The sequence below is a fragment of the Nicotiana tabacum genome, chromosome 6 (assembly GCF_000715075.1).
Source record: "Nicotiana tabacum cultivar K326 chromosome 6, ASM71507v2, whole genome shotgun sequence".
NCBI classification, from domain to species: Eukaryota; Viridiplantae; Streptophyta; class Magnoliopsida; order Solanales; family Solanaceae; genus Nicotiana; species Nicotiana tabacum.
The window spans coordinates 173,217,017-173,289,105 of NC_134085.1; the positions used below are offsets into that span (position 1 = coordinate 173,217,017).

The 72,089-nt window shown below is 37.6% G+C and overlaps 2 protein-coding genes across 3 annotated transcripts; one reads left to right on the plus strand and one right to left on the minus strand.

Annotated features, from left to right (window-relative positions):
* Nucleotides 1-32,931: 32,931 nt before the first annotated feature.
* LOC107778285 (putative boron transporter 2) lies at nucleotides 32,932-39,616 on the minus strand. Of its 2 annotated transcripts, none has more exons than XM_075255945.1 (12): nucleotides 38,184-39,616; nucleotides 37,890-37,972; nucleotides 37,605-37,797; nucleotides 37,397-37,535; nucleotides 36,731-36,896; nucleotides 35,762-35,928; nucleotides 35,481-35,654; nucleotides 35,262-35,357; nucleotides 34,789-34,926; nucleotides 34,390-34,709; nucleotides 33,815-34,085; nucleotides 32,932-33,552 (listed from the first exon to the last, which is right to left on the minus strand). In XM_075255945.1, the coding sequence occupies exons 1-12, from the start codon at nucleotides 38,285-38,287 to the stop codon at nucleotides 33,229-33,231; spliced, it is 2,175 nt and encodes a 724-aa protein (XP_075112046.1). In that variant the 5' UTR covers nucleotides 38,288-39,616; the 3' UTR covers nucleotides 32,932-33,228. The 2 variants fall into 2 exon arrangements, with proteins under 2 accessions (XP_075112046.1, XP_075112047.1); XM_075255946.1 differs by having other exon boundaries at nucleotides 39,212-39,369.
* A 15,029-nt stretch (nucleotides 39,617-54,645) lies between these two features.
* LOC142182189 (uncharacterized) lies at nucleotides 54,646-55,898 on the plus strand. The gene is made up of 3 exons (XM_075256232.1): nucleotides 54,646-54,925; nucleotides 55,081-55,292; nucleotides 55,485-55,898. Exons 1-3 carry the CDS (start codon nucleotides 54,646-54,648, stop codon nucleotides 55,896-55,898), a joined length of 906 nt encoding a protein of 301 aa, XP_075112333.1.
* Nucleotides 55,899-72,089: the final 16,191 nt, after the last annotated feature.

The following is a 72,089-nucleotide window of genomic DNA, read 5'->3' on the forward strand; positions in this document are numbered from 1 at the left end:
ATTCCCTATACCCCCACTCCCTTCTATGTGTTTGAGTTAAGGTTCATGGCCTGACAGCATCCAAATTGCTACTCATGTCTGGACCTGATCCTTAATGGATCCTAACTCCCAATAAATGTGTCTAATAGGCTAGTCAGGGGTGTGCCAGCACTCCTAATTGTTGGGCATGACCACCAGCCTGTCATGACCCTCCCTAATTCCCCCTCTATGCACTTGCACTCTCTCTTAGATTCTAAGTTCTTCCCATCTCTTATGAGCCTTGCTTTGGGACCTTGAGTTCCCTCTGAACTTGGGCATTTGAGGGTTGGCTCTTCCACACTGCACTATCTTAATTCTGCAATATATTTGGGTTGTAAGCACTGCCCGGAGTCCATTTGAGGTCTTGAGGAACTTTGACACATCCCAAATAAGAGAAAGCTTTGGAAACCTGATCCTGGAAGTTGGTTCATCTCATATTATTAGACCTTGAGTCTGAATTAGGCTCATTGGTTGTAGCTTAATTTCTGATGTATTTTTACTTTTCTTAATTCATTCTGGTTTGTAATATATTGTAATAACTTATGGGGTTCTAGTGAAAAGGAGAGGGTCATTTATGTATGCAAAGGGTAGACAGCATGCTCATAGGCGTTACTATTTACAAGCTCTGCACTTACGCATATCATGTAGAAATTCTGCCTATAAGTTTTCTGCACTCATGCATGTCATATAGAAATCCTGCCTATAAATTTCTGCACTTCTGCATATCATATAAAAATCATGTCTCTAAGTTTTTCTGCACCTCTACATATATAGAGATCATGTCTATAGGTTTTTTGCACTTTCGCATATCATATAGAAATTCTGCCTATAAGTTTCTACACTTCTGCATATAGAAATCATGACTATAGGTCTTCGGCACTTCTGCATTTTACATCTATCATTAGGCAAATAGTTATAGGTTAAGTAATAATAAATTTCATTCTAGATACCATGTTTATAGGACTCCCTGCACTTTCATAATCTTCTTAAAATCAACAACACTTAGAAATCATGCCTATAGGAGTAACCCTTTGAATCTGATTCGCTTATTTCATCTACGAGTTTAAAATCAGTTGCAATGTTGTCTAATATCTGCAGAACTTATGTGTTTTTATATAATCAATAAGCCTTCCTTAAAATTAGAGTAAGAATTGTTAGATATCATGCCTATAGGTTAAACCTAGGCAAAATTAGGTAATTAATTAACTGCATCAGTCTTTAATAATTACAACTAAGGGAGGCCTAATTCGGACTTCTCATCTGAGAAATATGTGATAAATCAGCCTTCCCTAACGCTTTAAATTCAGACCATAATCAGTATTTGTAAGTCATGTTAAACAATTTGTTTCTTTAAATGAGGAGGCCCGTTTGAGCCCTTTAAACTGTTATGTGTTCTCCCCATACCTGCCTTATATGTTTTGATTGTCGCCCTAGGATTTTATCCTTTTAAAATTCTGAAAAGCCAAATCTCCCTTCCCTTTAGGACTAGTAGTCCCAAATGCTTCCGGGACTGATAGGATTGGGGCGAGTACTAGCATGCAATAAGAAACGATACTATTCCGCGCTTAATACCTTGACGGGGTGGGAAAGGATAGATATGGATATGATGACCGGTGCGCTAATACCACATGTAACCCCTCTTTTGAGGAGTGATTACCGGGTATTGCATTGATGTGATCCATATTATTTGTAAACCTAGGACCCCCTTTCTTTTTAACTTGTTTATTGTCCGAACTATTTCCTTAAAATTTTTGCTTTCTTTATTCTCTTCAAACTTTCAATTTTCTTGCAATAATATGTGAAAATCCCCTTCCATTTGAGGCCCTTAATTACTTATTTGATTATGTGAAGTCACAATTGTAACATGGCTGGGAACCACACTAGTGGATCTTGAGGGGTGCCTAACACCTTCCCATAGAGATAATTTCTAGCCCTTACCCAAACTCTGGTTCTTCAAACTCAAACCCTTCTTAGTGTTATAATGCACTTAATCATTAGGTGGCGACGCTTTAAATTCCAAAACCTAATTCCCAAAAGGGAACGAGTTGTCCTCCCAAATGTCACAAGCCCAATTTCATTTTTTTAAGAAAAAGGGGGAGTGACAACGAGTTGATTAGTCGAATGGTTGAATTATAAGTTGTCTTCTAGGAAGGGCAAATAAATGGAGTTACATGCTTGTTAGATATCAGTCAAAACCATCTATAGTCATTACTGTTTTGTGGAATGTCAGAAATAGAAGTAGCATCGAATAGGATAATTTTGTTTTAGTTGCTTGAGGACAAGCAAAAGTTTAAGTTGGGGGTGTTGATGTGCCGTAGAATTTCGGCACATTTGATACCAATTACTTAGATTTTAACTCGTCTTTTAATGCATTTTTAGTTAATTCTGATCAAGTTTGGTTGTTTTTAGTGCATGAGCTTGAAGACCCAAAAATATGGAAAAGAAGTCAAAAGGTCACAAAAGAATGGAAATGCTATAAGTATGCAATCGCATAATTCACATGCGGACCGCATAACTCAGATGTTGATCGCAAACTGAAACACACTTATTGGCCAAATGAAAAGAATAATATGCGGTCCATTATGCAGTCGCATAACACTTTTGCGAGCCGCATAATGGTCGCATAATTTCAGTAGAAGAAGCTTCTTAACATGATTTGCGATGGCATATGCGGTTGCATAATACACCTGCGGACCGCATAATTAATATGTGGCGGAAGTTGAAACTAGTGACTTATTAAGTCTGCAATGAGAATGAAGAGTATGCGGACCGCATACGTGGTCTGTGACCATTATGCGATCGCATAAGCTATCTGAAAGGGGCATTTTTGTCTAATTTTGACCACGACTTTTGGTCCACTATAAAAAGAATAACTAGGGTTTTTGTGGGTCATTCAAGTCTGAAAAAGGTCATACATAGAGAGCATTGAATACTCCATTAATTTGGAAGCTTGTGAAGAAGGAATCTTGCACTTTTGTAAGCTTTATGACTTTATTAAATACTTTGTTCTTGAATTTTAGCATGAGTAGCTAGTTTTAAATACTAAGGTTGTGGACCCTAGATGGGTGTAATGTTAATGGTTGTTTAACATTGAATATATATATAATGGTTGGTTAATATTTTTTCAATTCTTGTTCTTTATTTATGGTTAGTGGTTGCAAACATTAATCTATTCCATTTTACTCTTTCTTGAGTTGGAAAAGTGGATTAGGGTTTGGTAGAATTGAATATTAAGAACTCAAGACTTTAAATCTTGTTTAATAGAATCACTTAGGAATAAGTATGTTCTACTTGGTATAAATTGGTTGTTCTTAAATTGCAACTCTTTTATATTTGGAAAAATCATAAAGGGAAAATACTACCCCAACCATTGGAAAATATTGGGTAGTCATTTAGAAACCATTTGCATATCGAAGGACCCTCCATTAGAAATATATCATATTAACACCGATAGCATTACATTTCATTGACGGGGACACAACCTTGGTTTCCTTAATCAAATTATTCACATTCTCATAACACAATTAGTTATCTTCTTAATTCACAACTATATCATTCTCTTGCTATGTTAAAGGAATAGAATTACGACCTAAGTCAAGTTTCACACTACTCAAGTAATCTTTTCACACCATATTCCATGTGGGATTCGACCCCAACCTAGTAGGGTTATTATATTTGACATCGACCGCCTTACACTATTTAATTAAAGTGTAATTTGAGTGTATCAGTTGTACATGTCCTCACATCTATGAGAGAATAGAAGATAGAAGTTTAGAATTCCGAATCAATAATTTTGCACGACAAGGAATCAAAGAAGTGAAATTTTCCTAATAGTTCCATAGCCTCCCGAAGATAAGTACGGACGTCTTCGTACCGATTCATGAGACTTTACTAAAACTGCTTGTGACTCATAACACCTATGAACTTAGTGCTCTGATACCAACTTGTCACGACCCAAATTTTCCTCCGTAAGATATCGTGATGGTACCTAGTCTCTATGACTAGGTAATCCTAACAATTGTAGATTAACTGAAATTATAACAGAAATAACGACTAAACTTCACAGATATAAATAATACTGAAAATTGCTGCTCAGCATATACAAGTAAACCAACAAGTCACATATAAACAACTCCCAAAACCCGGTAGTCACAAGTCACAAGCTCTAAGGAATGTATTAATTGTCTCTATACATCAACATCTAAGAGAGTAAATATGAAAATACAACATAATAGAGGGGGACTCCAAGGTTTGCGGATGCTGGCAGATATACCTTTAAGTCTCCGGGTAGCAGCACACACTTTACTGGTATCGGGCTAGTAGGAGGTACCTGGGTCTGCACAAAAGATATGTGCAGAAGAGTAGAATGAGTACACCACAATAGTACCCAGCAAGTGCCAAGTCTAACCTCGATAGAGTAGTGACGAGGTCAGGTCAGGGCCCTACTAGAATATAATAAATAAGGCAGAAGATATAACAATATAATGAAAAGAGTGAGAGGTTAACAATAAGAAATTTACAGAAAGGTAACAGCACAGCACATAGGGGTAAACAATAGGGCCACTTTTGAGGTACCGCCTCGTAATCTCAAAAGTAAATACTCAACAGGGAAGCTCCCGAGATACCGCGTCGTAGTCCCAAAAGTAAATATGCAATAGGGGAGCTCCTGAGGTACCTCCTCGGAGTCCCCCCTCTATCCTACTATGTTGTTATTCTGTATTTCCTTAGACTCTGATGTATAGAGACACTTAAAATTTCTCTTAGAAGCTTGTGACTTATTCCTACTAGGTTTTGGGAGTTGTTTATACGCGAGCTGTTGGTTCACTTGTATATGACGAGCGGCAGTTTTCAGTATTATATATATCTGCAAAGTTCAGTCGTTATTTCTATTATTATTTCGGTTATTCTAAAATTGTTAGGCTTACCTAGTTTTAGAGACTAGGTTCCGTTGCGAAATCTTACGGAGCAAAATTTGGGTCGTGACAAACATCCATATAAATATTGAGTCATGCTAAAAATATAATTCACCCGCTTCAAAGAAATCAGGGATCAAGAGGTTCCTATGTATCATGTCGCCGAATAATGATTCCTTACTATGTATGTGGTAGGTAAAAAATAAGAAAATCCTACTTCATCAAGGATAAGAAGGTAAGAAAGGGTTGGCATTCCTTACATAGGCATGCATTTACAAGGGTGACAGTTTAATGTCAAGGTGAACGGATAAATATCATCATCCTTAAAATTATTGCAGTGGTAGTATTCCCCTGAGATTTATATGCTATCACTTGGGTAATAAACATCATAAATTACATAGACTCTAAGAATTGAGACAAAAGAACATTCGACCTAAATAATATTCATCAAAGATCAATTGCAGCTAATGCTTAAATCAATTTGCAAGTTATAGGCATCAATCTAATGTCAATCCGAGTATGTGGATTGATCTCCACTTGGTACTCCCTCGTCGAAATTGGAATAGCTTTCATCTTCTAATTCACTTAATTGTTAATATCCATAAAAAAAATATCAAAGAGCATTCGATAGTGAATTTTATTCAATAAAAATTCAACAGGTTTATGACTTCACTATATTTTATACTAGTAGAAAACAAGTTTTGCTATAAGAATATTAGTAATTGCTGGATTAATGTTATAACTTAGTGATAATACCCTGTTTGAATCTCATTTTACACTCTTGCTCTCTCCATAACATGTATCGATGTAAGTTATTGGGTATACTGCTAGGCTCCATCAGACCACCTATGAGTAATTCAGTATAATTACTTAGAAGATGAATGAACTTCTTGTAACGTTGTTAAATTAGCCAAAAAGTAGACATAACAAAGGAAATTCTAGTTTTTTGCTTGGACACGAGCAAATGGTGTGACTGTTAATTATGCTCATACAGAGGATCTTTCAAAAATTTGAATCTTAATATCACTACTATATATAAGGTACTTTTGTGTCTTAAGGCTTCATAATAAATACAAGTCTAAGGCCGTCAAAAAATTATTTAGGATGAATAATACTAGTCTAACCACTTTTAGGAATAATTTGGCAGTAAAAATTAAGATTTTAATTGCCAACATATTCAAGTTCCTTTTATGATGATACCAGATAAAATTTATGATGAAAGAGGAATGGGATGTCAACCACTAACCACAACTATAAGCAGTCCCTCTCATGTAATTAAGATTAATCAAACAATAATAGAAACTCATTCTTCCTCCTCTTCTCTTTCTCTCTCTCTCTCTCTCTCTCTCTCTCTCTCTCTCTCTATGTCTCTCTCAGCTGCTCTTCTCATCTATATGTCATTGTACCTTGAAGATTTGAAGGATTTTATCATGGTATCAGAGCAGCGGTCTTAAGATTCATAGCTCTGATCGGAATTCCGCCATAAATTGGAAGAACAAGGCACTGACGAAGCTCCGATTTGAGCAGCCATGGCTGAAAATAAAGTTGTTTCACTTGATCAAAATCATCCACTATTTTTACAAGCTGGAGACACTCCAGAACTCGTGTTGATACCGCTCAAACTCACTATGCCAAAATATTATGCCCTTTGGAGTAGAGCGATGAAATTAGCATTGCGAGGAAAAAGCAAGCTTGGCATTGTAGACGGTACTTGTGTGAAAAGAAATTATAGAAGAGAATTAGCAGAGCAATGAGAAAAATGCAATGTTATTGTTCTATCATGGAATGGAAGCACAGTGTCGAGTGAATTGATGTCAAGTATTGTGTATTCATCAAATGCAAAGAAAGTTTGGAATGATTCCCAAGAGAGATCTGACAGATCTAATCTCACCAGAATATATCATATGTGGACTGCAATTGTGACTCTAAGGAAAGATACTAATTCAATTACTAGCTATTATTCAAAAATGAAGGATATATGGGATGAACTTGATATATTGGCCCCTTTGCCCTCTTGTGATTGTGAGGAATCCAGGCTTTCTGTAGATCACTTGAAAAACATAAGGTTGTTGCAATTCCTTATGGGATTAAACGATAGTTATAGCAATATACACAACAATGTATTGGTAAAAAGGTCGGTTGTAACTGTTAATGAGGCTTATACAATAATTAGTCAAGAGGAGAGTCAAAAGACCTTAGGTGTTATAGATTCACACAAAGATCCACTTACAATATTAGCAGGAAAAGGTCAAGACTTTAGACCTAGAAAGCATGGCTTAATTTGTGAGTATTGTAGGTATAAAGGACATCTAAAGGAGAATTGATTTATGATAATTGGATATCCACCTGATTTTAAAAGCAAGAAGAACTGCAAATGTAAATACAACTACTGCAAAGGAAGAGAGAGAAATGCCAGCTATTCAATCACCAGGTCAATTTTTCACAGAAGAGAAATACAAGCAGTTGGCTAGTCTGCTATCAAAGACTAGTGCAGGGTACTGTTCTGCAAATATGTCAGGTATAATCTCTCTATTGTCCACTGCAGCTGTGTGATTAGGTAATAGATTCAGGGGCAACACATCACCTACTGTAAAGATGTTTTAAGGGATATTAAAAGTGTTATAACCAAGGAATACATAGAGTGCAAGTACCTACATGAAACAAGTAAAAAATACCCATACAGGAAATGCAACCATACTAGAAAATAATACAGTCAAGAATGTATTGTATATGCCAGACTTTAAGTTCAACCTACTATCAGTATCTAAACTCATTGGAGACCTATGTTGTTCTGTCAGTTTTTTCCCTGATTTCTGTATGTTTCAGGATATTTACAGTGGTAGCGTGAAGGGGATTGGTAAAGAGAACAATAGGTTATACCTACTGAAAGAGAACATAACACTAGCAGCATCAAGATTTTTGTAAAGAAAGGAATTGACACTGAGCTTTGGCATCTAAGACTAGGATATGCATCAACAAAGTCCATGGAGAATATACTAGAACTAAAGAATAAAGTTGATTCTCAGGTTCAACAAAACTATGAAGTTTGTCCTTTGGCTAAGCAATGTAGGTTGAAGTTTCCTATTATTAGTACTAAATCTACTAGTTGTTTTCAATTAGTCCATCTAGATGTTTGGAGATCTCATAAAGCCCCTAATTATGATAGAAAAAATTAGTCTGTCATCATTGAAGATGACTAAAGTATATACACTTTGGTATGCCTGATTCAATCAAAATGTGAAGTAGCTATTGTAATAATAAACTTTGTTACAATAATAAAAATCAATCTGATGTTACTGCCAAGGTGTTGAGATCAGATAATGGTACATAATTCTTTAATTCTCAATGTAATAAATTACTGGCCTCTCTTGGCATCATACACTAAAGCAGTTTCTCATACACTCCACAACAAAATGGGACTTAGAGAAAATATAGACATATTTTACAAGTAGCAAGAGCCCTGAAATTTCAGAGTTCAATAACAATGAGATTTTGGGGAAACTGCATTAAAATTGTTGTATATTTGATTAATAAACTGCCTACTGAGATATTGGAAGGGAAATGCCCCTATGAGATATTGCATAATAAGCTTGCTAAGTTAGACAATCTGAGGGTGTTTGGGTGTTTGTGCTTTGCAAGCAATTTACTAGGAGGAGATAAATTCACAGCTAGAGCAAATAAATGTGTCTTTATAGGCTACTCTGAGACTCAGAAGGACAGCGGGTTATATGACTTGGACTCTAAAGGAGACATGGTAAGCAAAGCTATCATATTTAGGGAACATCTCTTCCTTTTAAAGAAGGGTTAGATACAAGTGAAGATCCATTTCCATATGAATCAGTTATGGTTGTTCCTGAAGAGTCAGTGATTAGAAATTGGAATTATAAATCACAGGATCAGATTTCTACTGATAATCCTAGGGATGCCACTGATGCAATCAACACTACATCAAGGGCTGTTGAACCATCTGTCATACCTTCAACAACTTCATCAACAGTTGCACTAGAACCACAAGTAGAGCTAGCTGCACAAATGTCATAGCTGCCTATTATGCAGGAACCAGGTTCAGACCATATGGATCACCAACAATAGCCAGAAGTTCAATTAGAGGAGGAACCATATGAAGGAACAACACATGAAGAGCATCTGTAGTACACACTAGAAAGTCTAGCAGAGCCTCTAAACCTTCCATTTGGCTCAAGGATTAAGTGACTACAGCCATGCCAAATAAAGAAACACCTTACTGTATTTCCAATTTCATCACCTATGATCATCTTTCTGATAACTACAAATACTTTTTGGGGTCCTTCTCAGAAACTACTGAACCAAAGTCCTTCAAGGAAGTATGTCTTGACAAAGCATGAATGGAATCAATGGAAGCGGAAATCAAAGCACTTAAGGACAATGCAACATGGGAAGTGATAGATATTCCTGCTGGCAAAAGAGCTATAGCTTCAAAATGGGTGTTGAAAATTAAATACAAGACAAATAAAGATATGGAGAGGTATAAAGCAAGGTAGTAGCCAAAGGCTACACACAACAAGAAGACCAATTACCATGAAACCTTCTCACCTGTTGCAAGAATGGTCCCTATCAGGACCATCATCACTATAGCAGCTTCTAAAGAGTGGAATCTTTTCCAAATGGATGTGAATAATGCTTTTCTGTAGGGTGATATGTATGAGGAAGTATACATGTGCTTGAATCAAGGTTTCCACAAGCAAAGGGAGCATAAGGTGTGTAGGTTGTTAAAATCAATGTATGGGTTAAAGCAGGCTTTAAGACAGTGGAACATTAAATTGATAGAGGCACCTTTAGCAGCTAGATGCACAGAGCCCTTATGATCACTCATTGCTCACCAAAAGGGCAGAATCAGATATTGTCATTATCTTAGTCTATGTAGATAACTTGCTCATCACTGGTAATAGTACTGCACTTGTGGAGGCAGCTAAACAGACATTACATAATTCATTCAAAGTGAAACATCTAGGAGAATTTAGGTATTTTCTAGCTATTGAAGTTCTGAGGTCAGACAAAGGAGTTGCTCACTCAAAGGAAGTATGCACTTCAACTAATCTGAGATATTGGACTTGTTGTAGCTAAATCTGTTGACACCCCTATGGAACTTAATTAGAAGTTTACTACCATCACTATGACAAACATGTTAGTCACATTAGAGATGCAGAATTGCAAGATGTGGGAAGCTATCAAAGACTCATTGGAAAGATTCTCTACTTAACAATTACTAGACCAGATCTATGTTTTACAGTTCAAGTGTTAGGTCAGTTTATGTAGCATCCCAAATAGTCTCATTGGTATGCTGCCCTGCGAGTGGTCAGATATGTTTAAAGTACCCCAGGTCTTGGCATTCTACTACACAATTCTCCAATATATCACCTTTTTGTTTATTGTGATCTGATTGGGTAAGGTGTCCAAATGCTAGGAGATCAGTGACTGGATACATTGTCAAACTTGAGGACTCATTGCTCTCATGGAAATCAAAGAAACAACCTATAGTTAGTAGGAGTTCAACTTAGGCACAATATTGAAGCCTTGCAGCAGTAGCTGCTGCAAAGATCACTTGGTGTTAGGATTGCTTAAGGAGCTGCAGATTCTAATTCATGTCCCAGCTATTTTGTACTGTGATAGCAAGGCAGCTTTATAAATAGCTGCTAATCCCATTTTTCACGAACGGACCAAGCATATCGAGATCGATTTCCATTTTATGCGTCAAAAAAACCAAACCATGTTTGATCAGTCCTCAACACATCTTCACTAATCTACAATTGGAAAATTTATGACCAAAGGCCTTAGTTCAGCACAACATCACTTCCTCTTATCCAAACTTGGAGTGTTTGATGTCTTTCGCCTTCTAGCTTGATGGGGATTATTGATATACAATAATATATACATGTATAGATATAGTAGTGTATATTGTAGAAGTCTAGAAGTGTGGGGTCATTATGTAGTCTCTGGAACTTAGGCGGTTAAGTGGTTAGTAGGTTATGAGCTATCAATCACTAACCACAACTATAACCAGCTCCTCTCTTGTAATTGAGATCAATCGAATAGTAATAGAAACTCCTTCTTCCTCTTCTTCTCTTTCTCAGCTACTCTTCTCATTTGCATGTTATTCTACCTTGAAGATCTAAAGGATTTTATCACATGTTGGCTTAAGAATTAGTTAAATTAACAAGATTTCACATTCATGTTTTAAGAGTTAAGACTTGTTCCTTTTTTCGGCAATTGTATCTTCACGGTTTTAATTTCTAATGCTTAATCCATCATTTAATTTAAGAACTAAGCATTGGTTGGATCTTTCATTTTTGGTACGATCATAAAGTATGTTATATAGTGGTATGTATGTCTCTTTCTGTATTTACATGAAAATAACTATGAGTCCTATTATCAACTAAATTATAGAAGAAAGTAACTAGTGGCAGATTATAACTCCTTGCTTTTATCGTTGTTAGACATAACTTATTTCACGATATAATAAATTGCAATCTCTTGGTATTAGATACATGATTGACGTGTACTTTTCATAGTTTCCAGAATGTATGTGCATCGTATTAAACTATTAAAATTTGATTATGCAAAAGTTTTTTTATATATATGACTAAAAAAATCAACATATATTGTCTACCATGAAAATAGTTTCTTTTACAATTAATAAGGAAGACGAAATTTCTTTAACAAAGCCTTTTGTTGAGCAACTCCAGAAGTGCAGTGTCTATGTCTCTTAAATATTAATAAAGCACGGTTATTGGAAGTTGTGTTGTATTATAAATGCCTTCAAGTCCTAGCACACTATGAGGGTAGGACAGCATGTTCATGTTCCGGTGCACCATGATAATAAGATGTTGGGTTAGAGTCCTAATGTCTTATGGTTTAATATGCTTTTATAATGGTAAGACATTGGATTCGAGTCCTAATGCATCATATTGATGATATTATGATGACTAAGTTAAAATAATGTGCTTTAGATAAAAAGCGCATCCCACTGGATATGCTCTATTCTCTAAAGTGAATATGGTAACAATGCATAATAAGTATAAATGAAGATAACTGGTTGACGAATGAATATTGATGTGGCAAATGACAAAATAATAATAGTCATCATTGTGGTAATTATAAAAAGGAAGAACAATAATGGTTCTCAAAATATATCCTTTAAAGTGAAGGTAATATTTACCATCAAATTAGTATGAAAAAAATAATAAAGAATGTCACGATAATTATGCTCCATTCTTTGAAAAAAATGTAACTTGTGATAAGCATTGAGAATGCAGACTCATTCCTGAAGGTGAATGTGGAAATATATAATAAAAGTAATGAATAAAGATGCGCAATACATGATTGGATGAATACCACACAACTCACTTCTAAGGAAGGTTTGAATGAAATAAAAAAAAATAAATATCATTGTGTGGTTGCATGAATATGTCATCGATCGTGTACTCATGATACAATAGAAATATTTTTTCAGACCTTATAAAATATTATTAAATGCAAAAGTAAAGAGAGAATGAGTCTTGCCTATAATAATTTTAACCATGGCAATTATAATATAGTATTATGTGGCGGAAATATGCACCACTTGGATGGTGTGATGAAAGATCTTATAGTACAAAATTATTTGAGAACCCCGGAAGAGCAAATCTAGTACTATTTTCGAGGAATGAAATTGATTATGAATAAAGAATTATATTATAGCAAGTCACAAGGAAACTTATTGAGTTTCTAAGATATTAGTGTCACGACCCTAATTTCCTTCAGTAAGACGTCGTGACGAAACCTAGCCTCTATGACTGGCTAAGCCTAACAAATATACGGAATACTGAAATAATAATTTAAATAGCGACATCAACAACTATATAGATAAAAACTACCATTCAACATATACAAATCCCAAAATCTGGTGAAATATAAGCCACAAGCTCTAGATACAGTGTGGAATGCTCCTATACATCACTATCTATAAGATAAAAGGAAATAAGAAGAAGAACATGATAGAAGAGGACTCTGAGGCATGTGTACGCCGGCAGGTGTACCTTGAAGTCTCCAAGCAACAACACAATGCTCTAATATCAAGGCTGGTAGGATGTACCTAGGTTTGTACAAAAAGATGTGCAGAAGCGTGGTATGAGTACACCATGACGGTACCCAGTAAGTATCAAGTCTAACCTCGGTAGAGTAGTGACGAGGTCAGTTCAGCGCCCTACAGAAAATAATAAGAAAACAAGGCAGAAGATGTAATAATATAATGAAATGATAGAGCAGTGAAATAATAATAATTTACGGAAGGTAATAACACGAAGTCAAGAAAGACAAGTACAACATGAGAGAAAAACAAAGATCTTGCAAGATAAAGAAAGGCAACAACAACCAAGCAAATAGAGGAAATCAACAAGGTCACTCCCGAGGTATCTCCTCGTAATCCCAAAAGTAAATATCGCACAATCTTTCCTTATGTCACCGCGAGAACCTTTATAGTTTGCTTTGAAAATCGTTTTTCCGGAATAACATCCCACATTTTAACCAACCTTATCACACTGCATCACTTCTAGTAGTTCCCCTACTAGCCACACGTATCAATCCTATATTATCTCACCGCATGCGTTTCAACACCCAGACCTTATACCACCGCATGCCTATCAATAATCACAATGGCATGGCAAAAACCTCGTGCAAACAATAACAATCACACGGCAGAAATCTCGTGCAACAACCAAATAGACATCGCAACAACGATCATGAAAACTAAGACATGACAACTAAAACAATGATATTAAAAGTGTAGCAAGTTCAAATAAGGAATCCCATGTTGAATAATGAATACTGAATCAAGAAAACAGGAAATTCAACTAAATATGTAGTACAATTTGCAAACGAGAGATAAAACAAGTAGACATGTGCAATTAGGCTAAACATGAAGACTATACATGCTAAGGTAACTCAGTTAAGGCATAAAAGGAAAACTACTTAGATAAAATCGAAATCTCAACATTTAGCGCGTGTACGCACTCGTCACATCGTGTACACGGCCCTCACATATCTCAAATTATCACAAAAATACCAAATCCTAAGGGAAATTTCCCCCACACAAGGTTAGACGAGTCACTTACCTCAAATCTCGCTCAATGAATCAATAAGAATGTGTTTCCCTCAATTTTCCGACTCCGAACGGCCCAAATCTAGCCAAAAGCAATTACATACTATAATTATAACTATAAGAAACTAATTTAAATAATAAAATCATGACTTTAATCGAAAATTAGAAAATTGCCCTAAAAAGTCGACCTTGGCCCACGTCTCGGAATCGGATAAAAGTCACAAAAATCTAAACACCTGTTCAACCAGGAGTCCACCCATACCAAAATTACTCAAATATATTGCAAAAATCTCGATCAAAACCTCAATATTCCGCCTAAGAACTTTCCTTCATTTTCCCTCAATTTTCCACCCCAAAACTAATTAAACGATAAAATTAAAGACATAAACATGGAATTTAACCAAAACTGAGTGAGAATCATTTACCCCAATTAATACCTTGAAAATACCTTCAAGAATCTCCCAAATCCAAGGTCTCTAGCTCAAAATATGAAAAATGGGTTCAAACCCTCATTTTTGAAATTAATACTAGTGTCTAGGTATTTCTTCTTCGCAAACACAGAATTTGTCTCGCGTTTGCGTAGCACAAAATGCTTCAAGTCCAATTTCCCTCTTCTGCGAACGCGAGAGTCCACTCGCAAACGCTATGCTCAGTGCTCCCAGACCTCTGCGAATGCAGAGCCTTAGACGCGAACGCATAGACCAACTCGTGAGGCTCACCCCAGCTCCCTTCCTCTTTGCGAACGCGCTACCCTTTCCGCGATCGCATAGCACCAAGACCTGACCCATTCACGAATGCAGGACCTCCTTCGCGAACGTGAATGGAAAATCTCTAGCAGAACTCAACTCCTCTATGCGAACATGGGAACACCTTTGCGAACGCGTAGAAGGAAACCAGAAGCGCCAGATATCTGCAACTTCAGCCATCTTTCAAGATCAAATCCTAATCCGTTAACCATCCGAAATCCACCCGAGGCCCTTGGGACCTTAATCAAACCTACCAAAAAGTCCTAAAACATCATAAAAACTTAGTCGATCCTTCAAATCACATCAAACAATGCTAAAACCATGGATCGCACCCCAATTCAAGCTTAATGAACTTTAGAACTTCAAACTTCTACATCCGATGCTGAAACCTTTCAAATCAAATCCAATTGACCTCAACTTTTGAACACAAGACATAACTGACATTATGGACCTACTCCAACTTTCAGAATCGGAATCCGACCCTGATATCAATAAGTCTACTCTCGGTCAAACTTTTCAAAAATTATCTAACTTTCCAACTTTCGTCAATTAACCCCGAAATGACCTACGAACCTCCAAATCAATATTCGGATACGCTCCTAAGACAAAAATCACCCTATGGAGCTATTGGAAACATCAAAACTCCATTCTGGAGTCGAATTCATACAATTCAAACTACGGTCAATTCCTAAGACTTAAACTTCCGATTTACGGACTAAGTGTCCCATTTTACCCCGAAATAAAAAACCAAACCTCCTGGAAAGTCACGTAACCACATAATGAAATAGAGGGAGCAATAAATAGGGGTTAGGGGCTAATACTCTCAAAACGACTGGCCGGGTCGTTACATCTTATCCCTTTTAAAACAAACATTCGTCCTCGAACGAGTATAGAGACATACCTGAAGTGGTGAAAAGATGAGGATAATGGATGCGCATATCATGCTCGATCTCCCAAGTCGCCTCCTTGACCGGATGACACCTCCACTAAACCTTCACTAAAGCAATGCTCTTGAACCTCAACTTTCGAACTTGCCTATCCAAGATGCCCACTGGCTCCTCAACATAAGATAGATCCTTGTCCAAATGGATTGAGCTAAAGTCTAACACATGAGACGGATCGCCATGACACTTTTGGATCATGGAAACATGGAACACTGGATGAACTGCCGAGAAACTAGGTGGTAGTGCAAGTTTGTAAGCCACCTCTCCAACCCTCTCGAGGATCTCAAAAGGTCTGATATACTTAGGGCTCAACTTGCCCTTCTTTCTGAACCTCATAACACCCTTCATGCGCAAAACCTAGAGCAAGACCCGCTCCCCAATCATGAATGCAACGTCGCGAGCCTTCCGATCTGCATAACTCTTCTGTCTGGATTGGGCTGTACAAAGTCAATCCCGAATCAATTTAACCTTTTCCAAAGCATCCTTAACCAAATCTGTACCTAATAGCCTAACCTCACCCGACTCAAACCAACCCACCAGAGATCGGCACCGCCTTCCATACAAAGCCTCATACAGTGTTATCTGAATGCTTGACTGATAACTGTTATTATAGGCAAACTCCGCAAGCGGCAAGAACTTATCCCAAGACATATCCTCCAATATTTGAATAGTGCGCTCGGATTGCCCGTCCATCTGAGTATATACTCATATACCCCACCATGCCTAACTCATGTTGTAAGGCTCTCCAGAACAGCGATGTGAACTGCATACCCCTTTCAGAGATGATAGATATTGGCACACCATGAAGCCTGATAATCTCACGAATATAAACCTGAGCTAGCTACTCTGAAGAATAAGTAGTCGCCACTGGAATAAAATGTGATAACTTGGTCAATCTATCCACAATCGCCCATATTGCATTGAACTTCTTTTGAGTCTGTGGAAGCCCAGAAACGAAATCCATAGTGATCCACTCCCATTTCCACTCTGGAATCTATAACCTCTGAAGCAATCCACCCGGCCGTTGATGCTCATACTTCACCTGCTGACAATTTAGGCACCGAGCTACATACTCCACTATGTCCTTCTTCATTCTGCTCCACCAATAGTGCTGCCTCAAGTCATGATACATCTTCACACTGCCTGGATGGATGGAGTACCATGAACTGTGAACCTCCTGAAGAATAAACTCATGCAAGCCATCTACATTGGACACACATAGCCTTCCCTGCATCCTTAATACACCATCCTCTCCAATAGTGACATCCTTGGCATCGCTATGTTGAACTGTGTCCTTGAGGACAAGCAGATGGGAGTCATCACACTGACGCTCTCTGATACAATCATAAAGAGAAGACTAAGAAACCACACAAGCCAAAACTCGACTCGGCTCGGTTAAGAAACATCCAATCTGACAAATTAGTTGGTCAAGGCCTGAACATCCAAGGCAAAAGGCCTCTCTACTACCGGTAGATATGCTAAGTTGCCCAAACTCTCCGCCTTGCAACTCAGGGCATTGGCCACCACATTGGCCTTCCCGAGATGATAGAGAACGGTGATAACATAGTCCTTAAGCAATTCCAACCACCTCCGCTTCTGCAAGTTAAGATCCTTTTGTTTAAACATATGTTATAGACTCCGGTGATCGGTGTAGACCTCACAAGGGACACCATACAAATAGTGCCGCGAAATCTTCAAGATGAACAATAGTTGCTAACCCGAGGTCATGGACATGATAGTTCTTCTCATGCACTTTCAGTTGTCTAGACGCGTAGGCAATCATCCTACCATCCTGCATCAACACCGTGCCAAGACCAATGTATGATGCATTACAGTACGCCGTATAGTTCCCTGAACCAGTAGGCAATACCAACACTAGGGCCGTAGTCAAAGCTGTCTTGAGATTTTGAAAGCTCTCCTCACACTCCTCGGTTTACCTGAATGGAGCACCCTTCTGGGTCAATCTGGTCATAGGTGTTGTAATAGACGAGAACCCTCTACAAATTGATGGTAATACCTCACCAAGCCAAGAATACTCTGGATCTCCATAGCTGAGGTCAGCTTGGGCCAACTCTGCACTACTTCAATCTTCTCTGGATCTACCTTGATCCCCTCACTCGATACTACATAACCCAAAAATGCCACTGAATATATCCAGATTTCACACTTCGAAAATTTCGCATATAACTTCTTTTCCCTCAAGGTTTGAAGCACAATCCTGAGGTGTTGCTCATGGTCCTCCCGACTCCGGGAGTACACCATGATGTTATCAATAAACATAATGACGAATGAGTAAAGATGAGCTGAAATACACTATTCATCAAGTGCATGAATATTGTTGGGGTGTTGGTCAGCCAAAAGACATCATAAGGAACTCGTAATGACCATACCGAGTCCTGAAGGTAGTCTTCGAGATATCTGGCTCTTCAACTGATGATATCCTAAATGTAAGTCGATCTTAGAGAACACCCTGGCACCCCAAAGTTGATCAAATAGGTCATCAATACGAGGCAATGGATACATGTTCTTCACTGTAACCTTGTTCAACTGGCGATAATCAATACACATTCGCATAGAACCATCCTTCTTATTTACAAATAAGACAGGAGCACCCCAAGGCAACACACTGAGCCAAACAAATGCCTTATCAAACAACTCTTGCAACTATTCCTTTAACTTTTTCAACTCTTCTAGGGCTATACGATAGGGTGGAATAGAAATGGGCTGAGTGCTCGGTCACAAATCAATACCAAAGTCAATATCTCTATCGGGCAGCATGCCTAGAAGATCCACCGAGAATACATCTGGATAATGCCTCACTATTAGAACTGACTCGATGGTTAGAGTGTCAACACTAACATCCCTTACATATGCCAGATACGCATCACACCCCTTCTCAACTATCCACTGAGCTTTTAAAAATGAAATAACTCTGCTAGTAATATAATCTAAGGTACCTCTCCACTCTAACCATGGTAATCCTGGCATAGTCAGCATCACAGTTTTGGTGTGAAAATCAAGAATAACATAATAGGGAGACAACCAGTCCATGCCCAAAATAATATCAAAGTTTACCATACTAAGCAACAATAAATTGGCTCTGGTCTCAAAACCACTAAGAACAACCAAACACAACTGATACACACGGTTAACAATAATAGAATCTCCTACGAGTGTAGACACATATATAGGAGAACTCAAATAATTACGGGATACACCCAAATACGGAACAAAATAAGATGAAACATAGGAATAAGCGGAGCCTGGATCAAATAAGCCTGATGCATCAATATGACAAACCGAAACAATACCTATGATGACGGAGTCGGATGCAACTACCTCCGTCCTAGCAGGAAGAGCATAGTATATGGCCTGACCTCCCCCTCTAGGGCGACCTCCGCCTGCTCGACCTTTGCCTCCAGCTGGCTGTGCAAGTGGGGTGGCAACTGGTGCGGAAACCATGGACTGAAAAGCCTGAGGACCCGGTAGAATATGCGAAGATTGAGTAGCCTGTGGAGGTGCACCCCTCTTAAGTCTGGGGAAATCCTTCACCACGTGATGAGTGTCACTATGTTTAAAACAAGCTCTCAGAGGATGTGGCTGTTGTGGTTGGCTTGGTCCTGATCGGCTGGACTGACCGTTGTAAGCACCCCGTGTAGGAGGCGCACTAGATAATGGCGGTGCATAATAGGGAGCCTGAGGCCTAGGAGTGGCCAGAATACTGCTGGAAGCTAGAAGTGCTGAATGAACAGGGCGAATCACATATCCCCTACCATATCGAGCTGCAACTAGGGCACGAGTACCACTGTATATGCTAGACTCTCGAGGCCTCTTGGCCTCCCTCTCCTCTCTCTCCCAAGTCAACATACCCTCCAACCTCCTAGCAATCCCCACTACCTGATGGTATGCGATATCCATCTCCAACTCTCGAGCTATGCTAAATCTGACATTGGGGTTGAGTCCCTCGATAAATCGATGAACCCGCTCTCGAACAGTAGCAACCAAGGCTGGTGCATGCCTAGACAAATCACTTAACGGGATCGCATACTGCGACACGGTCATAAAACCCTAGCGCAACTACTCAAACTATGCGCGTCAAGCATCTCTGAGACTCTAGGAAACATACTCCCTCAAGAACATATCTGAGAACTAAGTCCAAGTGAGTGAAGCTGCCTCGGTCGGACTACCTAATTCATATGCTCGCCACCACTGATAAGTCGCTCCTCTAAGCTGGAACGTAGTGAAAGAAATCCACTAGACTCCGCAACACCCATAGTATGGAGGATACAGTAGCACTCCTCAAGAAAACTTTGGGCATCCTCAGACGCCAAGCCACTAAAAGTAGGAGGGTAGTACTTCTTGTACCTCTTAAGCCTGTGTTGTTCCTCCTCAGAAACTTCTGCCCTAATTTAGGGCTAAACTGGGGCTACTGGTTGCACTGGTATGACCTCTAGAACCTAGTTGACCTAGATCCACTGCTCTGGGGTACGGGCGACGGGAGTCTTTGCTCCTCCCCCGGCCTGATATGTGGCAAGTGCAAGTGGTATCAACCCTACCTGAGCCAAATTGCTGAACATACTCAGAAACTGGGTGAGAGTCTCCAGGAGGGATAGTGTAGCAACAGGCATCTCAGGTGTCTGTCCTACGATTGGAGCTACTGGTGGCTCCTCTGTGGCAGCTCGTGCGGGTGCTCTCGCTGCACCACATGGATGCTCTCGACCTCTACCCCGGCCCTAGCCTCTTGCGGCTCTAGCAGGAGACACGGGTATTTGGTCATCTCATTCAGCTGTACGTGTCCTCACCATCTGTGAGAGAATAGAAAGACAGAAATTTAGAATCCGAATTCAAAGATTTCGCACGATAAGGAATCAAAGAAGTGAAGCTTTTCCTAATAGTTTCATAGCCTCCCAAAGATAAGTATAGATGTCTTTTTACTGATCCACGAGACTCTACTAAACTTGCTTGTAACTCATAACACATATGAACCTAGAGCTCTGATACCAACTTGGCACGACCCAAATTTCCCTCCGTAAGATGTCGTGACGGCACCTAGTCTCTAAGACTAGGTAAGCCTAACAAATATGTGGAATAACTGAAATAATAATTTAAATAGAAACATCAATAGCTATATAGATAAAAATTGTCGTTCAACATATACAAATCCCAAAACCCGGTAAAATATTAGTCACAAGCTCTAGATACAGTGTGGAATGCTCCTATACATCACTATCTATAAGATAAAATGAAATAAGTAGAAGAACATGATAGAAGGGGACTCCGAGGCATGCGGACGCCAACAGGTGTACCTTGAAGTCTCCAAGCAGCAGCACAACGCTCTAATATCGAGGCTGGTAGGATGTACCTGGGTCTGCACAAAAAGATGTGCAGAAGCGTGGTATGAGTACACCATGACGATACCCAGTAAGTGCCAAGTCTAACCTCGATAGAGTAGTGACGAGGTCAGGTCAGCGCCATACTGAAAAAATAATAAGAAAACAAGGCAGAAGATGTAATAATCTAATAAAATGACAGAACAGTGAAACAATGAGAATTTACGAAAGGTAATAACACGAAGTCAAGAAAGACAATTACAACATGAGAGAAAAACAAAGATCTTACAAGTTAAAGAAAGGCAACAACAACCAATACAACAAATAGAGGAAATCAACAGGGGCACTCCCGAGGTATCGCCTCGTAGTCCCAAATATAAATATCCCACAATCTTTCCTTATGTCACTGTGGGAGCCTTTATAGTTTGTTCTAAAAATCATTTTCCCGAAATAGCATCCCGCTTTTTAGCCAACCTTATCACACTGCGTGACTTCTAGTAGTTCCCCTACTAGTCCAGCGTATCAATCCCACTTTATCCCACTGCATGCGTTTCAACACCCAGACCTTATACCACCGCATGCATATCAATAATCACTATGGCACGGCAGAAACCTCGTGCAACAACCAAATAGTCATCTTAACAACAATCATGAAAACTAAGACATGAAAACTGAAACAATGATATTCAAAGGGTAGCAAGTTCAAATAAGAAATCCCAAGTTAAATAATGAATACTGAATCAAGAAAACAGGAAATTCAACTGAGCATATAGTGCAAGTTGCAAATGAGAGATAAACTAAGTAGACATGTGCAAATAGGCTAAATATGGTGACTATACATGCTAAGGTAACTCAGTTAAGGCATAAAAGGAAAACTACTTAGATAAAATCGGAATCTCAACGTTTAACCCGTGTACGCATTGCACCTCGCGTACACGGCCCTCACATATCTCAAATTATCACAACAATACCAAATCCTAAGGGAAATTTCTCCCACACAAGGTTAGACAAGTCACTTACCTCGAATCTCGCTCAATCAATTAATAAGAATGCCTTTTCGACTCCAAACGACCCAAATCTAGCCAAAAGTAATTACATACTATAAATATAACTATAAGAAACTAATCTAAATAATGAAATCATGACATTAGCATGAAATTAGAAAATCGATCCAAAAAGTCGACCGGGGCCCACGTCTTGGAATCGGGTAAAAATCTCAAAATCTGAACACTCGTTCAATCACAAATCAACCCATACCAAAATTACTCAAATCCAATGCAAAAATCTCGATCAAAACCTCATTATTCTGCCTAAGAACTTTCCTCCATCTCCCCTAAATTTTCCACCCCAAATCACTAATTAATAATGAAATTAAAGACATAAATATGGAATTTAACCAAAATTGAGTAAGAATCATTTACTCCAATCAATCCCTTGAAAATCCCTTAAAAAATCGCACAAATCCGAGGTCTCTAGCTCAAAATATGAAAAATGAGTTCAAACCCTCGTTTTTGAAATTAATACTGTTGCCCAGGTATTTCTTCTTCGCGAACGCGGAATTTGCCCAATTTCCCTCTTACGCGAATGCAAGGGTCCACTCGCGAACGCAATGCCCAGTGCTCCCAGACCTTCGTGAACGCGGAGCCTTAGACGCGAACGCGTAGACCTACGTGTGAGGCTCACCTCATCTCCCTTTCTCTTCGCAAATGTGTTTCCCTTTCCGCGATCGCATAGCACCACGACCTGACCCCTTCACGAATGCGGGACCTCCTTCGCGAACGCAAAGGGAAAATCTCCAGCAGAACTCAACTCCTCTACGCGAACGCGGAAACACCTTCGCGAACGTGTAGAAGGAAACCAGAAGCACCTGATAGCTGCAACTTCAGCCATCTTTCAAGACCAAATTTCAATCTGTTAACCATCCAAAATCCACCTGAGGCCCCCGGGACCTCAACCAAAACTACCAACAAGTTCTAAAACATCATACGAACTTAGTCGAACCTTCAAATTATATCAAATAACGCTAAAACCACGGATCGCACCCCAATTCAAGCTTAATGAACTTAAAACTTCTATATCTGATGCCGAAACCTATCAAATCAAGTCCGATTGACCTCAAATTTTGCACACAAGTCATAATTGATATTACAGACCTACTCTAACTTTCAGAATCGAAATTCGATCCCGATATCAAAAAGTCCACTCTCAGTCAAACTTTTCAAAAATCATCCAACTTTCCAATTTTTGCCAATTAACGCCAAAATAACCTACAGACCTCCAAATCAATATCCGGACATGCTCCTAAGACCAAAATCACCCTATAGAGCTATTGAAACCATCAAAACTCTATTTTGAAGTCGTCTTCACACAATTCAAACTACAGTCAATTCATAGGATTTAAACTTCCGATTTACGGACTAAGTGTCTCATTTCACTCCGAAACCAAAAACCAAACCTCCCGGCAAGTCACGTAACCACAGAAAAAAATTAAGAGAGAAATTAATAAGGGATCGGGGCTAATACTCTCAAAACAACCGGTCGGGTCGTTACAATTAGCCAAAGTGGTTGGCAAATTGAGACTATAAATGATGGAAAGATTGAATATTTTCATATTGCAGTCGGGATATGAAAGGTTACCAAAGGAAAAAGCCTCTTTTAAATAAGAGAGATGTCTATTGAGCTGCCAATCTTGGCCCTTTCCTGACTTTTCCACAACATAATGCTCTTTATGACTAACTCTGAAATTGAATAAATTACAAATTTACTTTTATATAACAGAAAAAAGAACCTACAAATCGATTGAGTTGACACCAAAGTAAATTGAAACTTGGACTGAGACACATCAAGAGTGAAACCCACAGTATATCAACAAAACCAGCAAGGAATAAGAGAGCAGCGAAGAAGGCAAAAAAAGAGGAGCAAAGGCAATAAGAATGAGAAGACTATGTTGTGGGTTCAGGAGTAAGAGACACGTAAATAAATATATGGGTTTATCAATATGAAATGACTATAAATACCTTGAGTTTGAATTTTAATACCATGAAGCAGACAGGTCGAAAATTGATCTTTTCTATATAATAGAAATAAATATCTACATTGATTTTTCTTTCTTTCTTTTTTGTTTGTAATTTAGTTATCTTGCAAAATATAATATGGAGTACTAATATTTATATTGGTAGAAAAATTCAAGTTACTAAGATGTTAGCCACATATTTATAATGTGTTACCATGGATCTTATTATAAAAAATATTATCTACCAATATGAAGATTTGAGTAGCTTAATTCAAAGTTCTAAAATATTTCTATTGTTAAAAGATAGACAGTCTTTCTTTGACTTTTATAAGGAGTTTGTATAAATTTTAATATTGTCTAAGCAAAAATAAAATAAGAAATTCACAATTAAAAATATTTTTGCGATCCCAAAATTTAAGGGACCTAAAGCAAAGGCGTTACTAGCCTTCCCTTAAGCCACGCCCGTAAAGATTGTTAACCTCAATAAGTTTGCTCAAAAAGAGAAGCTTCTTAGATATCCTAATACTCCGGTTATTATAACCAGTAAAAATAATATCCACCTACGTAATAATAAACAATTGAAAATCAGAAAAAGAGGTGCCTGTGGAAACCTTCTCTGGTAGCTTTTTCGAAAGAGATTTTATTGATGGGTGTCGTCATCCATACGGACTCCCTGTAATATCTGATATCAAAATGTGATTCAGATTATATTCTCCAACCGGATTAACCTGGAATATTAATTTGCTTAATTAGATTAAATAATGAATACGAATACAACGAAAAGCTTACATTCGATCCTGTCGGCTACAGTTAATAGTCCATCATTTAATATCCATATACGTATAGCATATGAATAAAGATATATTGCGACGGAAAGAGAGTCTTGGCATAACTGGTAAAATTATTATCATGTGATCAGGAGGTCACGGATTCGAGCAGTAGAAAGTAGAAACAACATCTTGCAGTAATGTAGGGTAAGACTGCATACAATAAACTCTTGTGATTCGGCCCTTACGGGATCCTACGCATAGCGAAAACTTAGTACAGCTGAGTTGTCCTTTTTTTAAAGATATATTGTGGCCTGATGGTGTTCTTCAGTGTTAATAGCTCATCTATTTTAATTTTTTGTGCCGATTTAGTTCAACTTTTGACTTTGATTTTCCCTCCCTTGAGCATAAAATGAGAAAAGATTCTTCGTCGCGCATGAAAGCTTTCTTTTCGTCCCGATAATTGCGAGCATTTTTCTGATAAATAAAATTAAAATCATAACAGAAAATTAAAAATCATAGACTTCTTATTCATACAAAAGGAATAGAATATGTTATTGTCTCTAATTGGAAAATTGTTTTTCTTTTCTGATAGGATGATTTATTGGTCGTCACGTAGATGGGCACAATACGAATGTGTAACGAGCCTAATTTATTGGATGGACACTTAGAAATTTGTTGTGCGCTTCTTTGGAAGAGAAAATGATTGATAATAAATTAATTATAAATTCTAATACTTGTGTCTATTATCCATCTTTCAAGGAGGTGGATTTTTAAAAAAATGTATATATTTTTTAAATAAGAATGGAAAGGTAGAAATTCACTCTTTTTTCTTTGTATATTGGCTTTGATGTACATAGAAATAATGAAATGTATATTTGAAGAAAAAAGGGTACAAAAATGTTGACATATAAGTTGTCTGATGTAAAAACAATTGTAAATAAATTTTTCGGACGTGGGCATAAAATTCGTCAAATTAAGAAGTCCCAAAACCAAAAATTGCACAAGACGCTAAAATTAGATTTTAAAACAGCAGAGGCTGGACCTCAAAAAGCTATATTTGATCCTTCAATAAGTCAAAAATACCCGAAATTGCACAAAATACACTTATAAGTGTGATTTCATATTAGCTCTCTTTCTTTTTGAGTTTTCATTAAAATAACAATTAAAGTTTGTTAAATACTTGACGAAACCAAAAGTACTCACTTTTGAGAGTCTTATGGAATCAAAACTGCTGAGAAATATATTTAAGGTCCCGATTTGAACCTACTATCAAACATAAGAACCATTTTTGTCATTTTCTCTCACATTTAAGGTGACTTTTACAAAAATAATTATATAATAAAAAATAATAATAACTTTTGGATAATAAGCATAAAGGTTGACGACTGCCCGTGAAATTTACTCCATACAATTGTGGAGCGTAGAACTTTCATATACTAAAAAAATAAAATATGATTAGCGAAACTTTAAAGATGTCTTATAGCCTGTTTGGCCAAGCTTCTTTTTGGCCAAAAGTGCTTTTTATTTTACCAAAAGCACTTTTGGCCAAAAATTGAGGTGTTTGGCCAAGCTTTTGGAAGGAAAAAAAGTACTTTTGAGGAGAAGCAGAAGTACTTTTGAGGAGAAGCAGAAAAAAGTAGTTTCTCTCCAAAAGCACTTTTTGAGAAGCACTTTTGAGAAAAATACACTTAGAAGCAGTTTTTTAAAGATTGGCCAAACACTAATTGCTGCTCAGAAGTGCTTTTCAAACTAATTAGCCAAACACAAACTACTTCTCACCAGAAGTACTTTTGAGAAAAGCACTTTTGAAAAAAAGCACTTCTCAAAATAAGCTGATTTTTGCAGCTTGGCCAAACGGGCTATAAGTCTCTCTAATATGCAGGAAAAAGTTCAATCAAACTTCAATCTACGCGTGTCTGATAGAATCATGGACTTATAGCATGTTTGGCCAAGCTTCTTTTTGGCCAAAAGTGCTTTTTTTTTGGTCAAAAATTGAGGTGTTTGGCCAAGCTTTTGGAAGGAAAAAAAGTGTTTTTGAGGAGAAGCAGAAAAAAGTAGTTTCTCTCCAAAAGCACTTTTTTGAGAATCACTTTTGAGAAAAATACACTTAGAAACAGTTTTTTAAAGCTTGGCCAAACACTAATTGCTGCTCAGAAGTGCTTTTCAAACTAATTAGCCAAACACATTCTCACCAAAAGTACTTTTGAGAAAAGCACTTTTGAAAAAAAGCACTTCTCAAAATAAGCTGATTTTTGTAGCTTGGCCAAACTGGCTATTAATGGCGAAGCCAAGAATTTTTCGTAAGGTGTTCAAACTTGAAAAAAGTAATAAAAATCTCTGACAAAGGGTATTCAATATGTGTTATATACCTCTAAAACCTAATATTTTACCTATATACGCAATGTAATTTTCCATCGATGGGTGATCATATGATCACCCTTACCATAGTGTAGCTTCGCCCATGCATAGACTTATAGCCCGTTTGGTCAAGTTTTTGAAAGAAAAAAAAGTGCTTTTGAGTAGAAGCAGAAGCAATTGTAAGCACGTGATTTTTGCCCTATATGAGAATTACTCCCAAAAAATTCAAAATAAAATGATTTTCTTTGGTGTGCAATTTTGAGAATTTTTGTGACATTTTTTGATAATTATTTGTATTTGTCTGTGCATGTTTATTTGTTAAATTATTAAAAATACAAAAATATGTCGCATTTTGCATGTAGGATTTAATTATACAATTGTTAGTAATTAAATTTGTTTTACAAAAAATAAAAATTACAAAAAATAGGCATCGTTTGCATTTTTAGCATTTAATGTCCAAATATACAATTTTATGCTTAATTATTACTTAATTATGCGTTAATTATTATTGGAAGTTAATTTGCGCTTTTATAACTTAATTTAGTCTTAATAATAAGTTAAGTATTTTTTATAATTTAGTTTTAGAAAAAATAAAAGAAGAAAAGAGAGCAAAAAATATAAAGAAAGTCGGAATTGGGCCTCTTCTTCGATTTCAAGCCACAGGCCCAAAAAATGGCCCAACCTTCCCTATGACCCAGTCCATTTCGAACTGGGTCGACCCAGTCCATAACCCAACACCCCTATTATCTTACAAGCAACACAAAACAAAAAAAAAAGTAAGAAAACCCTAAAAATGCCCTAAACAATACCCCCCCCCCCTTATTCTCCTTCTTCTTCCTCAAGCTCCCCTCCCTAGCATCAATGGCTGCCCCTCCATCCTCAACACCCAAACCACCACCTTACGACCAGCAGTCCACCATCGTCATCCTCCTGCTCCAACGACCACCCACTTCACCTTCTTGTAAAGATGCTAACTTTGTGTTGAGATCTTCCAAGAACCCATCGTCTTCTTCATCCTCGTCGTCGTGCATAACGCAGCGTTGTAGCTGCTGCTTCACCTTCTTCTTCGTCTTCGTCACCTCCCCACCTCCAAGCTCCTCATCAACACACACATACACAGCCGCGTCAACACACTCACACGAGCACACCCTCCCCCGCCATGCTGCTGCTGCTCGTAACCCATGGCTGCCTAGTCATGGCAGCTGTTTCTGTTTCCTCCATCGTGCTGCTGCTACCGCTGCTGGTTCGCCGGAGCTGGGTCGCTGTTGCTGCTGCCGGCGCTGCTACTTCACGTTCCTGCTTCGGCTCTTGCTTCGTCTTCTTCGTTATGTCAAAGTTTCGTTGGTTTCATTTAGAGTTCGTTCGATGTTCGTCGTTGGTCATTTACGGTTAGTTGTTCTAAGTTTTATTTTTGTCCATATTTTTGTTTGATATTTTTCGGATCCAAAATCGTTAAATGATTCGATTCTTGTTTTGTTTGTTCGTCGTTGAAATAATTTTCTAGTTTGTTCATGTGTTTTGTTAATTTAATTTTCAGATTTAAATGAGAAATTAATTAGTTATTTTTCATGTTTATTTCATGTTAATTTTATTCATTTTTGTAAAAAAAGGAATTGTTAGTTTAATGTTTGTTAGATTCAAATTGAAGTTTAAATTAATTGTTTCTTCAATTTGTTTCATATGTACAACAACAACAACAACCCAGTATAATCCCACTTAGTGGGGTCTGGGGAGGGTAGTGTGTACGCAGACCTTACCCCTACCCTGAGGTAGAGAGGCTGTTTCCAAATAGACCCCCGACATCCTTCCCTCCAAGAACTTCCCACATTGCTCTTGGGGAGACTCGAACTCACAACCTCTTGGTTGGAAGTGAAGGTTGCTTACCATCAGAGCAACCTCTCTTGTCTATTTGTTTCATATGTATTTTCAGAAATTGTTAACATTGTTTAAATCATGTGAATCCGTCATGTTTTGTTGTTTAAAAATAGATTTAATTCATGTTCATCTTTGTTTGAAGTTCGTTTTTAATTTAGTAATTTAATGTGAAGTTAATATTTTGCTTCTTAATTTTGGATCATATATCTTGTTATAATTTTGGTTGGATTTAATTGACTATTTGAAGATTAGTAATTTGAGTATGTTTATTTGTTTTGTTTAAGTTTAATTTGAAGTTTGAACAAAGTTTGTTTGTTATTATTATTGAATATTTTCATTCATGTTCATACTTTGTTTAGTTGATCTTGAATCCAAAATTTGTATAGTTTGATTTCTTGTTTATCATTTATGATTATTTCTTGAATTTGACTCATAATCTTGTTTAAGTTTAATATAGGAATTGTTTGTTATAATGTTGTAAGAGTTGATTTTAAGTTCAATATTATTGAATTTAGAAATCTGAATATACTTGTTTGTTTTGTTGTTGTTAAATTTGAAAAAAATAGGTTTGTTTGTTGCTAAAATATTGTTCAATCAAATTTTTAGTTGTTCTTTGTTGTTCAATTTGTGTTCATGTGATTTATTGTTGAAATATTGAAGAAATCATGTTCATGTGATTTGTTGTTTGAACATTGTTAGAAATTGATCATATTGTCTATATTTTGGTTAAGTTTGATTAATTGATTGTTATAGCTGATGGTTTAGTTTGGTAATTTGTAGTACGTTCAGGGGTAAAATGGTAATTGCAATAAGGTCGGAGGGGTAGTTTGGTAATTGAACATTTTGTAATTTTTTATATGAAGCATGGGGGACAAAATGAAATGGGGTGGGTTGTGATATAGTTATTTAATATAAAGGGGGGACAAGACAAATTTTAGTGTGGGGAATCTTGTATTTGTTTATGTTAGGCATGGGGGACAAAATATAATGGGGTGGTGTGATATATTTATTTAATGTAATGGGGATGAGTGGGAAGATAATGGGTTTGGTAGAGAAAATGGGTTGATTTTAATTGATTAAAAGATTTATGGGTTGGGGATATATAGAGAAGTCTTGAATCAGATTAGAGGGGAAAGAAAAAAAAATTAAGAGAGGAAATTCCGAAAAAAAATAAAATACTAAGACTTTAGAAAAACAAAAAGAAAAACATTCTGGAAATTCAAAAGAAGAAGAATATACACCTGATATACAATCCAAATATTCTGAGATACGGATTGAGAAATTAAGGGTTAAACACTAATTAGTCTTTCAAAAATCTGAAAAAGATTCCCTTTGCTTCTGTCCGTTGATTGTTGTTTGTTTCTGGATTTTTGTCTTGATTTTAAAATCTGTCACTAAGTTTCTCGTTGCTGGTTGTTACTGGTTGTTAGGGTTGCTGTTGTTGTATGCTACTGAATTTCTGCTGATCTCCATTTTCTTTTGCTTCCAATATCAGGTACACAACTGACACGCTGATTATTGTAAACTGAAACAGGAAGTATGAATACGAAAAAATGAAGAGTTGAAGTTCTAAACTTATTTTAATTATATTCTGAATTTTATTTGTATGTATAAATTATTTAGTTTACAAAATCAGAATCATGTAGCTATTTAATATATATAGTGGAACATCTGACGATAACTTAACGGATGAACTATCTATATATATTGCCTAAAAATAAATAAATGGTGTAGTAACTCCGTCTAAGTTAAAAATCAAACGAATAGACCATTTCGGAACTTGTAAGAATATTGTTTAGTTAAATAATATTGGTTAATTCTAGCATGTAATTGGTTTAGGATTAAAATTAGATTGCTAAGTTTTTTTTTTTTAATTTGACAAACTGAGAACATGCCTAGTATAATGTAACTAGGTAGTAATACGTGAATAAGACGGCCCAGGTTTAGTTTTATGCCATACACGTTGGGCCTGGGCTCGCATTGGCAACGAACTGCCCTGCTTACATCATTTTCAGAATTTATGAATCATATCTGAAACTCAACTATAACAATTCAAGCATGTAAATAAATTAAGACCTTTTCTCTTTCATTTTTTGTAGAGACAATTTTAATAGAAAAATGTAGGCACTTTAGGATTATCCTGTTAAAATAAATGAGCCTCGATAACTGATCATAATAAAATACTTAGAATTTGGGATGGACTATTTAGTGAATTTCACTGTCTTCCCCGAAGACAATAAACGCGTTAGACTCTTTAGGCGCGATTTAATTAAATTACATTCTAAATTCGGGTGTGCATTTATGTGACCCAAATTCAAATCTCAACGGAGTCGTAATGTATTAACAACTATGGGTGCATTGACTGTGACGTGGTTCGAGATGCATTTTCACGACGTTGCAATTCTATAAAAATAATAATAATAAAAGCGGTTTTTAAACTTAATGAAAGCACATAAGTAATAACATGTATTAAATCAGATATCTAGCCATTATAACAATTTAAGCGACCGTGCTAGAACCACGGGATTCGAGGGTGTCTAACACCTTCCCTCGGGTCAACAGAATTCCTTACTTAGAATTTCTGGTTCGCAGACTTCATTTGGAAAGTCGAATATTTTCCTCGATTTGGGATTCAAGATAAACCGGTGACTTGGGACACCAAAAGCCAAACCTTTCCCAAGTGGCGACTCTGAATTAAATAAATAATCTCATTTCGAATATTGTCACTTAAATTGGAGAAACTCCCTCGCGCATTCAACCCTTCGGGGCGGGCGTGCAAAAAGGAGGTGTGACAGCAATTTTGGAGAAACATAAAAATATAGTTTCTCTCCGGAAGCACTTTTTGAAAAGCACTTTTGAAAAAAGGTAAGAAAATAAAGTATTAGGATTGGCAATATGTTCCTCAAATCTCACTCGAATCAACTAAGCCTTTTTTAACAAAATAACTCTACTCTAATTTTCTACTCTGTGCATAGAAACATCTTAAACATGAATAATATCTATTATAAGTCTCATATTAATCCTGTCAATTATTATACTGCAATAATCAAAGAAATAGAACGATATCAATCTGGAATCAAAACAACCTCTTTTCTGCACCCTCAGGGTTGTGCGTTGAATCACCCAATGAGCAATAGCTCCAACAAAGAGATCAAAAGAAAGAAAAAAAAACACAGATGCTGCGGATTTAGTGGAAGAAGTAGTATGCATTCCACTAAGCTGCGTGCACCCCTAGATAGTAGGCCAGGTTACCAAAAGTTAGCCATAGCTTGTCCTTACACTACTTTTTTTAGTTTAAAAATGATGACACCTTGCTATTTCGCATTATAACAGGTAGCGGGTAATTCTAGCTTTTTGCCAACCAAGGCTTGCATGTCCTTACAATATTTTTAAAAAAAATGATAACAGCTTGCTATTTCCCACCAGCACAGGTATCGGATAACTCTAGCTTTCAGTCAACCAATGCTTGCATGTCCTTAAACTACTTATCGTGTGTTAACCTTCATTTGTTATCCCTTGTGGAGTTAAAGCAAGCTAACTCTTGTCATATTGTGTATAATGCCATTAAGAAATAATTTAGGTTATAACACGAAAATCCAAGAGAAAAAGAACAAGAACCAGCAAGTTTGAACAGAAATCTAAAGTCAATCTTCTGAAAAAGCAGCACTAGTAGCAACCAATGACAAGGTGACTAGATAAAGCTTTACTACTATAATCATGCGACAAGCAATGGAAAGTTGGACCTTTCCTTTTGTGTGTGCTATAACTTTAGCTCACAATTGAGTTTAGCTCTCAATTTACTGGTAAAAGCTAGTTGATAGTACAACAAATAGGTAAATGGAAGGCAGATGTTCAGAAGTTCTTCCTTTTTTCCATAAAACTCTTGATAATACAACAAAGAAACGCAAATTTTCACACAGTTTTCTCTTCTCTTTTCTCGTGTATAATGGTTTGTTTTCTGCCCATACAAGAGTAAGACCAATAAAACAGTACTCTCCTATACATCGTTGCGACCAGTAAAACACATATAGAGATTCCTAAAAGAAGGTTATAGTAAAGCACAAACTTTTGCTAACCTCTCAAACACAAATGAACCGACTCTAGAAAGTCCTCTCGAGAACTGGTGTATAAAATAAACTCATTAACTTACATTTGACACTGGATAGAAGATGAACCTTGACTGCTTTTACCAAGGTTAGACGGCCCAGGGCTTGGAGTTTGCTTTATTTCGAGTCCCTTTCCACTCAGTGCAGCGCTCCTTTCTGCTCTGAGCTCATTCGATCTTGGACTGTAAGCCCTTTGCATTAACTGTGGGCTATGCACAGGCTTTATCTCTTGAAGAGGAGTTGGGGTTGAACTAGTTAATTTTGGGCTGCACGAATGTCGGATTTCCCCACGGCTTCTCGTCACCATTTCGTCAAGAATTTCACCGCTATCAATGCGGGTTGGTCTTGCCTGAACACCTTGATCCTGCAAAAGTATAAATCACAAAATTAAGAAAATGTTTCAAGAAAACTCAAATGTCTTGATTTAAGCTACTTGCACTGGAAATAACTGCAATATTCATCAGAAAGTTTTCCAGTGCAAATGTTAAATTCTGATCCATATATAACCTCATAATAACTGCCTTCACCCTGGAGAAACCATAAAGAATCTAATCTTTGTTAAAATGTGAAATTGATTGTCTTTGTCATAGAAAAAGAACTAAACGATATATAATGTGCTAACTTACTTCAAAGGACATATTGTAAGTTACAGCTGGGGCTTCTTCATATTCTGCAGCATCCAGATCTTGTAGATGTGCTCCTTTGAAAAACTTGGGCAGCAGATACTGGCGAACAGGGACAAGAAGCATGATCAACATTGGGAAAAGGACACCTGCTACTGGTATCCATGTTATGCCGAAACACAGGAGCAAATGAACTGTCTGAAACAAGGTGAAACCGGCAATTGTCTTGAAAGGAACTATCTCCACAAATGTCGCATGACTGTCTTCCAAGACCCTGAATAAGTTACAAATACAGAGAGAGGTAAGTGGATTTTCAAAGAAAGCTTGAAAAATTATTAGATTATGTGAGTTTCTAAAGAACTAAAACCCAGAACTAAGAAGTCGTGTCTTCTTTGGCAGTGCAAAATCCAGAGTCCTCTTCTGGAAGGATATGCAATGGGTATAATTCATGCATCCCTGTAACTTGCTAGCGAGATGGACACTAAATAAAAAAAAAGGATGTGGGGAAGAAATGTCGGGGGTGAACTATGGGCCTGATGCACTAATATGCATATTGACTATTGCGCAGAGACACTCACTTGTATCTTCGGCTTGGTGCAGTTAAAAGCAGTAATATCCTCTCCCAAAACTGATTTCCTGGCAAGCTCTCAATTGCCATGAAAGCAAAGTATCCCCAGAGAACTGAAGTAGGAATCTTTTTCAAGATAGGCATAGCAGCAACGCAAGCACCAGCCATTAATGCCTGAAGGAGATTGCTTAGGCGTTGTTCTTTGACTTGTACTGGTAAAAGATCATCAACATCCTTATTGACATCAAAGACAGTCTCATCAACTGGTGCACTAATGTAGCCCATACTGGATGCATGCTGAATTGTTGACTCCTTTAGCTCTTTGAGCCCCTGTTTGACGGAAGTATTACTAAGTTAAGCATGTTAATTACTTCGATATCCTCATTCAGCAATTACATCAACAATTTACCAGTCCCGATGGAGTTTGATAGACAAGGGGAGTCTGCATATCATTGTAAGCCTCCTGCATGCTCCGGTACAATTGGCCAAGATTTGCATTTTTACTCATGCTTTTTCTTGCTGTTGATACAAGTTTATTCCGTAAAAGCTGTTTCCATAGAGAGAAAAGTATTGAAATATTAATGAGAAGAATTATAATCTCTGAAAGAACAATCAAGCATCCTAAATTGTCGATTAGACTAGAAACAGCAACATTATTTCGTGAGCATTGTTGGGGGGGAAAACAGAAAGCATGAGACAACAAATATTTATGAAGTTACATTCTTTCTTGGTCCATAGTGAGGTCTTGTGTAGATGATTCCTACTTCCTTATGCTCAACTCTTGTGTACTATTCAACAAAAAGTAGCAGTGTACATATGATTCTCTTCAAGTTCAGTAACCCCAATGGACTAGAGTCGTCTATTAAGAGAGAATTTTGGTACCTGATGTTTCAATGTGGCCAAGCTTTTCGTATGCATTGGAGATTGTGGAATGACTCCATTGGAAGGAGGAATGCCAATAAGACCACATAGTATAACCTAGTGAATGTACAAGCACCAATGTGAGGGGTGAAAAAGCTGCATCAACTAATCAATAATAGCTAAAAAAAAATTGAAAACCCAAATGATGTCTAAAAGAAAAGGCCAGAGCCACCAGCATACCAAGAAGCCCAAAAGAAGGAGATCATAATGATACGAGGAAGGTTTCTTTAGATTGAACTCTTTTTGTTGTGCAAGTTGAGATGCAACACTGTGATCAAAGTAGTACAGAACAGCAATCATTGTGGCTGGAATAAAAGCTCCAAAAATATACAGTGGAGGAACGTGCAGCATTTCCTGTGTAAAGCAACACTTGAGTATGAGTTATCAAGACTATACAGAAAGAAGCATGTCTGGTTTTAAATTCCTAATCCTTGGATTCATCAACACTGGAAAAAAAGCACCTTTATAACTGTCCAATTCGAGTAAGCACCAGGCGACCATGGATTAGGGCTGAAAAGGCGTCGTGGAACCCCTTGTGGAACATCATTGGCTGGTATATACGATACGCCCGTCCAAACAAGCACCATTAGTGGGACACCATAGTCAGCGATAAATCCTCGAAGCCAGCCTTAGCAAAAATGAAGTGTCAGCAATTTCACACAAGGCAACAATTGCCTTTCTAGTTCCAAAGCAATTGATCATTACTAATATTTACCCGTAAAACGGTACAGTTGAATTTATACGTGGTTTATAGACAAGTGAATTAATTTGATCCTAAGATAATAAATGAATTAGACAAAAGTGTAATATTTAGCTTGAAATGGAGATAAAATAGCAAAAATAGCAATTCCAGGAATAGGGCTTCCGGGGACAATAGCAACGATATCAGCAAACAAAAAGATAAAATTATATTAAGCTTTCAACAGAGTGTAGCATATGTTTTTCAGAAAATTTGTCCCCTCTACAATCATAATAGAGCTCAGTATTTATAGCTACACCTAGGTAACAAGGTCCTAGGATCAAATCCCTCTTTAATGTCAATTATGAGGGCCATTCAAGAATGTGTAACGGCGGGCAGTGAATGCCATATTCCTTGTAACGGGTCGTGTACTTAATGTTGTAGAATATTCCTCATTAAATGCTATCGGGTGGCAAGCATTTACTTCATCTTTATGAGTATCATTCTCTCTGGTAACAGACAGCATCGTTGCCTTCGGATTCAACTATCTTCTGTCTTCGGCTTCACGCGTCATTTCCTCATGCGATCATTTAATATAAACATTTTTTACCCTATACAACTAAATTGATGAACACGACAAATTCACCTTACTACACATATATTAAGTTTAAGAATAAAGTGGAGAAAAGCAATAATTGTGTTCTTTTATGTTGTCTTTAATGTTCATGTACTTAAACTGAAAATTGTATACCTGTCCCATAGCGCCAGGATCTAGCTTTACGGCTCCTCAATGCAGTGAACAGAAGGCCAAAGGATAGAACTAATGCAAACATCCCATTTGCGAAGCGCCAAGAAGGTAGGAACACAACCTGATGAGGGTTTTCTCTTTCTGGTATGCCAAACTCCTCTACTAGTCCCTGTGGTTGCATTCATTAGTACTGAAAAATTAAAAAACCAATAATACTATTTAAAGAATTAGACCATAAATCTAACTATTTAAAGAATTAGACCATAAATCTATGCATTAGTAGGAATTTGTGAAAGCACTGTTTCTGGAATAGACCAGCCAACAGTGAAACTGAGCACTGTTTCTGGAATAGACCAGCCAACAGTGAAACTGAAGAAATGGATCGCAATTTGCAATGATGAGGGAAAAAGGAATTGGTCATCAAAATTGCAATATACCAAAACCAGTACATGAAAAGTCACACAACTGTAATTCTTGAGGAAATTGCTAAGGCCTTCAAGTGATAAAGCTTCAATGAAAGCATAACTGAATTCTGCTTTTCTCATAGTATTGCTGATCTCTTAAAAGAATTCAAGAAAGAAAATGCAAGCTGCACTGCTGGAAGACATCCAAAATTAATTTGGGTTGACTGCTTAGAAAATTGAGAGACTAGGATCAAGACTTCCTTACCTTAATAGCCTGTTGCATAAAGAGCATAGCAATTAGTAGACCAAATAATTCACCAGCAAGACGTGTAAATCTGTTTATTATAGAGCATGCACCCAAAATTGCCAGCAAGATGAGCAGAAAAGCAGTCCAAACACACACCCTGCACATAACCAAGTAAGAAAGCTTGACAGCGCTGCTAGATAGTGATTCAAGAGCGGCAAGAAGCTACCATGCTGTCCAGGCTAGAAACAGCTTCGGTCCCAAGTCCTTTCGATCCTTTGCAAAGTTGAACATAAAAGTGTACATAAGTACAGTTGGCTCAGCTACTCCTAGTATAAGGAGTGGCTGTCCACCAAAAATGGAATGGATCACACCACAAAGTGCAGTTGAAGCAAGAGTCTGCACTGCAGTTATACTTCCATCTAGCATAATATAAAACAGATACAGCTTATCAGTGAATAGACCATCCGATAAGAATCGACTGAAATCTAGGAAATGTCAAAATCTGTCTTACCAGTGCTTCTTTCTAGTTGCTCACCAAAAGAAATAACAGGAATTGCTGATGCGAAAAAGATGTAGGTCGTTGGAGCCAGGATCCTCAACATATAAGACAATTCATACACATCATTGAAAATTAAAATGCAATCAAGTCAATTAAAGTTGCTCATTAGAGTGTTGCTTTTAAACAGACAGAACGCCGAAGATAATAAGAATAATACTCAAATCTCCTCAAAGAAGTCTAGGCCCAGCCAATATACAAAATCATTTACTGTTCAGTTTCACTTCAGCTTAAGTAAAATTAACGAACCTGATACCTGCACAGAGACCACCAGTCCAGTCTTGCTTGTAGCATAACAGTCTTCCTTTGAGATCATTCTTAATTCCACGGAACGGAACAAAGGTTTCTTCCATTACCACTCAAAATGTTGGATAATGAAGGGAAAAGCTTTGTTCTGTTTCCCTTTTTACAGACAAGTAACTTAAAGAAGAGAAACTAGAACAGAACCGAAGGGACTCGAGAGGCTAATACCAGTTAAACTAGATTAGCATGGTGAAAATAAGCATAATCTTTTGGGCAGAAAACAACACTTACTTGATCATGACTAGATTATTTAGGGGGAAAAGGAAAAATGAGTTGATTCATGTGTATATGTTGACTGTATACTTTACCTTCAATGAGGCACATGGAATAGGATGCTAGTTAATGAAGTTTACATATTTACAAAGAATGTCTTGGGATTAGAAGTACAAAAGAATCATTTAGCAATCAATAATGTATTTCAGGTAAGTATGAGCTTAACTTTCCAAAAGATTTCACCAACTTGAATTCAATAGGACCAAAAGCAAATTAGACTAACGGGTTGAAGTCATAACTCATACAGAATCAAGACTAACGAAAGAAACAGAAATTCTCCATCTTCCGAGATTTCTTACTAACAAAATTTATATCCATAGTCTAAACAATCTTATCACAAATATACACACTCTTTCTCGTCATTTACTAATTAAAAGAACAAAATCTGGCCATGGCCTAATTACAGTTACATAGTCAGAACTTTTTTGACTGTAAAAGGTTATATATATATCTGAGCAAAAGAGTAAGGTACTAGTAACCAAAAAACCAAGGATTTAGCGAGAACCCATTTCTTAACAATTGATTCTGAGTGTATTAAAACAAGTTCAACCAAATGGGCATAACAAGGAAAAAAGTAAAATCAAAGAATACGAGAATTAGCGAGGACCCATAACGAGAAAAAGTGGAAAGGGAATGGATTCAGGACAATTGAAAGAAAATGAGCATCAATTTAGCAAAGAAAGCAGCTTGTTCACTCTTACATTATAAAGAGCAGACCTTTCCACGAACACAGTTCAATAATGAAGGGACAAGTAATGTACGCTGTTTACATTAGTCAAAGAAACAAAGTACGACGAGAAAAGAAAGGGAAGTAATTCTCACGAAAGGAAACTCTTTAGGTGGAAGGGATGATTGGCGTGAAGAAAGTGAGAGATGAGTAAGCATAAATAACCAACAAACAAATACAAGTATTGGAGCAAATTACTAGTAGTAGTAATTAGGTGAGTGAATAGTTTAATAATGACAAATGCGAATATATTGTTTATTGTAAGAGAAAAGAAATTACTCAAACTTTACAGACAAGAAATTAGAGAAGTTCTCATTGGGATATTCAGGGAAGAGCAGACAAACAGTGATTCTACGGAAAGGCTTCTGTTAATTGTTATGACTCGTAAAAGGCCAAAGAGGTTGTGCTAGAAAAAGGAGACAAAAATTGATAAATTCCCTTTTTCTATAATTATTTGGTATTCAGTATTATTATTCATTTGAATTTTTTGAAAAGAGAAAAAAACTTTTGAAATTAATACTAAGTTTTTCGGGAAATAGATAGTGACGTATAATTTGTTTTTAGATAGCTGTTGTTCAAGAAGATTTTTTAACAGTAATCGTGTTTTGATTTGATATTTTATGGAGAAACAAAATTAAAAAAGCACTTACCAACTGCAAAACGGCAAAACCAGCTGTGCCGAGATAACTTATGGAATATTGATAATATATATTATTTTTTATTACAAATATATTCATGTCACATTATTGTTTTTTTTCTACTAGGTTATCATTCATATTTTTTTTTATCCTCAAGTATCACGTTAATTGTTGAAAGCCCTACTTCTATTGCCGAACAATGGTATTTTGTACGCTTCTATTTTATTCCTTACAATGCAAAATTAAAACATGATTACTCCGCATGTTTCTGGACACAAGTCAGGCAGTTTATTTTCTCAAGTTATCTTCGATAATTGACTAAAGTACTACTAACAATTTGTAGTAACCATTAAACCAACAGTGTTTCAACTATTATTACGCTTCAATTTTGATCGACTATATACTACGTACCAGTCATTTCGCTAATTTAAGTTCATCTCATTTTAAAATTTATAAAAATTACAGCAAGCCAACATGTGTCAATACAAGTAGGAGCGGAGGTACATGAACTCAGTAGATTTTATTCAAACCTTATATGTTGTATTAAGAAATTCACTAAATAAATATATGAAAACCTTTGAATGTGAACCGAGTTATTATTATATATTAATTTAAGACCGTCGTACGAACCTATAAACTTCGAATTTTGAATCTTGGTTAGGTTAACTTTAATCTTGGTTATATATTAACTCAGCATGGTTCTTTTGTTTTTATCCGCTTTTTAGTTAACAATAAAAAAAAATTAGAAATCGTTTTTCCTTAAGTAAAGAGGAATAGTCTTGCTTAATTAGGTCTTGAACCATGCTCATGTGGGGTGTGGGGGAGAACAAACCTAGGATTGCATGAAGTTCTTTAAGAAGAAGATAGACAGATGATAGAAAAGATTAATAGACCTTTCAGATTCATATAGAAAAGAAGGAAGCCCTCAATAGGCCTTTTAAGTGGAAAGTGACACATCCAAATTGGGGATACATCCTTTTTGGCTACACTTTTAAGCCCCATGCTCCTTAAATTAATGGCTACAATATTATATCTATATTAAACTATTACTCAACAAAGTAACAAAGCTTTATATTATATATTCGATTTAACTTGCTCTTTCCAATTTCCATATAATCTTCTTGAAGCCACTAGCAAACCACTTTCCTTCGCACAACTGGGTGATAAGATGACACTGTGTCTGCTGTCCCTTAAATGAGATAAATATATGTGTATTGGTCAAAATATGACCACTATGATCAGGTTGCCCGACACCCCGCCTCAATAATTGGGCAGTGAAAGTCAGTAGAGCCCACTCCATTTCTTCTTTGTATCATTCGACGAATCGAAAAAAGTAACGCCTAAAATCACGACCAGGGCACATTAGCGACAAGAAAGCGTCAAGCAAAAGGTAAAAGGGCTTCGACTATATATAGCCAAAGAAAGCTCTCAGTTCAGGGGGCTTCTCCATTCTCTCAAAGAAAAGGATGACAAAAAGCTCATTCCTTATATCTTCAAAAAAACGAGGAATTAACCTCGAGGAATATATGTAAATTTACTTCCTCATCAATTGATGAGAAAGACGATGTTGAATTTAAATAAGATCAATCATGCCTTTTTCGTCTCATATGTAACCATTATTGTTAACTTTTCAATCTGAAATTAATTATGTTTGGCTAATATTTACCCCTTCATCTTTGATTGATTTGTTCAAAAAGGTTTTAATATCTTTTGAGTCAAACAATATGTTTTACTCCCTCCGTTCCAATTTATGTGAACCTGTTTGACTGGGCACAGAGTTTAAGAAAAAAATGAAGACTTTTGGAATTTGTGGTCCTAAACAAGTCCAAATAAGGCCTAGAGTATTTGTGTGGTTATAAAAACTTTTCATTAAGGGTAGAGTTGTAACTTTAAGCTAAATTGTTACCAAATTTAGAAAGGGTTCATTCTTTTTGGAACGGACCAAAAAGGAAATAGGTTCACATAAACTGGAACAGAGGGAGTAAGTATTTGGAGTATTGATTTCGAACCACTTTGTCGTAGTCATTTTAGATAATGTGGTTGATACTATTCAGTGTTGGAAAATGATGCATTCCTAAGATTGCTTAAAATAATAGAACTTGTTTATGAATGTTGCTTAAAATGGAAACGAAAAAGTTCATATATATATATACGCGATAGCTTTAATTAATATGTTCTTTGTTAATGCTAACTAGAGTATGCTTGATAGATATATGATTAGCAGCTAGCCATTCGAATAGTTTAGGTTAAAATCTAGTCGATTCTTCACAAGTCACAACAAGTAAAGCAAACGTCTTGAAAAGATAAAGAGAAGAAAGAGCTTTTTTTGATGCAATTTAATAAAGGGAACATATCTGCAAAAAGTCCACTTAGTTCATCTTCACTTTGTTTCACAAAAATCAGTTTTGCAGCCTTCATATCTGTAATATCCCTCCTATATTAGCACCTATGCAAAAATATTAATTTTCTTAATCCTTGTTTTTACCATGCATGGGTCAGGTGAGGTTGGGTCCCACCCATTATTAGTATTCAATTGAAGTCTTCTCAGTTGGATAATAGTAGTATGGGTCGTCTGGTTCTAAGGAGAGCTATTCAAGGATTAACAATATAATTTCAGAATTATTATTTTGGGATTATTTTTCTAGATGGGATAAGTAATACCAAGATTAAGATATAAAATTTGTCCTGATTTAGCTAATACTTTCAACTAAATACGGGTTAAAATTAATCTCAAATTCTAAATCAGAATATCGTAAAAATAGCACGGGCTAGCCAGTTTTTGGACTGGTCATTCAAAAATAGCCAGCGTTTGCAAAGTCATTGAAAAATAGTCACTATTTTGCTGCAACACAGAAAGTTCCAGCATAATATACTGGAGATCGGTGCACCTTTGTATGAACTTTCAGTATATTATGCTGGAACTCCAACATGCGGAAAATTCCAGTATATTATACTGAAACTCCAGCATATTATACTGGAGTTTCAATATATTATACTGGAGTTTCAATATATTATACTGGAGTTTCAGTATATTATACTGGAGTTCCAGTATATTATACTGGAATTCCAGCATATTATATTGGAGTATTTTTCTGGATTGTGAATAGTATTTTCGTTCAGATTTATCTTTACATGAAAAGTGACTAAATTTCGATTACTTTTAAAAGTATGACTATTTTTGAATGACCACTTGTAAATCTAGCTATTTTTGAATTTCTCCCATAATATCCCACTAATTAATCCCATAAACAAAACGGCCCCTGCTCCTATAATACTAGGGTGTCAAATCTATAATTGCAATGGACGTGTCTTTATTAATTAGCCACCCTTGTTGGCAAAGTAAACTCTTCATCAACATCAGTCTGTATCATGCATTCTCCATCATCCTTAATCAATTAATTAAAGGGAAAATGACATTATATAGTCACTTTTAAAATAATAGCCAAAAAATATATTTTTTTGTATATTTTTGTATATATATATATATATAGTCGCTTTCAAATAATAGCCAAAAAAATATATTTCTTTATATTTTTGTATATGTGTGTGTGTGTATATATATATAAGATGCTCCCTCAACTTGTCCCCAAAAGTCAGTTTCTCATTCAACTTTTACGGGTGTTCCTTTTCCATCCTATACTTGTTCGAAATGAATTTAGTACACCCTAAAAGCTGATGTGGCAAAAAATTTAAAAAAAAAATTAAAGTGAAGGCGGGTATTATCAAAATTTAAAGCAAAAAATGACTGTTTTGGCAACAAAAAAAAACTATATTCTTGGACTTCCCCTCCCCCACCCCCTTTTCTCTTCATCTTCAACCCCCTCCCACAAACCCCTCTTTCTTCTTCATCTCAATGCTATTTCTTTCTTCTCCATTTTTACTCTACTCCTTTTTAAGAGCGAATTTTCTTTCCATTGCTGCCTATCCCCCTTCCTCTTCCCGGCAGAAAATTAAGATGCAAAATTTATCAAAGGTTGTAAAAATCATCAGTTGTATTCTCACCTTTGACTATTGAAAGCCCATGAAAATGCATCAACATAGAAAAACTCAATTAAACTATAAAATCCTACTAGATGTTAGCCGAAAAATTTCTTCTGATGTCGTCGAGCTTCCATTTTCTCCTGTCAACCTCCAACCACAGACATACCTCACTTCTCAAACCCTTTTCTATTGGTATTACAATGCAAAAAATCTCAATTAACTTGAAAACTAATTTATCTAAATCTAAATTTTGTAATTGGGGTGAAGGATTGCACTGTACGAAGGGTGTCTGAGAGAAGAGATTTTCAAAACAAATATAAGGAAGGAGATGAAAATTTAAAAAAGAAAAATAAGAAAAAGGAGTAAGAATTAAAAAACAAAGTCAAAAAGGAAAAGGTAAAATCAACTTGAATCTGTTGGGATAATACGTGGCCAAGACATAAGGAGAGTGTGCAACACCTTCCACCATGAGACTGGTTGTATAAGTCTCAGGGAGGTATTAAATTCATTTCGGACAAATATAGTTTAGAAAAGGAACACCACTAAAGGTTGAATGGAAAACGGACTTTTGGGGACAAGTTCAAGGTGCAACTTATGTATTATATTATATATTCTATATGTTATATACAAAAATTAAACAAATTTTATGCATTTTTTCGGCTATCAAATATAAATAGTTTATGACGGGGGCTAAAAGTGAAAAAATCCTTAATTAGACTTAGTCGTGTTCCTAACAGGAGATAGGCGCGCTAGAGTCGACTCCTATATGCGGTCAGGTGATGCTTAACATTTGAAACCAGGGGAAGCTAGAGTATCGGCTAGGTGTTCGGTCGAACCCAATAATTTTGGTTCAAATTATATATTTATCTTTTCTTTAAATAAAAATTTCTAAATTATTAATTTAAAACCCAATAACTTAAAAGGATTAGTTCTCAAACCCATAAGTTCAAATCTTTGCTCTGCCTCTGTTGAAACCCAAAGGCCACTAAAATTCATGGGCTTATATAATAACATTCTAAATTTAGGCAATAAGTTGTTATTAAAAATGGATGCATTACCGTGTACATAAATAAATACTAAGGGGTTGTTTGGTAGGCTGTATAAGAATAGTACAGAATAAGGTACATTAGTTATGCAAATATTAGTTATGCAGATATTATTTCTTATCTACTTTGGTGTGGTGTATTAAAATTATAATGCATTGCATAATTTTTAAGAAAAATAGTTGTTTATAAAAATGCCCGCCATATTCTCTAGCTTAAGGGACTTTAAGGACAATTTTATCTTTAACTATACTAATGCATGCATTAATAGCCTTGGTATTACTAATGTCATGGTTTTCTATGCATTACTGATACATAGGATAATACCAAGTATGATATATAACCAATACAAGTATTAGTTATACATAGGTTGAAATAATATACCAAATAGGGTATTAGTAATGCATAGAGCTAACGCTTGCATTATTTTTTCTATTATCTCCTACCAAACGATCCCTAAGAATATATTAGCAAGTTCTATAGGTACTTAAGCAAACATTAATGGTAAAAATCTAATGCAATATGCGGTGTGTCTCATAACCTGGAATTTTCACTGTCGGGATCGTGATGGCGCCTAACATTTCACTTGTCACGCAAGCCAACATTAGAACAATTTATCTTTTTTAACAGTTTAAAATTTATTAATGAAGAAGAACCGATTCAACTGCAATAATCCAAAATATAAATGCGAAAGCTAAAACTGTAAATATCTGCTACAAATCCCTGAATCTGATGTCACGAGTGTACGAGCTACTAGAATAGTACATAAAAGGGTCTGAAATAACATAAAGCTATCTGAAAAGAAGATACACAGCTAAATAAAAGCAAGAAGGGGACTCTAGGAGCTGCGGGCACTGAGCAGCTGTACCTCAAGTCTCCGCAGGCTGTCCGATCCGAGCTCTCTATTAGCCCCGCTGGAACCGACTCCAAAATCTGCACAAGAAGTGCAGAGTATAATATGAGTACAACTGACCCTATGTACTTTGTAAGTGTCGAGCCTAACCTCGACGAAGTAGTAACGAAGCTAAGGCAGGTCACCTACACTATAACCTGAAGGCAGTATATAACAATGACATAAAATGAAAATATAGAACAAGATTTAACAGTCAAATATAAACAATAACTACAGCCTCAAGAAATGAACCAGTGTCGTCCAGAATTATCAATCCTTAGTATTTCAAATGAGAACACCGAAAACCAAACACAACTCAGGCAATGGAAACACATAGGTTGTTGCGATGCGTAATCCCATCATACCATATATTAATATTAGTATCATAATTCATCCTTATTTCACCATACCAATCCACCCTTATTCCACTTGTTGTAGCGTGCAACCCGATCCCACCGTATAGTAAATATTCACCTCTATTCTACCATATCAATTCACCCTTATTACACCTGTTGCGGCATACAACCCGTTCCCAACATATTAGTGCCAAATACTCAATGCATAGTCAAATCAACAGTTCAAACCACAAAACTTTTACGATCAATAAATACCAAATTAAACCAAAAGGAAACCTTGTACAATATAGAAATCTACACGAGTAATACTACACAGCGAGACCAATTCAGTAATTGACAATTAGAAGATGCAAGTAAGTCAATTTAAGCAAATAGCAGGGAATCATGAAACTATGGAAGGGCTAACATCATTAATAGGAGAAAATATTGATTAAAAGGTAGCAGTTAAGCATGGAAAACATTTAGAGCATATAACAATTAAGACAGGGAAGGAAATGATTAAGGAAAAGCGGAAAATCAGGGAAAACAAATAATTTGGCAGCGTATAAGCACTCGTCACCTCACATATATGCCGCTCACATGAAATTCACATAGCACATAGTCCGAGGGTTCCTAATTCCCTCAAGTCAAGGTTAACCACGACACTTACCTCACTCCGCAGTCAATTCAAAGCTCTACCTGGGCCTTTTCCATAGAATCCGCCTCCAAACCACTCGTATCTAACCACAATTGACTCAATAATATCAAATATTTCTAAAGGAATCAATTAAAATGTATAAATTTATAATTCCCAAACTTTTTCCCAAAAAGTCAAAAAACGACCCCGGGCTCGCTTGATCAAAACCCGATATTCTGACCAAAATTTATTTACCCATTCACCCCTAGTCCGATTATGTAATTAGTTTCGGAATCCGACACCAATTTGAGGTCTAAATCTCCAATTTGCAAAAATCCCTAATTCTACCCAAACCCCCAAATTTCCACAATGAAAACACAAAAATTTAGGTTGAAATCTTAGGAAAAGTAGTGAAAGATTAACGAAAATGAATTAAAATCACTTACCAATGAATTGGGGAAGAAAGGATCTTGGAAATCACCCTAGGGTTTTCTTGTTTTGAAAATTTGAAGAATGAGTGAAAATCCCATTTTCTAGCTATTTGGTCTGTTGCAGGTATTGCATTTGTAACCTGGGGTTCGCAAATGCGAGCCCTGCAAATGCGAACAAGTCTTCGCAAATGCGAACCAGTATTCGCAAATGCGGACTGTGAGGATCGCACTAATGCGAAGGTCTACTCCTAGCCTACTACTCTCAAATGCGATGACCTCTTCGCATTTGCGAGCCAGACCTTGCAAATGCAAAGTTTGTAGATCAGTTGCAACAACTGCTATTCTTTCTAAGTTCAAAATACTCCGTAGCTTATATGAAACTCACTAGTACCTTCGGGACTCCAACCCAAACATGCACACAAGTCCTAAAATATCATACGAACTTTCTTGCGCGATCAAATCGCAAAAATAACACCTAGAACTACGAATTTGAACACCAAATCGAATGAAATTTTCAAGAAAGCTTTAAAACTTCTATTTTCACAACCGGACGTCCGAATCACATCAAACTAACTCCGTTTCTCACCAAATTTCACAGACAAGTCATAAATATTATAATGGACCTGTATTGGGCTCTGAAACCAAAATACGGACCCGGTATCAATAAGACCAACATTAGTCAATTCTAAAAAAATCATAAAACTTTCAATTTTCAACAAAAATTAATAACTCGGGCTAGGGACCTCTGAATTCAATTTCGGGCATACATCCAGGTCCCAAATTACGTTACGGACACACTGGGACTGTCAAAATACAGATCCAGGTTTGTTTGCTCAAAATATTGACCGAAGTCAACTCAAAGTAATTTGTAAGGTAAAATTCTTATTTTTATCAATTTTTAACATATAAGCCTTCCGGATCAACATCCGGACTGCTCATGTAAATCAAGAAAGGTTAAAATAAGGTTCTAAATGCTTCGAGACACAAAATTAGTTCTAAAATATAAGATGACCTATCGGATCATCACATTCTCCACCTCTAAAACAACCGTTCGCCCTCAAACGGACATAGAAAAGTACCGGGACCAATGAAAAGGTGTGAATATTTACTCCTTATGTTCGACTCGAACTCCCAGATAGCTGCCTCGATCGGCTGACCTCTCCACTGCACTCGCACTGAAGGATAACTCTTTGACCTCAACTGACGAACCTGATGGGCTGGAATAGCCACCGGCTCCTCCTCATAAGTCTAATCCTTGCCCAACTGGACAGAGCTGAAATCTAACACACGAGACGGATCACTGTAATACTTCCAGAGCATGGATACATAGAATATCGGATGAACTGCTGACAAACTAGGTGGCAATGCGAGCTTGTAAGCCACTTCACACACTCTTTGAAGAATCTCAAAAGGTCTGATAAACCTAAGGCTCAACTTGACCTTCTTTCCAAAACTCATTACACCCTTCATGGGTGATACCTAGAGCAACTCTCTCTCTCTCTCTCTCTCCGACCATGAATACAACATCACGGACTCTACGGTCAGCATAACTCTTCTTTTTGGACTGAGTTGTGCGAAGTCGATCCCGAATAATCTTGACCCTATCCAAGGAATCCTATACTAAATCTGTACCCAACAACCGAGCCTCCCCCGGCTCGAACCATCTAACTGGCAAACAATACCACCTACCGTATAATTCCTCATAGAGAGCCATCTGAATGCTTGACTAGTAGCTGTTGTTGTAGACAAACTCCGCAAGCGGCAAGAACTGATCCTAAGAGCCTCTGAAGTCTATAATACAAGCGCGGAGCATATCCTCCAAAATCTGCACAAGAAGTCTAGAGTGTAGTATGAGTACAACCTACCCCATTTACTATGTAAGTGTCGAGCCTAACCTCGGCAAGTAGTGTCGAGCCTAAGGCGGGTCACCTACACTACAACCTGTACGCAGTATATAATAACGACAGAAAATGGAAATACAGAACAAGATTTAACAATCAAATATAAACAATAACTATAGCCTCAAGAAATGAACCAGTGTCATCCAGAATTACCAATCCTTAGCATTTCAAATGAGAACACTGAAAATCAAACACAGCTCAGGTAATGAAAATACATAGGTTGTTGCGGCGCGTAACCCAATTTCACTATATATCAATATCAGTATCATAGTTCACCCTTATTTTGCCATATCAATCCACCCTTATTCCACCTGTTGCGGCGTGTAACCCGATTTCACCGTATAGTACATATTCATCCTTATTCCACCATATCAATCCACCCTTATTACACCTGCTACGCCGTACAACACGATCCTACCATATCAGTACCAAATACTCAATGCACAGTCAAATCAACAGTTCAAACCACAAAACATTTACGATCAATAAATACAAAAATGAACCAAAAGGAAACTTGTACAATATAGAAATCTACATGAGTAATACTACACAGCAAGACCAATCCAGTAACTAACAATTAGAATGTGCAAGTAAGTCAATTTAAGCAAATAGCGGAAAATCATGAAACTATGGAAGGGCTAACATCATTAATAGGAGAAGATATTGATTAATAAGTAGCAGTTAAGCATAGAAAGTATTTAGAGCATATAACAGTTAAGACATGGAAGGAAATGATTAAGGAAAAACGGAAAATCAGGGAAAATAGATAATTCAGTGGCGTATAAGCACTTGTCACCTCGCATATACACCGGTCACATGAAATTCACATAGCACATAGCCTGAGGGTTCCTAATTCCCTCAAGTCAAGGTTAATCACGACACTTACATCACTCTGCATTCAATTCAAAGCTCTACCGGGGCCTTTTCCCTAGAATTCCCCTTTCTCACCGTCAGGACCGTGATGACGCCTAATATTTCACTTGTTAGGCAAACCAATGTTAGAACAGTTTATCTTTTTTATCAGTTTTTAACATATAAGCCTTCCGGATCAACACCAGGACTGCGCATGCAAATCGAGGAAGGCTAAAATGAGGTTCTAAAAGCTTCATGACATAAAATTTGGTTCTAACCTATCGGGTCATCACAGTGTGTTTGGTATGAAGGAAAAATTTTCCTGAAAATATTTTCTAATTTTTCCATATTTGGTCGGCTTCATTGTTTTTGAAAACATTTTCCTCATAAACTCATTTTCTTCCAATTGGAGGAAAATATTTTTCCTATCAAGAGAAGGGAAAATATTTTCCAAAACTCTTTTCCAACCTTCCTCTCATTCCTCATCCCCACTAACCTCCACACCACCACTCCACCCTATCTCACCTCCGCCCCTACTCCCACCTTAACCCCACTCTAAATAGAAATATTACTAATAGTATTTTCTTTTCATGTTATAGATAGAGTATTTTTTCTATTTCAACAAATGAGAATTTTCTTTTACCGATATAAATTTTTCTCTTTCATTTTAACAAAAAAAGTACTTTCTTTTCATGATGTAAAAAAATATTTTCTTTCATTTCAACAAGATGATGTAGTAAAAAATATTTTGTTTTATTTCAACAAAAAGAGTATTTTCTTTTCATGATGTAGAAAAATATTTTTTTTCATTTTAACAAAATAAATATTTCATTTTCGTGATGTAAAAAAAGTATTTTCTTTAATTTCAATAAAATGAGTGATTTATTTTCATGTTGTAGAAATAGTACTTTCTTTTTAAACAAAAAAAGTATTTTTTTTAGGAACACAAATTTCAGCGTTGTTTTTGCATAAAAAAGTAAAGCAGCACATTAGTTCCTTTGGGTTTGTATGAATTTTTAGAAGAATAATTAAATTCTTGAAGAAAATAGAGTCATGAAAATATTGGGTATTTGGGGGGGGGGGGGGGAGAAGAAGAGCACATAAAACATAGGGACTTTGGGGAAGGGGAGGGGGAGGAGAGTAGCATAGAAAATTACTTTTCCTAAAAAAATATTTTATACTCTCTAATCAAACACTACAAAAATATTTTTCGAAAAAATGTTTTCATTCACCAACCCAACAAGGGAAAATAAATGATAAAACCATTCATTTTGGATGAAAACATTTTCTAAGATTCCTTCGTACCAAACACACCCATAATGTATTATATTAGTTGGTCAGTTCCCGCGTAAACATCTAAATCCGACGGTTTGTAATATGAAATCACAATAATCCAAGGTATTAAAAGAGACGAGTTATATCTAAATTCACATAGAAATAATTAAGTTATGCCGAAAGACCTGCAATCTCTCAGAATCTATGCAATATTTTGCTAAAAAAATATGGCACAATGAAAATAAAAGACTCGTATAGACGATATCAACCAGTTGTACGGCTATATTTAAATTGGTGTGTCGGTAAAAAATAAAGAATCTATAGTAATTTGGCATCCTTTCACATTCAATGCAGGATTGCATTGGTTATTCTCTAACTGAATCAATCTTCATATAATTTACTTAAATAAGGAATACGTACACAACGAAAAGTTTAGCTCATCTTTTTTGATTAATAGTGCCGGTTAATCTCAACTTTTGACTTTGAATTTCCCTCCCATGAGCATAAAATGAGGAAATTAAAGATTCGTTCGCGCATGGACACTTGCTGTTCATATATTTATTTATGTTTAACTTTGTGCATTTCTTATACAAATACTTGCTCGAGCCGAGGGTCTTTCTGATACAGCCTTTCTATCTCCTCAGGGTAAGGGTAATTAAGGTCTGCGTACCCCATACCCCAATTGTGAGATTTTACTGAGTTTGTTATTGTTGTTGTTGTTGTTGTTATATACGAATACTTGCTGTTCATCCCTATAATTCTAAGCATTTTCTGATAATTAAATCATAGGCCTTCTATTCATACAAAAACAAAAGGGATAAGAGTATGTCGTTGTCTCTGATTGAATAATTAATTGGTCGTCATATAGAAATGTGTAATGCATCACATAGATGGGAACGTAGAAATTAAATGTGTTGTGCGCCAGCCTCTTTGGATGAGAAAATCATTGTGCTAAAATAATAAATGAATAAACTTTTTAATACTTGTGTCTATTATCCATATACCTAATCCTCATTAAAGATATTTTTTTGGCTGAGAAAAAAAAATCCTTTGTCAGAAATCTGCTGGTTGCTCTGTTGTTTTGTGTTTGTTGTATGGGTGAGTTATTCAATAATATCTGACAGTAAATAAAAGATAAAAAGGTTATTTTTATTTTTAAATAAATATGGGAAGTTGAAAATTCACTCTTTTTTCTGGTATATTCTACGATTAGGTCTCTTTTGGTGAGGAATCTGCATATGTCACATTTAAATGAGTTTAAATGAATTATTGGGTTTGACGTAAATATATAATGGCATGTACATTTGAAGAAAAAGTGTACAAAATTTGTCTGATGCAAGCATAAAATTTGACAAAGACGATGCCTTCGTACCATTTAAACTCGCTCTCTACGTCTATATGTTATTTAAGATAATAAGTTATTTAAGACCAACCAGAAAAAAGACGAAACTTATTTACACGTTCAAATAGCTACCTAAAAGCTCTCTTCAGAATAATTAAGATGATTTTCTTTTTTGGGAAATTGTGCTCTTGGATAAGTTTTGGCTAAAAAAAAGGAGATCACTTTTTCTGTTAAAACTTTGAAATCAATAAAAACTTGAAAAACTCCTAAAAGCTAGCTATTTTAATTTTTTGTTTTTTCTTAAACCTAAAACAAACTTCAAAGTTTTGAAGGGAAAAATGTAATTTTGTTTTTGTTTTTTTGCAAAAAGTATCAAACAAACACAACTTCAAAACTTGACCAAAAAAAAAACTTTACCATATTTTTCTTCTAAACGGCGCCTTGAGTAATCATTACGACAGTGATTAAGTTATTTACTAGTTGCTTATTTATTTCCTTAATTATTTTTTTTCCCTCAAAATTTCTTTAATTTTTATTAAAAAATATCAAATATTACCTCCTTTAAGGATTATCGTTCTCATTCAAAAGATGAGGAGGATATTATTTCCCTAACTCTTAAAAGTTAAGAAATATATTAAGAGGAATTTACTCAAAAAAAGTTTATACATTGAGAATGTACTGCTCGCTTATTCATTGAGAGAATTGAATGATTCCAAATTTAATCATTTAATTTTGTTCCTTTTTGAATGTAGGCGCTCCTTTTTTTCGCCTTGGTCTAAAGTGGCTTGAGTTCGGTTGGAACCTGCAATTTCTAGAAGACACAAAATCTATTTAACAATTAAAGTTAAAAAGAAACTTACAACATCCTATTATTATATGACATTAATGCAGTCTATTTCAGTTATTTCATGCCTTTTCTCAATTCCCAGTCAAAGATAAAAAGTAGAGAATTGATCATCACTAAAGCGACATTTTCTAATGTTTCCTACGTATCATAATTTTAGAATTGAAAGAAGGGTTTACATACTTTTATTTGGATGTACTCATTGATGTAACATTAACATAATGACAAAAGATTTTTTCGTTTTCCTTCTCCTAAGGAATTTTTCAGTCGCAAGTGACAAGTGAAATGTCTCGATCTTAGCTTTGGGTGGAGGAGTTTTGAGATACGTGCATTATTACATCAAGTTATGTCGTAGGAGGACGCATGAAACTTTTATTGAAGGTCACGGGAATCGTAACTAATGCACTAAATTCGCCCATGTATATAATTGAACTTCAATCAAAATTTCATGTATCCTTTTCAATCATTTGCTCCATTACTTTGTTGTATCGATTTATCTCTCTTTATTTTTTTGCCTTCTCTTTTTTCTAAAATTCCTCCTTGTCCTTGTGACGTGTTGCAGAGAAATAGCAAACATTCTCTTCTGCAGTATGTTGAGTAGAAACCCTCTAATTCCTCTAATTTTCACTCAATTGATCAGAGAAATAAGAAAAATGGAGGTTCAATCGAAGAAGAGGACAAAGGGTTTCAGACAGAACATGGGTCTTCGAAGATATCTAGAAGTGATAAGGATTTATTTGCACACTTAGACCTTACACGTGGAACTCCCTCAACAAATGATATAGTATATGATGGATTAAATCCTCACCGTCCAGATTAGAGTGATTTCATTAAATCATCAGATTATTCTCACATGGGTGAGATGTGTAACTAGGCATTGTAAAGAATAATAGTGGTTAGTTAGTTATTCCCATAGCATATAGAATTTAGACAAGTGTACAGTCTTTTATTCTATCTAGATAGAATAATTTGTATATATAGATTGATGATTACACAATGGAAGATAACAGAGAAAATTCCTAAAATTCTCTTCTTCTTTTTATAATCTTTCATGGTAGCACAGAAGTGAAGTTCGATCCAATCCTCTCTCTGTCCTATCTTATTTTCTTTTCTCTTTTATCTTTATCACCATGCCTGATAATACTGAGACTATTGTCGCCCAAACTGGATCTGGAAATGGAGTAACCTTCGATCCAAATCGTCCCTACTTTCTTCATTCTTCTCTAATGCACCTGGAATGACCTTAGTGAATGCAATATTCACTGGGAGAGGTTTCCAGGGATGGAGGAGGTCTGTGCTAATTGCACTTTCAGCCAAAAATAAGTTAGGCTTCAACAATGGAACATGTCCAGCTCCAGCTGCTACTTCCAAGGATTTTCAGCTTTGGAGTAGATGCAATGACATAGTGACCTCTTGGCTTCTAAACTCACTTTCCAAAGATATTGGAGACAGTGTTATCTACTCAAAATCTGCCAAGGATCTGTGGAATAGCCTTGATCTTAGGTTTGGACAGTCAAGTAGTGCCAAACTCTATCACATGTGCAAAAGAATTATCAGGGTTAGTTCAAGGAACAACTGACATAGCATGGTACTTTACCAAGCTCAAATGATTATGAGATGAGATGGATTCTTTGAACTGTGATGTCAAGTACCTATGCACTTGTGTGTGAAGGGAAGGAAAACCTAGAGAAGTCCTTAGAGGATGAAAGACTCATTCAATTCCTCATGGGATTGAATAATTGCTATGGACAAGCTTGGAGAAACATCTTAATGATGAGCCCTCTACCCAACATCAACCATGCTTATTCCTTGGTTCTACAAGATGAAAATCATAGAGAAATCTATGCAAACCCTCTAATCTCTGCTGATTCTTCATCTTTCATGGTGGGAAATCAAGGCAATTTTGTAGCTCAAATTAACTACTCACAGAAAAATGAAAAACAGACACAAAGGAACTTTGGACAATTCTAGAAGCCTTCTATATAGAAACCTGCAAATCTAACACAGAAGAACCCAACCTTCAAAGGAAATAAAATCAAGTTCAATCCTAATACATCTTGTACTTATTGTAAAAAGATAGGACACACAGTCAATGACTGTTATAGAATCATAGGGTTCCCTGAAGATTTTGAGTTTATCAATACCAAAGGAAGCCAGTTTCAAGTTAGGGGAAATAGGGCATTTTCATCTGAGGCAACAGAAGAAAACAACAACAACTACAGTGAGTCTTTGTCTCAGCACCTCTCCAAAGATCAATTTTCACAGTTAGTGCATCTAATCAAGCAGGTTAAAGTTGGGGATGCAGGAACTTCTAATCCAGAGATCAATGCAAATGTTGTGGCTGGTACTATTATCAAATACACTGGTTCATGTTTTTCAGTTTTTAGCTTTAGTACTTGGATTATTGATTTTGGGCTTTCAGAACATATGTGCTTTGACTCAAATGCTTTCCTATATCTAACTCCTTTACCCACTCCATTTGTATATTAATCTTCCTAATTCTTTCAAGCTAACAATCACCCATGCAGGCAAAATTCCTATATCTCCAGAATTCATTCTAGAAAATATTCTACATATTCCTAGTTTTAAATATAACCTACTATCTGTCAATAGGTTTTGTCTACAGTTTCATTGCATTATTTCACTCACATCTAGTCAATGTCTATTGCAACCCTTTTAATGAAGAGGCCTCAAGTTTTTGGTGAAGCGAAAGAAGGATTATACTTGTTGCGGCCTAGTGGAGTTAGATATAGTTCACAACCTAATGTTGTATCATTTTCTAATCAGAATGATGTTAGTTAAGTTTTAGTTTCCTTTCCCTTTTCTGCAAGTGCAATCTCTAATATAAATCTTTGGCATAATAGATTGGAGCATTTGCCTTTCCACGTAATGAAACAGTTCAATTTTATTTCAATCTCTTCTAATTCTGATTGTTTTGTGATTTGTGTCCTAGAGCTAGGCAAACTAGACTCTATTTTTATTGAGCAAATAACATCCAAAAGAGCATTTGAGTTGGTTCGTGTTGATACCTGGGGTCCTTATAAGGTACCTACATACAATGACTTCAAATACTTTTTAACAATAGTGGATGATTTTAGCATAGGTATCTGGACTTTTCTGCTAAGTACCAAGGGAAATGCATTTGCAATTTTTTTAAAAAAAATTCATCATGGTTGAAAGACAGTTTGGGTTCAAAGTGCAGAAGTTAAGTACTGACAATGCATTTGAACTAGAAAAAGGATCATAGGAAGCATCATTTCGAAGTTCTCAAGGCATTATCCATCAGACAAGTTGTGTGGGAACCCCTCAACAAAATGGCATTGTTGAGATGAAACACATACATCTATTGGAAATAACAAGAGCTCTATTGTTTCAATCACAGGTTCATATCTCCTACTGGGGAGAGTGTTTATTGATTACAACATACTTAATCAATAGGTTGCCTTCTAAGGTTTTGAAAGGACAAACACCTTACTCTATTCTATTCAATAAGTTGCTTGCTTACAAGCTTCTTAAAACTTTTGGATGTCTTTGTTATGTGTCCACATTGTCTAGTGGGAGAAACAAGTTTAAGCCTAGGGCAAAAGCTTGTGTGTTCTTGGGATATCCTTTGGGGCAAAAAGGATACAAAGTATTGGAACTAGATATAAGGAAGATACTTGTCTCAAGAGATGTAGTTTTTCGTGAGGACAAGTATCCCTTTGCCTCAATCAGTTCAGATCCAACTCCCATATTTCTTTATCCTATCCCTGCAGAATCCACCCTTGTTACTTCTTCACCAACTCACTTACCTACTGAACCTATTCTACCTATTGCACTAGGTTTTAATTCCCCTTCTTCACCCTATCTTTCTCCATCTCACCTCATTACATCTTCCTCTTCTCCATCTCCTATACACATACACCTTCTAGTTCTACTCATTCTCACATACCATCACCAGTCATTAGAAAATTCCTTAAGGTCTCCAAATGGCCTACACACCTAAATGATTACATCTGCAATAGTGTGTACTTAAAGACCTCACTTCCTATTTCTTTGCTCAACCTAGTCACCCTATTACCTATTCCTTTGCAGCTTTATCCCATCAAAATCACCATGTTATACAATCCATCTCAGATATTTCAGAACCTAACAGTTTCTCACAGGTTTTTGCACATCTAGGATGGAAACAAGCTATGCTTTCTGAAATTGAAGCTTTGGAAATGAATCACACTTGGGATATGATTCCATTACCAATAGGCAAAAGGCTTTACCCTGTAAATTGGTGTACAAAGTGAAGCAAAATCCGATGGAACTATAGAAAGATTAAAAGCAAGATTGGTAGTGAGAGGGGATATACAAAGAGGGTATTGACTACACAGAAACATTTTTACTTATAGTCAAAATGACTACTATAAGATTTTTACTAGCAGTGGTTACCAAGAAGGATTGGGTTATTTATCAACTAGATGTCAGCAATGCTTTCCTACATGAGAATTTACAAAAATAAGTTTACATGAGGTTTTCAGCAGGTCTATCTCCTCCTAGTCCTAATTATGTGTGTCTTCTCAAAAAATCTTTGTATGGCCTTAAACAAGCTTTCCGGTAATGGTTGTTCGGCTTGCTGGTGCCTTAAGCTTCAAAGGCTATTCCCTTTTCATGAATGACTATTCCCTATTTTCAAAACGACAAGGCAATTTGACATCTATTGTTGCAGTATATGTGACGATACTCTCATTAGTGGGAATGACTCAGTCGAGATTGCAGGGCTTAAATCATTTTTGCACACAAAATTCAAAGTGAAAGACCTAGGAAATCTACATTATTTTCTAGTCATGGAGATATTACGAGAGAAAGAAGGCATAATTGTATGTCAAAGGAAATTCACCTTAGATTTGCTGAAAGAATTTGAGGTTGCAGCAACTCCTCGTGTGTCTTCTCCATTAGAACCATCTTCAAAACTTCATTTCGATGCTGGGCCTTTTCTTCCAAATGATACTATGTATCGACATCCTATGGGTAAATTGAATTATCTCACACATACACGGCCCGATTTGTCATTTGCAGTCCTTAATCTCAGTCAATACATGCAAAGCCCTCACCTTTCTCACTTCAACATAGCTCTCCGAGTATTGTGTTACCTCAGATTAGATCCAGGGCAGGGAATTATTTTGAACTCTCAACTATTTCTCGATTTAGTTGCCTTTGGTGATACCGACTAGGGATCTTGCCCTGAAACTCGACGTTCTGTGAGCGTATTTTATATCTCCCTTGGTGGTTGTCCCATCTCTTGGAAGTCTAAAAAGCAAGACTCCATCAGTCTTTCCTCTGCTGAAGTAGAGTAATGTTCAATGCGCCGAGTTGTGGAAGAATTAACTTGGCTCACTCATTTACTTGAAGATCTCTCCATCTCTCTATCTTTACCAGTCCCTGTTCTCTCCGATAGTGAAGCATCCATCAATACTGCCTGAAACCCCATTTTATTTTTCATGAATGGACCAAACCTGTCGAACTTGACTGCCACTTTGTCCAGCAGTTGTTCCTCTACGGTCACATTACTCTATCTTTCGTTCCTTCCTCCTCCCAACTAGCCGATTTATTCACCAAATCCCTTTTCGGGCTCTCTCACAATTCCATTCTATACAAGTTGGGGATAACTTCTTTACCCTCCAACTTGAGGGGGGATGTCGAGAAGAAACCCTTTAATTCCTCTAATTTTCACTCAATTGATCAGAGAAATAAGAGAAATGGAGGTTCAATAGAAGAAGAAGAGGACAAGGGGTTTCAGATAGAACATGGGTCTTCGGAGATATCTAGAAGTGATAAGGATTTATTTGCACACTTAGACCTTACACGTGGAGCTCCCTCAGCAAATGATATAGTATATGATGGATTAAATCCTCACTGTCCAGATTAGAGTGATTTTATTAAATTATTAGATTATTCTCATATGGGTGAGATGTGTGACTAGGCATTGTAAAGAATAATGGTAGTTAGTTAGTTATTCCCATAGCATATAGAATTTAGACAAGTGTATAGTCTTTTATTCTTTCTAGATAGAATAATTTATATATATAGATTGATGATTACACAATGGAAGATAACAGAGAAAATCCCTAAATTGACTTCTTCTTTTTTCAATCTTTCACAGTGAAACTCCATCGCAATTTGAAGCAATCCTTGCTGAGTATGCTCTAAGGCAGGCATCAAAGATTACTGGTCAAAATGTACGCATTACGCGCAATGTCTTGATATTATATTTTAGGAGATATATTTAATGTTTTTTACCGTGAAAATAGTAATAACAATTAGATTTGATTATGGGATTCTAAAAATACGTGATCTATTTTTATGCTAGTTTGTTAAGCAGTTGATTCTATGTATGTGAGACTTAGAAACGAAATGAGAGTTAAGGATAGGATGATAATCAAACCGATTGGCTAATTATCAGAGCCTCGAGCTTGTCGATTCGGGGGCCTCGAGGTCGATTCCGGAGCTCGGCAGGGAGCTATTGAGGGGGGTCGATGTATGGCTAACAGTTATAGTGAAATTAATAAAAACTCTTTATGACCAATGATAAGCAATAAATGATGAACAAATATGAAGATAATAAATGAAAGCAATAGTATCAAGAGAGTATGTAAGAGAGCAAAGAGAATGTTTCTTGTATATTTCGTGTGGAGCAGCTGAAGCAACAGGGGTTTACAAAATGACAAGGATCCCCTTTATATAGGAGGGGAATCCCAACATAGTAAAAAATATATTAATGACAAAGAAGTGGAGATGAGACAGCTAGATGACACCCTGATTCGGGTTTAGAGTAGCTCACTGGGCTCTGTCAATCCTAGCCATGTGCCTTGGGAACTCCCTATTTTTACCGTGGCCGCGGTCAACGTTGTCCCAAGATCGAGCATTAATGAACCTCAAGGAAGGAGACTCGACCATAACCTTGTAGCCTCGAGACTTCGAGATGGTCTTCTGAAGTGCCTCGATGATGAGAAATCGGACCCTCTGATTTCACCGTATACAGATAGTCCCAGTATTTCTTAGAGAGGAGCGATAAGAAATGATTTTGAGATCTGATCCTTTGAACTTCCCGCAATGATGTCATACCGGTGATGCAAGCCCCCGTGATTACCGAAACATCCTGTCGTTTCACCTATCCAGGATCATTCAAAGCATTAAGGTTTCTTATTTTTCAAAGTCATAATGTCGCCACCGGTTTAGCTCCCAAGGACGCATTAAATGCACCTACCGTTACGTATTTCGAGGACAATAATGGTATTGTCGGTTACACTTCCTCCCTTTCTATAAATGAGGGCCTCCTGGGATTATCCTTTCATCCAAGTATCTTCCCCTATCTATCCATTCTTCTCTTCTTACTGTCCTTATTCATTGTCGTCCATGTTTGAGGCCCAAGGCCTCAAGATTGTATAGCGACATTTCTATCAACCATGATGATCGCTGCCAACTCCACACTACTAAAATATAGGAAGAGAGGGTTGCAATAGCTTTTATCCAATATGAGGGTCGGGATCGATTTCCACAGGGAGCTAGGAATGGAGTCGAGTATCTATCTAGATTAGAGTTATGTATTTGTTCCTAATGTCACTTCCATAAATTTTTGGGTTTTTGATTATAAACTAGTATTATCAAACTATTAATTGAAACTAGATTATGCTATGAGATAATTGCTAAGTTGTATCTAATGGGAAGAAGGTCACTAGGGTCATGACATTACCTAGGTGGCTAATTGACGGGTAGATGTTACTAAGGTTCGATTGACATAATTGGAGCTTATGCTATAACCGTTGCACAATTTTACCCACTCTCACAACTCTCGGTAAAGAGAGTGATTTTGCCCAATTGACTCTCTCGATACCAAATGGGTAGGCAAATTAGCTCAAACAACTAGGGTTCAAGTTGGGTAATTACCCTCAGAGGCTTAACCCTTTAATTAGGACTATCAATTCTCTTGAGTCCATCCCAATTCCTTATTGGGTCAACTTTGGAGACTTAGGCTCTCTTTATCAAGAAGACCCAAGTCAACTTAGCACAAACCAGTGTTTGCAACCACCAATTCATAGGTTAAACCATAAAATTGATCCAAATAACAAACACTCATAGTCAATCTAACAATAGATGACAACACCCATCAATTACCCATACTAGAGTTGGGCCACAACCCTATCTAATGGGTTTAGCTACTCATGCTTGAAGAAGAAAATAGAGAAATAGATGAAGAACAAGGCATATTAATTAAATGCTAAATTAAAATACAAGAATCTATCGTTAATTTGAAGCTAAGATGCCAAAAATGGCTATAGATGAAGTTCCCACGAGCGCAGCTATGTTCTGGATATATCTGATGACCTAAAAATGGTAAAATGTTCTATTTATACTAGGCTGGAAAAATTGGACAAAAATACCCCTGTGGGGTCAGCGCGGGCCGCATAAAATGGACCGCGGCCGCGCTAGGCTCTTGGACTTCAATTCTGGGCTCTCTGACTTGGGCTCCGCGGACCGCGTAGAATGAATCGTGGCCGTGGAGGCAGCTGTCGTGGTCCGCACAACCATGACCGTAGACCGTATTGGCATTTTCCATCTCTTTGAATATCTCTTCTGCGGACTACACAAAAAGGTAGTGCGGTCGTGGAACCTTTACCGCGGACCGCGCAATGTGTATTGCGGTCGCGTTGCCTGCAGCCTGGTTTTTGTCATCTCTCTGAATCTCTCTTCCAAAGACCGCACAAAAAGGCAGTGCGGTCGCGGAACCTTCACCTCAGACCGTGCAATGTGGACTGCGGCCGCGTTGCCTGAAGTCTGATTTTGCCATCTCTCTGAATCACCTAGTGCGGCCGCATTCGACTTTGTGCGGTCCGCACTAGGCCTGTTTGCCCTCAGTTACTTTGTCTTTGATACTTGAGCAGGTTTCACTCCTTTTGAGCCGATCTTTGACATTTCATCACTTTATCGATCAAACCTGCAATCCAGCACAACTTATGAGCCTTTTGGGACTATTTTGTAACGATTTATAATCAATGCATAGGCAAGAAGGAGCATGAAACTCGTTAAAATCCCTACTTATCAACTCCCCCAAACTTAAGCCTTTGCTTGTCCTCAAGCAAACAAAATAAGACCCACCCCTTAAGGGAAAATCCAAGTATTTCCAACTATCCTAAAGTAACCTCAACAAACATCCATTGGAACTAACAATTGCCCTCAATACGAATGAATCATTCACAACATTTAAACTTTGAAAAACTATGGATCAAGTGTGACACAAGAGCAACAAGAGTTGACTCATTACATCAAAGAACTCTCTCAATTACTTTGGTCATTGTAGAACCCAAACTCACACATCCTCAACTCTCCCTAAGCAAATCTCACCTTTTAGAGTATTAGCACACAAACCGAGGTTAATAGGAATTCATTTATCTCTCTCAAGGAAAGGCCACAAATCCGGCTCTAAGTACCATATGCTTGCCCCTCATGTAAGTATCCATTAATGTAAGCGTCATTCAACTCAAGATCATATAGGGCTTTTGATACGTCAATATGAAGGCTTTTGGTTCAGGGTAGGAAAAGTTTTTGGTCTAAATGGGCTCCATCTTCCCTTAAGCACTTCTTTTGATTTATTTGGCCCATTTCTCTTGACTCTTTGAGTATCTCACCTCTTTTTAAGGGGCTAGAGAGACATAATGTCACTCTTTCTTATGCACTTCAAAACATTTCTCCTTTTTTTCAACTTTTTCCACACCCTTTTTTTTCTCTTTTGTTTTTTTTTCTTGAATCCCTTTTTATTCTTTTTCACATTGGGATTTCTTTTTGTCTTTTTCTTTTCTTTTCTTTTTCATTGCCTTCCTTTTCTTCGCTTTAGTACCTTTTACTACGTTGTTCCCTCTCTCGTCTCTCCCCCCAAACTTAGACTTTTGCCATTGCTCAAGGGAAGATCGGGTGCCAAAAGAGGGTATATTTTAGAACGGATATAGGCTTATAGTATTGGTTCTTGAAAGAAAAAGGTTTAAGGCTCAAAAGGGTTAACTAGGAACTATATCATTGATGGTCTATGGAATTGTTCAACTATCATTTGGATCAAGGAGAGCCTATAATCACTTCTCAAGCCAAATTTCACTCAAGATTTCGCCTCAACAGTCATTCAGGGCAAGTTCTAGACCATTGGCTCGGGACTTGGACTCACAGTTCGATTTCTCACCACACAAGCTCAAGGATTGCTAAAGACATAGAGTCGGGGGCCCAAAACAACCTTAGACACGATTGAGCACACAATAGTCCCGAAAGACCACATGATGATTGTTTGGTCAACACAAGAGTCTCAATGTCACGACTTTCACCATCCTAAACACGACAACTTATCTTTGATCATGGAATCAAAGGCAAATGTGTTAGGCCCAAGTGAAGCTTTGCTTGAGGTACCCTTAACTATAAGCTACCAAAAATAAAAACAAAAACGGACTCAAGCCCTTAAGAAGGTTGTCACGACATCCATCATCGGGAAGAGCCACCCGGTTCACACAATACTCCACCTTTGGAAAGAACCGTGGCATTAAGAAAATCAAAGGCTTATTGAAGCGCCAAAAACGAAACAGAAAGCTACGAGCCTATCTAAGAAGTTAAAAACGAGGAATTTTTACAAAAATAGAAGATAGAATGAATATGTACAATAGGAGATTTGAATATACAACCGGGGATGAATATATACAATAATGTAACTTTATATACAGACCAAAGGGAAGATAAAAAATGCGATAAAAGTAGCTAAATGTAAAGTTATATACAGACCAATAGAAGATTAAAAAGACATAAAATGTAACAATATATACAGTCATCCAAAAATGTAGGGCGCACCCCCTCAAATAAAAGCTGGCATTGTCCTCAATGCCAACTAAACAAATAAGCACCAAAAAGTATAAGGAAAGGATATGGGAACTCCCTAAGCCATGTCCGTCTGCATGGGATCATCAATGGTCCCCAAGCCCTCTGTATGCGCGGGAACCTTATCTCCTGCTGCTCAGCTGCTGGGACTGGGGCCTGGACCTGGACGGGCTGAATATCAGGAACATCCTGTGGCTGACTGGAGGAAGCCTCCGGTGGGTCCGCCAACTGGATGATCGCCTCATCTTCACTAGGGAGTTTCCTCTTCTTCTTAGGAAGCCTATGTGTCTGCTCCTGTTGTGGCTCTGCTGCTGGAGATGGGTCCTTAAATAGCAAATCTAAAGGCAACTGGTCTGCCTTCAGTCTGTCTACATCCGCTCTAAGCTCCTTCACAGACTCCTTTGAAGCCCATGTTTTGCACAGCTTCTTGTGCTCCGTGGCAACCTCCTTTAGGGCCTTGCCATGTGAATCCACTACCTTAGCCAAGGCAGCTTGAGAATCGAGGATCTTCTACTGGTTGACAAGAATCTCCTTAAGTAAATCCTCGATAGACTAGGGCACCTGAACTGGCTGTGGTGCCGACAAAGCTGCAATGGTGGAGGTCAATGTAGACAACTTGGACGAAGCAGTCGCCATCCAGTTGTTCAAGCTATGAAGTGTCTGGCTCAGCTGGTGGGTGGTGATATGATGGGCCCGGGAAGATGGAATCCCCGGGCCAGCTAAAGAGAAGGGCCAGCAGTAGTGGAAGGTCCGGGAGGCATGTTAACAACTGTGGAGGCAGGCTTAGTGGAGGGCTCTACCGCAACCGGATCTTTAGACTGGCCAGTTGGGGTAGAAGCAGGCGGCTTGTAATTCTTGTCCTTGGGGTTGTCTGACCCCTTCAAACTATACCATGAAAACGGAGCCACAGGTTTGACCTTGATGTCAAAAGGTCTCTTCTCCACCTCCAGGTCCCGGAAATACATAGTGAGGGTGCTGGGAAAAGGGTAGTTCCGGTCATGCTCAACCCCCACTGTAGAAATGACGCGGGACATCACATTGCCCATGTTGATAGGATATCCCACCATAATAGAAGCAACAAGAACATCCCGGGCGAGTGGAATAGTCTGATCATGGGTAGTGGGGTCGAGCCGACTGCACACAAAAGTCAACCACCCTCTAGCCTCAAAGTTAAAGGTTCTCCAAAGTATTTTGGTCCCTACTTGCAACCACTCTAGAACTATACCCGGGATTGCCAGGTATGAAGCTAACCACGAACGAACCTCCTCGCCCATTGCCAACGTTTTATTATAAAGGGTCTCATCTTCTTCATTGAACCCCAGGTATTCATTTAGTGCCTTACCGGTAAATACCACATTTTTGTTTCGCACTTTGGTCACTTTAGTACCCTTCAAGAAGTGGGCCACATTGCTATAAAACTCCTTGACCATGTGCTTATTCGCCTTCACACAATTATCTTTAAAGTGCTCCCAACCCACTCGAGCTCAAAACTGTCTATGTACATTAGGGTGTAGGGGTAGAAGGTCTCTGTCAATGAAGCTCCTCTCAAGAATCAACTTTCGTTCCGGCCACCATTCCCTAAACTTGTGGAATTCCACCTGGCTGACGAATCTATCTTCCCAAATAGCAGGATTTCTAGTCCGGTCAATACCCCCAACCTGAGGCACACCACCCCCAGGTAACTCCCCATCTCCCTCATCACCTCTAGCACCCTCTCCAGATATTGAAGCTGTGGGAGAGGTAGAGTATTCATCCCCACTACCTGTTGCTGAGCCCTCAGACGACCCAGAAGAAATGTTGATTGAAGCTTGAGCATCGGGGGAAGAGAGAGGAGTGTATCTATGTATGGCCCTCTCCGGATACGGGATGTATAATGGGACTGAATCCAAAGAGATCTCCCGGGAAGGCTCGTACTCAATCCCCGAGTTGTCAATGGCTCTGTCAGCCGCTTTTATGGTCTTCCTCATGTCTTTGATGTTTTTTCTAGCCTGTGGAGTGAGTTTTACCATCCTTTGCTTCCCTCCCCGGGAAGAATCACCTCGACCGGGTTGTTTCGAGCCTTTGCCTCGTTGTTTAACCATTCTCTGCAAGCACAAACATCTAGCTTTATTAGTATCAGCACAGGCAGTGAATCAGTTGTGGAAAATGAATTGCAGAATAGAAGCCCAAAAGTTGCAGAAGATGTTGCAGACAAGTGCACCGCGGACCGCACAAAAAGGAGTGCGGCTGCACTGAAGGCACCACGAACCGCATAAAAGCAACCGCGGTCTGCATTGGGGGTAAGGGCTAAAAATTCATCCTATGAATCTCACCACCGCGGTCTGCACAAAGTGGCATCGCGGCTGCGGCGGGCTTGCGCGGACCGCACAAAATGTAGTGCGGCCGCGCTGGGCAACAAGTCAATCTTTCAGAACATAAGCACTGTGGTCCGCATAAATTGGTACCGCGGACTGCATCAGAGCATTGCGGACCGCACAAAAGGGACCGCGGTCCGCGGAGGGTGCTTAGTCAAGGCACTGAGTTAGGGTTCACGGGTTTTGCCTTTTTGTTCATGTTTTCACCTAACTTTGTCCCTACTTAATTTAACCAGTTAATAATACTCCTCAGGCACACAAAACTTAACAGTTAAACTAAACTAACATCAAAATTGAAGAATTACAGGTGGGAGGGGGGAGAAGTCTACACAGTTAATAGAAAACGACATAAAATGAAATTAAATACTTAAAATAACAAGAAGTGGTTGAATTGTTACCAGATATTGAGAAGAAGTGAAGTAACACAATGCAAAAATGCTAGTACGAAGAAGAGGGAAGATGAACAGTAATTTTTAAGTATCTAAGAATCAATTTTTCGAAAAGGGTAACCGGTGAACCCTGTGGTCTATTTATACAAAAACAAGTGGGACCCGTTCATACCTACCAGTGTGGCCGCAAAAAATGGACCGCGGACTGCACTGGGTTTATTTAGAAGAAGCTTGAGAAGGCAACCTCTGTGGTCCACACAAAACAGACCGCGGCCGCGGAGGTCCACCGCGGTCCGTACTAAATGGAATGTGGTTGCGGTGGCAATCTTCAGAGAGTACCTCACTTGTCCTTCACCAGTGTGGACTGCACAAAGTGCAATGCGACTGCACTGGCAACTTTAGAGACTGTTCAATTTTTCCAAAATGTTTTGCACTGAATCAACACAATCCCTGCAACACCTCACAACCAATTAGCTCAAAAATCAATCCTACACTACAAAGAAAATCAAAGAAAACAAGAAGAAAAAGACATGGGTTGCCTCCCAAGAAGCGCCTGATTTAACGTCATGGCACGACGCATGTTACCATCACATCACTTTAGATGAAGAAGTGCCACCACGTGGCTGTCATCAAATTTTCCAAGATAATGCTTGACCCGGTGCCCATTAACTCTGAAAACTTCACCATTTTTGTTCCTTAGATCAAGAGCACCAAATGGGGTCACAAACACAACTTCAAATGGCCCACTCCACTTTGACTTGAGCTTACCCGGAAACAGACGTAACCGGGAATTGAACAAGAGAACCATATCTCCAACCTTGAACTCCTTACCCCGAGCATATTTGTCGTGAAGGTACTTCATTTTGTCCTTATACAAGGATGAACTTGAGTAGGCATGGAATCTAAACTCATCGAGTTGTTCAACACGAAGATTTTCCGCAACATCCCATTCCAAATTCAACTTCCTCAAAGCCCACATGGTCTTGTGCTCTAACTCAACCAGAAGATGACAAGATTTTCCAAACACCAACCGATACGGAGACATACCAATCGGAGTTTTGTAAGCCATCCGATAAGACCATAGAGCATCACCCAACTTTTTCGACCAATCGGTCCTATTAACATTGACAGTTTTTGACAAGATGCTCTTAATTTCTCTGTTGGAGACTTCCACTTGACCACTAGCTTGAGGATGATAGGGGGTATAAACCTTATGATTGACACCGTACTTGGAAAGTAATGTGTCGAAAGCCTTGTTGCAAAAGTGAGATCCCCTATCACTAATAATCGCACGAGGAGTGCCAAACCTTGTAAAGATGCTTTTTTTAATAAATGTCACAACCCTCCGGGATTCATTATTAGGCAAAGCCACGGCTTCAGCCCATTTTGAGACATAGTCAACCTCCACGATAATGTAAGTATTCCCACAAGAGCTAACAAATGGACCCATGAAATCGATGCCTCAAACATCAAAGATATCCACTTCTAGAATCGTATTGAGAGGCATCTCATCCCTTTTTGAAATTCCGCCCGCTCTTTGGTACTCATCACACCTCTTCACCACATCGCCCACATCTTTGAACACGGTGGGCCAATAGAATCCACAACTAAGAACTTTCGAGGTGGTCCTCACCCTACCATGATGGCCACCATCGGGTGAGGAATGGCAAGCCTCTAAGATACTCAATTGTTCTTCCTCTGGGACACATCTACGAATCACACCATCTGTGCAAATCTTGAACAAATATGGCTCATCCCAATATAAATCCAAACTATCTCGCTTGAGCTTCTTCCTTTGGTTAGAAGAGAGATCACACGGGATTATTCCTGTCACAAGGTAATTGGCAACATCAGCAAACCATGGCATATCCTTAATTGACACCGCAAGGAGTTGTTCGTCAGGAAATGAATCATTGATCTCAAGGCCGTCACAAAGCCTCCCCTCCTCCTCCAAACGGGACAAGTGGTCCGCCACTTGATTCTCACTACCTTTTCGGTCAACAATTTCTAGATCAAACTCTTGAAGAAGTAACACCCATCTCATCAATCTTGCCTTGCAGTCTTTCTTGGTCATCAAATACCTAAGGGCAGCATGATCGGCGTGCACTATAACTTTGGCTCCCATAAGGTAAGGTCAAAACTTTTCCATAGCAAACACAATAGCCAATAATTCTTTCTCGATGGCTGTATAGTTTCTTTGAGCCTCATTCATGGTCTTGCTTGCATAGTACACCAGATGAAACATCTTGTTGATTCTTTGGCCCAAAACAGCCCCAACCGCAACGTCACTAGCATCACACATGAGCTCGAAAGGCAAGCTCCAATTTGGTGCGGTAATGATGGGGGTAGAAGTCAACTTGAGCTTGAGAAGCTCGAGTGCTTGCATATAACTCTCATCGAAAAAGAACTTTGCATCTTTCTCTAGCAACTTGCACAAAGGGTGTACCACTTTGGAAAAATCTTTTATGAACCTCCGGTAAAAACCCGCATGCCCAAGAAAACTCCTCACCCCTTTGAAAAAATAGGGGGAGGAAGCCTTGAAATCACCTCTATCTTGGATTTGCCAACCTCAATTCCTCACTTCGAGATTTTGTGACCCAACACTATACCCTCTTCAACCATGAAATGGCATTCCCAATTGAGTATGAGGTTTGTGTCTTCACACCGGGTCAATACTCTATCCAAATTTTTCAGACACTCATCAAAAGAATCCCCAACCACACTGAAATCATCCATGAAAACCTCTAAGATATCTTCCACCATGTCGGTGAAAATAGCCATCATGCAACATTGGAAGGTTCCCGGAGCATTACACAATCCGAACGGCATTCGAGAGAAAGCAAATGTGTCGTAAGGACATGTAAAAGTTGTCTTCTTTTGGTCCTCCGGGCAATTAAAATTTGATTGTACCCCGAGTAACCATCCAAAAAGCAATAGAAAGCACGCCCCGCAAGACGATCTAGCATTTGGTCAAGGAATGGCAATGGGAAATGATCTTTTTGGGTCACCTTGTTTAGCTTCCGGTAATCTATACATACTCTCCACCGGTGACCGTGCGAGTAGCGATGAGTTCATTATTATCATTGGTCACCACATTCATACCACCCTTCTTCGGCACACATTACACCGGAGAAGTCCAAGAACTGTCAGATATAGGATAAACCACACCGGCGTCTAACCACTTGATAACTTCTTTCTTCACCACTTCTTGTATCGCCTCATTTAATCTTCTTTGATGCTCCAAGGACAGCTTTGTATCCTCCTCCAAGATGATTTTGTGCATGCAAAATGCGGGGCTTATTCCCCAAATATCAGCTAGAGTCCATCCAATTACCTTTTTTTGCTTTTGAAGCACCGCCAAAGTGGCCTCAACCTGCATGTTAGTAAGGCAAGAAGAAAGAATAACTGTTAAAGTAGAATTTGAACCCAAGAATTCATACCTGAGGTGTGGAGGAAGTGGCTTCAACTCCAACACCGGTGGCTCCTCAATTGATGGCTTTGTTGGTGGAGTTTTCCGATTTTCAAGATCCAAAGATAGCTTCCGCGGCTCATAAGAATAAGAGCCCATCCCATGTAGGGCATTGACACATTCCACTCTACTAGCATCATCATTGACATCCATGTTCAAGAGCACTGCTTCAAGAGGATCTTCCACGTTGATCATAGCACTGGTATCATCCACAATCACTGATGTGGCAAGGTCTACAAATGAGCACACCTCGGTGCTATTGGGCCGCTTCATAGATTTGCAAACGTGGAAAACGACCTTTTCATCTCCCACTCGGAAAGTGAGCTCACTCGCTTCAACATTAGCCAATGCCTTCTCTGTTGCAAGGAAAGGTCTGCCCAAGATAATAGGAACCTCATAGTCCACCTCACAATCCAAAATCACAAAGTCGGCCGGCAATATGAATTTGTCAACCCAGACAAGCACATCATCAATAATGCCCAAAGGTCGCTTCATCGATCGATCCACCATTTGAAATCTCATTGAAGTTGGCCTAGGTTGCCTGATACCCAAAGTTTTGAAAACTGAGTAGGGCATCAAATTGATACTAGATCCCAAGTCACAAAGAGCTTTGGTAAAATCCGCACTTCCAATGGTGCAAAGAATGGTGAAAGAACCGGGATTTTCAAGCTTCGGGGCCATTGAATGCACTATAGCACTAACTTGGTGAGTCATCTTTATAGTTTCACAGTCCATAGAACGCTTCTTTGTAACCAAGTCCTTCTTGAATTTTGCATAACCCGACATTTGTTCAAGTGCCTCCACCAGAGGCACATTAATAGATAAGCTCTTCATCATGTCAATGAACTTTTTAAACTGATTATCATTCTTCTGCTTTGCGAGCCTTTGAGGATAAGGTGGAGGTGGACTTGGCAGAGGAGCCTTGGCTTTTGGCACAACTGGCTCGGGCATGTCAATCACGTGTTCCCTAGACGGGTTCACGGCATCTTAGGTTTCTACCTTGGACTCACCAATATCACTTCTCACATCATTGTTCATATTCTCTTCAACTACATCTTCAACAATCAAAGGTACATCATCATCCCGCAACTCAACATCTTTATCCACAACTTGCTTTTGCTTTGAGGCATTCACATCACCGCCTCTCATACATCTTTTTGTAACCGCCATCCCATGATTGTTATTTCCACCCTTCGGGTTCACTACCATATCACTTGGTAGAGTACCCTTTGGGCGAGTATTCAATGACTGAGAGATTTGGCCTAATTGCACCTCCAAGTTTCGGATAGAGGTGTTGTGAGAAGCTAACTGTGCATCCGAATCCGCATTCCTCTTCATCATCTGCTCGAACATCATTTCAATTCTACCCATATCATTACCAAAGGAACTAGGACCTTGAGAAGGGAAAATGGGTGGATTGTTCGGTTGTTGGTACATTGGGGCCTTTGAAAGCCTTGCCCCTGGTTGCCTTGGTTTCCATTGTTGTTCCACCTGCCTTGATTGTTGTTGTTGCCCCAGTTGTTGTTATTTCCATTCTAGTTGCCTTGGTTGTTGTTCTGATTACCCCAATTATTGTTTTGGTTGTTGTTCCAAT

Excerpts from the sequence above, each read along its gene's own strand:
- LOC107778285 (XM_075255945.1), bottom strand. The coding sequence starts at position 38,287 with ATGGAAGAAACCTTTGTTCCGTTCCGTGGAATTAAGAATGATCTCAAA. Across the intron at positions 37,798-37,889 it reads GCAACTAGAAAGAAGCACTG|ATGGAAGTATAACTGCAGTG; the intron begins GTAAGACAGATT and ends ATATTATGCTAG. Across the intron at positions 34,710-34,788 it reads ATCAAACTCCATCGGGACTG|GGGCTCAAAGAGCTAAAGGA; the intron begins GTAAATTGTTGA and ends TCCGTCAAACAG.
- LOC142182189 (XM_075256232.1), top strand. The coding sequence starts at position 54,646 with ATGACCTTAGTGAATGCAATATTCACTGGGAGAGGTTTCCAGGGATGG. Across the intron at positions 54,926-55,080 it reads TCTTAGGTTTGGACAGTCAA|GGAAGGAAAACCTAGAGAAG; the intron begins GTAGTGCCAAAC and ends TTGTGTGTGAAG. Across the intron at positions 55,293-55,484 it reads CTGATTCTTCATCTTTCATG|ATAGGACACACAGTCAATGA; the intron begins GTGGGAAATCAA and ends TATTGTAAAAAG.